At 41.4% G+C, this 72,089-nt stretch overlaps 1 protein-coding gene across 1 annotated transcript; it reads right to left on the bottom strand.

Annotated features, from left to right (window-relative positions):
• Positions 1 to 9,924: 9,924 nt before the first annotated feature.
• dnajc24 (DnaJ (Hsp40) homolog, subfamily C, member 24) lies at positions 9,925 to 39,432 on the bottom strand. The gene is made up of 5 exons (XM_084555628.1): positions 37,632 to 39,432; positions 36,849 to 36,958; positions 34,497 to 34,632; positions 15,956 to 16,024; positions 9,925 to 13,167 (listed from the first exon to the last, which is right to left on the bottom strand). The coding sequence occupies exons 2-5, from the start codon at positions 36,948 to 36,950 to the stop codon at positions 12,980 to 12,982; spliced, it is 495 nt and encodes a 164-aa protein (XP_084411754.1). The 5' UTR covers positions 36,951 to 36,958; positions 37,632 to 39,432; the 3' UTR covers positions 9,925 to 12,979.
• Positions 39,433 to 72,089: the final 32,657 nt, after the last annotated feature.

Below are 72,089 nucleotides of genomic sequence, written 5' to 3' on the forward strand. Positions count from 1 at the left end.
AGAGAGCTCAGAATCCATCGGGTTCCCTGAATGGATGGAGCCATCACGGTGATGTCGTCCATGAAGGCTCTACAGGCTGGATGTCTTGTCCCGTCGTCTGCTAGTGGCCCTCTGCACTGCGCCCCTCCTGCCTTGTGTAGCAGGTTCATGGCATCCACAAACAGAGCGACTGAAATTGTGCATCCCATCATGATGCTCTTTTCAGGTCTCATTTGTTGGTAAAATTCCCCACGCTGAACCTTATCATTAGCGAGTCAATGTGTACTTGGTAGTGCTTCAATGCCTTGCGGATTAGCATTCCGATCCACAATCCAGTTCAGAAGGTGACGGACGGTAATGCACCATTTGCCAACCGCCATAAAGCAAAAAGAAGAAGAAGAATGTTGCAGTCAGGCCACCACGTGCGCTAGTGATGTTTGATACCATCGATTTCCTTTCCAATCCGATACTGAGCAAAATTCAGGCTGGTATTGGCGATACTGATACTTTGTGCAAATACACCTAATGTGTCTGGTAAATCTAAAAAAAGTAGTGTATTTCAAATCACAGCTTCACAAAGAATACAAGAGCTGAAATAGCTCCACACATGACTCCATTTACGCTCTGCCATTGTGTCTACAGACTGAGTGATTGACTGACTGATTGAGCAGCTTAAGGCTGCGCTCACGCATTACACACTTACCCAAGCTGAAGAAAAAGTAGTTCCCACCAATCGTGTATCATGCAAAATTGCTTTTTCACCAGATTTCCAATACATAATCTATTGATTACACAATATGTTGTTGACACAGCCATCTTCAAGTACCTTACTTGGCATACAACATAAAAAAAATTAAGCTGGCATAAGATGCTTCTCTACATTCTCTTATTTGGCTGGCAAAGTTGTTTTTAATGTATGAAAACAATCAGACAACATTTATTTCCAGAATACTCATGGGTTTCATAAAAATGGCTGCAGTTGTTCAAGTCTCTGTTGAAACACACTCAGTCCTTTGGTTGTGCACAAAATCTCCTAATAAGACAGAGTCTTCACTCATGAAGTTCTCAGGAGGCATTAATAGACACATGGAACACGACTAACCACGGGTTTTGGAGCCCAGATCATGTCTCCAATATTGGGATGTTCAGTTTTGTTGCTGATGCGACTTGTTCATCCTGATGGAGCCCTGTAGACTTAATAGAAAAATAAAACACCAACACAGTTATTAACTTGTAAGGTGTTGGTGTTTTGCAATCAGCTGAGCTAACGTTAGATAGTTTTACCTACAAGCTAACGCTAAACTATCTGTCCGAAACATGGTACGCTAGTTAGACAACAGACTTATCGGATGCCATCATGGTTCTTTAGCTGGAAGCAGTCGCCATCGCTGCAAGTCTAAATTTGCTGATGAAGAAGTAAACTTCGAAGGGACATTTGAATTGACACGTCTGGGGCAATTCCAGCCATATGTTGATCTCTCCTGTCACTGCTCCCCCGCCGATCAGAGTTTCCTGATCATACTACCTGAGTGTCACTCCTTTGTCCGTTTGTCCTTTTGTTCTAACCATGTCTGGGAGCCACCCCTGCCCCCTACTGAGTTCACCCACCTGTGTAAAGTTGCCCTCGACTGACCAATATACATTCACTATACGATCTATTCAGGAACTGTCTGCAACCACACCTGGGGACAGGGTATATCTGTGCTCTGGCCCTGCATTCAGAGTCAGTCTCCAGTCTCGGACCCACTCTGTGTTGGTAGGCTCACCATGACCTGGAACTCCAATAAACCTGCACCACTTCAGCAAACTTGGAACTAGACTTGGATTGTTTTTTTCTTCAACACTGAAAATCTGAATTTCTGTCAAAATCGCTCTTCCAGTGTTTCCGACATGCAGTCAGTCAGTGAAGGGCAACACGGAGAGTGAAACCACTGAAAGTGGCGGACACACCGCCTGACCACAACATGGCGCATAGTGCTCACGTTGCTCATTTTGGCTCCCATCACCCATTCGTTCAGAATCATTCAAAAAGTTGTTCCATTAGGAAAATGACAAACAATTTTAAAACAATACTTAGATGGTGATTGGAAAAACTCATTAAATTGTTAAATTATTGGTTAAATTGTTACAGATGTACTAGCAGCCAGTAGTACATAATAGGTTGTTATGTGTGACTGTTGTCATTCACGTATGGCTTAAAGACTGCCAAGATGGACAACTTTACTTTCATTCATATTCAGTAACTCCTTGTCCCGTGAAGGGTCGCAGGGGTACAGGATGCATCCAGCTGGCATCCCGTACACCCTGGACAGGATGCCAGTCTATCGCAGGGCTAACACAGAGAGACAGACAACCATTTACATTGCACACCTACGGCCAATTGCTGTGAGGCATCAGTGCTAAGAACCACGCCACTGTGCCGCACACAACTTCACTTTGTCACATTAATTCTCACCCACATAAAAACATGCACACGCACACACACACAATGTCGGACCTGCTGCAATTACTCTTAAGGTTTCATTACGGTGATGGAGACTTTATTAACCAAATGGAGGGGATTAATCCAGGAGGACAAGTTGCACAATAAAGATTAAAAATCACCAAAGCCCTGGAATTTTTGGAGCTGTATAAATTATACTGTACGATACACATGCAGGAGGAGAAGTGTGAAAGATTATCAAAAATGCACACTGACACTACAAAGGGTGTGTGTGCTAAGTGGGCCAAGGTCAAACAATATATTAAGCATCGATACATGTCCGGCTGCAGTGGCTCATCAACCTGCACTAGACAGGACATAAGTTAGAGGGTTGTAATCTATGAACATTGTGATGGTAGGTGCATGATACAGGTAATCTCTGAATCTTCCTGTAATTGCATACTTTAATACAAGAACTTCCAATTTTCCTCAGTGTGCGGGATCCATAGGCTATCACACAAACTTTGCCATCCTGCCTTTGGTAAAGCACTGCCCTAAGACCTTGGTTTGAGGCAACTGTGTGGAGGATAAAGGGCTACGAGAAGTCTGGGAACCCAAGAACTGGTGGCTCGACCAGACAGTCTATTAGCTGCTCTAATATGCGCTGATGTGTTTCAGTCCACATTGTCGGTCTGTGTGATGGCACACCTTTACTTTTCCTTCTGACTTGCTTTGTCTTCAGCCTGTTTTGTGGAGTGTTATTGTCTTTCAGCAACTACGTATAGTAGCAGGGCATCAAATACTTTGGGAACAGTTTGGGATCTAGGCATTTTGGAGCTCAGGTCAACACCTTGTGCTGCTTTTCATGTTTTTTTTGCGTTGTTCCTAAACCGTTTTCGTGTGTGTGCCTGTGACAGGCTGCATCTTGCTGAGTATGAGTGCTGCCATCAGTGTCATTCCTATGGGGTGGGGGTGCTTAGTCTGGTCTAGATTAGTAGTACAGGAATGCCAGGTCCAAACCTTTCTTAGCAAAACATTGCATTGTCACAAGATGGTCAGTGTTATGAAATGTAAACACTGTAACATTTTCAATATAATCCAACAAAGTTACGCACAAGCTGGATGACAGGCTCAGCGTCAGAGGCAGAAGGCAGATAAGTTGGGGAAGATGTTATAATATTTTCAGCCACTTTAAACAAAAATTGCAGAAATGACCGTGGAGCTAACACAACCCCATCATCATAACACAGGGGTTATGGAAATAAAATTAGAACACCAGTAATTTGAATTAAAATGCAATAAAATTACACACAACCCACAACATAAATATCCATCATCACTAACTTTATCCTACTTGGTATTTTCCCTGATTTCAGCCATTTGATCAGATTTGCAAAAATAGAGAGAGGCCACAAGCTAGGTGCTTATATACAGTGCATAGAATAATGAACACATACATAACACTTTCTATGAAAAAAGGGAAATAACTCCTAGAGGAAAAGCTTTCTGGACAAACATCTTTGTAGGTATTGTTTGGCAGAGGGTATAGCTGTTACCGTTTAAATTTTGTAATAACAATAAAATTAAAGAATTGCACTTTGCACGGTATATGGTCTCTGACCCTCCGATAAGAGGACACGAAGACGCTGACACTACCATAGGCCACAGAGAAGGCCTAAGAATACAAACTTGAAATGTGATTGGTTAAGCGAAGGCTTTGCTGGCCCTGACGGCCCACCACTGCTCGAGCCTTTGTAGCATATGTGTGCCTTGTGAATATGTATAAACTTTGGTATAATTGTAATCAAGGATGAATCAATGCTGATCGTATAATGAATAAGAGATTTCATTAGCAGGTAGGATAATTATGCATTCAAACAGGAATGGTGACCCAAAAGCCATGGAGATTGGACAGGTTGATGAGGTCAGGACCCAGATCAGAAAACACACAACTCCAGGCCAGAGACACTCACAAGAAGATGGGAAGGGAGGGGAGAGGCATAACTATACAGTACTAGAACATGAATGCATGGACAATAAAAGAGAAAAAATTAGAGGATAGATGCTCAGTGCAAAATAGGTTTACGTTGCTGTGGACAAGAAAATGTTTAACTTTCTTTTTGAGAAAAGAAAGACAAATCAACAGACGAAGACTGCCATCTTTAGGTCAGTGTCTAAAACGGCTGCTCGACAGCAAATACTGTATGTGCTTCCTCTAAAACATATTTAACAAAGCAAAGAAACAGTATACAAACATATGTGGTAGAATCCAGAAAGACACATAGTTACATGAATAGTTAATCTTCTCTGTGGTTTTACACAGCAGATGAACAAATCCAGAATTTTCTAAACTTTTACAAATTGTTTCTCACTAACATGAATCTAGCTTCCGAAATCTATGCTCTCCTACACACATACATAGACATATAGAGACACAGAGACAATGTTTGTAATAATTAAGCTGGTAACTACAGTTGTTTTTCCTTGAGCCCTTGGAGACTAAACTGACACACAAAGAGAACCCAAGAGACTTGCCATGCTTCAGCCTGCCACACACACAGACACACAGACTAGAAAACAACTCTGGTGTATGGATTCCCCTTCGGGAGTAGACACGGTTCCTGACAGCACACCCAGGGGTTTCCATGGCAACATGCATGTCATAACAGTTCCCTCAGACTGTCACCAAGCTACATCCACATACACACAATGTATGTGATGTCATCCAAATGATGATCATAATCCTCTTGTCAGTGGTAATTACCTCACCATATTTAAATGGAGAGGAAGAAAAAAATAAAATCACTACAAAAATAGAATGAGGATTCACTCTGTTAGTACTTAAATATTAATATGATATAATGAATTCGATTTTACTTGCTGCTCACATTCCTCACGATTTTTCTTATGTTTGAAAGGTCTGAATTTGTATTCAGAGGATCGTGTGTAATCTGTGTGTTCGCGATAGTATGAAGAGGCTGAGTATCTTAACAAATATATCATAAATTATCTTGAGAGTGAATGTGGTCTAATGCAGGTGAATTATGTGTGGTCCATGTCATGTGGACTGTGGCAGTACAGGTCAGCAATATACACTACCGGTCAAAAGTTTCAAAACACCACACTTTTTCCATTTTTTTACTGAAAATTATTCAGTTTAGTGTCTCATTGCACTCTGAAATGAAAGCATAGAACAAATAAGCAATTTGAGTTGAACATGGAATCAATTTATAGACCAAAATGTATTCTAAATAATAAGAATAAGAATAAGAATAAGAAAACCTTTAATTGTCCCACAATGGGGAAATTGCAGTTTGCAACAGCATGCAGAAATGACAGAGATAGAACAGATAATAGACATATTGCACAGACTGGTGTTACACCATAAGGTGTAATAATATTGAAAATGTTAGGAGTGCTCGCCATGGAGCCTAACAGCAGCAGGAAGGAAAGACCTTCTGTATCTTTCCTTCACACATCGAGGGTGAAGCAGTCTGCCACTGAAGCTGCTCCTCAGTCCCGTCAGGTCACCGTGCAGGGGGCTGGACTCATCGTCCAGCATGGAGGACAGTTCAGCCAGAACTCCCCCATCACCCACCTCCCCCACCGAGTCCAAAGGTCAGCCCAGGACAGAGCTGGACTTCCTGATGATCTTATCCAGCTTCTTCCTTTCCCTCTCTGTGATGCCACTGTTCCAGCAGACCACTCCACACAGGATGGCCGACGCCACCACAGAGCCTGCAGAGTGCGGCCAGTTCGAACGTCTTATACGGCAGCAATCTCACGTTGCCCATGGTAACGGAGGGGAGAACAGCGCTGAGAAGTGAAGCGTCTCTTCTCGATGTTATTTTCCTGCTCGGCATCCACGGCGGGTCCCACGAAGCATCTCCGGGGGGGATCCTATGTCCGTCCCGAGGGAACACCACAGTGCCACGCAGGTCGATCAGTCGCTCCCTCCTGTAACCAATGCGCACGCTGGCCGCTTTTTGCATTCTTACGCCGGCCGCTTCCTGCGTAGTAACGCCAGCCGGTCTGGATGTTGTTAAAAATATCAGGCTATGGCGAGACTCCCAATAAAAAACAAAACTAAAAAAGTGCAATGCTGTCTGAAAAAGTATATACAAAAGTAATCTCCACAAAAAGGGAAGTAAAAAGTGAATTAAATTCAGAAAAAAGTGAGATCCAGTAAGAGCTGCGTTGCAAGCAGCTGCCAGCTTCAAAAAAAAAAAAAAAGTAGCCACCTTTTGCAGATAGCCAAACAGCTGAACACACTCGTGGCATTCTCTCTACAATAGAAATCAAATATTCTTAAGAGTTCTTCCCAAGTCAGTTGCAGAAGTTCCCATAAATGTGTGGCACTTGTAGGTTGCTGCTCTCTACAGAGTGAAAACTCTTCTGTCCAGTTCATCCCAAACCAGCTCGATGGGGTTTAAGTCTGGAGACTGTGCTGGCCACTCCATGTTTTCAAGCTTACCATCTTGTTCTTTTTTCCTGAGGTAGTTCTGGCATAGCTTGGACTTGTGTTTTGGGTCAGCCATGTCTGTCTACCTCTGCTACATGTGGTGACTGTGACTTTCATTCATTTATTCATTTCATTCATCTGTTTACAGCCTAATTTAATTGCACACAGTCCTCCCCATTTGTAATTCTCATATTTATAAAAAAAAACAACTTCTACCTCTATTGGTCACTTTATATTTTTAACAGGTCACTTTATATTTTGAACATAGTTTATAGTTGTATAAAACATTTTATTTCTAGTTACTTTCTATTTTTTATTAGTTTTTGTATTGTATGTTCAATGTATGTTACTGCTACTGGATGCTTGAATTTCCCTCGGGATCAATAAAGTATCTATCTATCTATCTATCTATCTATCTATCTATCTATCTATCTATCTATTATCTTGCTGTAGGATGAACCTCTAACCAACTAGGCGCATACCAGAGGGTATTGCATGGTGCTCCAGAACGCTGTGGTAGCCGTTTTGGTTCAGGATACCTCTCACTCTGTACAAGTCACCGACCCTGCATCCGGCAAAACAGCCCCAGACCATAACACTTCCTCCTCCATGTTTGACAGTTGATGACACACACTGTGGAACCATCTTCTCACCTACTCAACAGTGTACAAAGATCCTGCGTGATGAATCGAACATTGGAAATTTTGATTCATCAGTCCATAATACCTTCTTCTAGTCTTCAGTAGTCCAATGTCTGTGTTTCATGGCCCAGGCAAGCCTCTTTGCCTTATTCTGACATCTTAGCAATGGCTTTCTTGCTGCAACTCGTCCTGTCAAACCTGCAGCTCGAAGTCTTCTTTTCACAGTTGAAACTGAGACTTGCTTACTACGAGCATTATTAAGCTGTGCTTGAAGCTGTGAGTGTGAATGGTTGTCTGTCTCTCTGTGTTAGCCCTGCAATAGACTGGCAGCCTGTCCAGGGTGTACCCCGTCTCTCACCCGATGACAGCTGGGATAGGCTCCAGCCCCCCCGCGACCCTTCACAGGAACAAGCAGTTACAGAAGATGAATGAATGAATGAAAATAATGCTTTGCAGCAATGAAAACTATATTCTTGACCTGGTTGTATATTGTAGCGTCTCACATGAAGGAAGCTATGGAGGCTTTTTTGCAAGTTTATTGAAGCTGGAATACAGGCTACTATCGGCCATAGCCTACGCCATACCATAAACACTGTCAGTCTGGCACGTCAAATATGCGGCTCTCACTCTGCAAACTATCAGCTCTACCATAAGCTCCATCTCTCACATGGTGCATTAACTGACATCAAGGACCAAAAAAAACACACTCTACAATCCCGCAACAATGTCAACCTATAGAACACAACAGAACATAAACACATGAGCTTATCAATACTGTGCACTGCAGATATGCATAGCCTATAAATTGCCACCGTCAATAGCATTTAATAGTGCTTCACAGCGTGTTGTAAGATAGTTTAGTGTAGCCGAGATAAAAAAAAGAAAAGAAAAAAGAGCGGTATTTCTCCAAAGCCTTCTCCATGTACAGCAGCTGAAGGTCTAATAACTTTGACAATTAAATTCACAAACAAATTGTTGATTTGCAGCCTCATTCTCTCTGTCACCCCAGGACATTTGGTGAAGTTGTTAATTGGCTGCTGTTGAGAAGATTTGGACAGTTCCTAACGTTAGCAGATGGATTTTCAGATGAGCGGGCATGCAGTAGTATTTCTGTTGTATTTCAGGACTGACTTGCATATTTAGCATGTCACAGTAGAATGGGCTTCATCTTTAGTAAAGTATTTCCACACACTTGATGAACCGCTGCTAGTTTGCTGCAACTGGGCTTCTCACCTGTCTTCTCGGAGGCGTCAATGTTGTTATTGTCATGTGATCGGCGAGTAGTCAACTCAGTTGTTAAAGCGTCATGGGACAGCAGTGAAGTTGACTAGTCGAATAATCGATACATTTTGCCTATTTGAATAATTTAAATTCAATTGCACAAACACGATGTGCTGACAAGGATAGAAAGCTTCAGAACAGCTATTTAGTGGACCTTGTGGTGAAATAAATGTAAAGGCTGTGGTATGCTATATGATCAGGGTAAGGGTGGGGTTCCTGGGGGAGTTGGGTGGGCTTTTGTGTGGAAGGTTGGAAGGTTAGAAAGTGATCTTAAGTGCTTTAATTGTAGGTGGTGTGTTGGTGAAAGGGATGTTGTGTACCCGCACATCTCTGTGTCTGTCACATCAATATTCTACCAACCCCTCAATTAACGTCAGCTGTCAACTGCCACAACACACACACCACCTTCCACACCCAGTTCCCTCTCTTGGTGATTCAGTAAAAACTCTTCTACACTACAGAGCACTAATGGTGTTGGTGACGACATCTAGAGATGAAATAATTTGTGGAACATTCAGACAATACATGTCACCACACATCTCCTTTTCTGCAGAATCAACCCTCATCTACCCCTTTTTCCTCACCTCCTCTGAGAAGACAGCAAGCAGATATGGATTGATGGATGGATGAATGGGGGGTTGAGGGTAATAGATTATGATGATCATCACTCAGAGCCTCTGTCAGCTGTAACCTTTGCAGGCTGACTGACCAGAGAGAACAGAGTCATTACCAGTCTTTATCCCTTTGTGTGTCTGTCGCTGCCCTGCTGTGAAGAGAATAGCTCTGTCATTTAGGGTACTGGTAGTCAACTTGTGGGTTAGCCTGCTAGGCAGTCACAAGATATAATTTTTTTGGGTCATAGGACATACAAATGAGTTCCCAATTTTCCTCTCATTTCACTTTTTTTTAAGTAACATTTTGTGATAGGGATAACATGAGTACAGAATGAACATTTGTAGTATCCATTCCTCTACATCTGCCTTATTAACTGTACTGGTTTCTGGGCTTTCTGTATGTGACAAGCTTTGTAAGCATCAGGCATGCTAAGCAGCCTCATGACAGCTAGCAGGCAGGTTTAGACATGTAGCAAGGAGCGGGGTAGGCTCACATCATTGTCCCAAAGGAAAATCTTACAGGTAGACTACTCAGGGAATAGACCATCATCCTCTACTGAGTTTGCATCACATTACCTCCAAATAATACCCATGATACTATAATCCCTCCATCACTCCCAGCTGGCTATGCCTGGAAGTATGGAGAGAAATTTGCCTCAAAATGGTCAAAAATGCGTGTTGTACGATACACAAATAAATTCACACGTAGATATCATTATTTTATGCAGATTTTTTATTACAAATTGTTCAACTTCACAAACCTCGTAATTTTCCCTTTCAAAAGACTTCCCGTGCTTACGAATATCGAATAGTGTGTGCACACAGATCCTCTGATATGGCTGCGCATTATGTTAATTCCATTCACTGATATACGTGATGAATATCAGTGCTAACGCTAGCTTAACTAGCAACCATCCAGAAACCATTAGTTTTATGGTTACTATGACATTATTAGATTATGAAGACCACCACTCAGGCCCTTGTCTCTGCACTGACAAGCTCATCTATACACCACACCCATGTATATTTAATAGATAGATCTTGTCTTAGCGCAAGGAGGACTGGGAAAAGACTTGTATCTCACTGATCTCCCGAATCAGTGCAGAGACAAAGGCCTCTTTTGTGGCAACCACTACCATGAAGCTCACTGTGACCTGCTACACCCCCACCTCTAGTCCTCCTCAAACCCACTATTAACCCCCATCAGTGACAACCAGTGTTCAACCCTCCCGGCACCAACCTGTCCCTCCCTAACAATCAGGTGAAGAGAGAGCTTGGAAGGATTAAGGCCGGGAAAGATGTGTGTCCAGATAGCATCAGTGCCAGTGCCTGTGTGGTACCTGTGACTAAGATCCCACACCACAAAGATCTGAACAGGTACAGACCAGTGGCACTGACGTCTCACCTGATAAAAACATTGGCGGGGCTGATCGGCGCCCTCTGGTCAGCTCATCAGTGGTCCTGCTTCAGTTCAGCATCGGAGTGGATGAAGCCATCATCTACCCCCTGGTAAGAGTTCTATTTCACATGGAGAAGGCTGAGAGCACTGTGAGAATCATGATTTCTCCAGTGCTTTCAAAACCTTCCAGCCTAACAAGCTGGTGTACGCAGGAGTAGACCGACACCTCACATCCTGGATATTGGACAACAACCAATATACCACAGTATGTGAAAAAACAGGACTGATGTCTGATGTGGCTGTCTGCAGCCCCTTCCACTTCGCCCTCTACACTGCTGACTTTAGACACCTCTTAACCAGCTGTCATTTGCAGAAATTCTCAGATAACTGGTGCAGTCCTCGGGCTCATTCAGAATGAGGAAGCTGGAGAATATAGAGGACTCATCCATTACTTTGTAGTCTGGTGCCAGGAAAACTGCCTCCTGCTGAATGTGTGTAAAACCAACGAGCTGTTGTTGGATTTCCACAGGCACAAACACACAACACGCACACACTTGTGAACATTCAGGGAATGGACATCGAGATACTGGATTTGATTGACCATGCTAGTGCAGTTTATTAGAAATGCCAGAGCAGACTCTACCTGCAAAGGACATTTAAGTCCTTCGGACTGCAGGCAGCACTCCTGAAGTCCTTTTATGACTCTGTAGTGGCGCCAGCCATCTTGTTTATAGTGGTCTGCTGGAGCTGGTCTGCTCAGCGGCAGAGAAAAAGAGACGGAACAGACTGGTGAAGAAGGCTGGCTTTGTTCTCGGCTGCCCTCTTGAGCCTGTGGAGGGTGATGGCAGGATGATTGCAAAGCCTCAGTCAGCTTGCATCTTCCCCTAGTACATCCTGGTGCCATGTGTTTCACAGGTTAAGTGGCGCACACACACTCTCCCATCCATGTGATGTAAAAGAAAGCATGATTCATCAGACAAGGCCACTTCCTTCTGGGGGTAAGACTTCTGATTTTTTAAAGTCGACTAATATGTGGTGAAAGCCAAGTCAATGTCGACTAGTCAATGACGTCACACATAAAAACACAATGGAATATTCCTGGCCTGAATACACACTGTAGCGTCTCACACAAAGGATGCTATGGAGGCGTTTCTGCAAGGTAAACTGAACCTTGAACACAGGCTACTGTCAGTCTAGCCCACATCAACACGACAAACACCATTGTGGCTCTCACTCGGCAAACTCTCAGCTCTACCATAACTTCGCGTGGTGCATAAACTGACATCAAGGACAAAAAACATGCTCTACAACCACAGTAACAACGTCAAATAGAACACAACAAAACTACAAGCGTTTATTAATACTGTGCGTTGTAGATATGTAGAGCTTATAGAAATTGGCATAATCAATAACATTTAATAGTACTTCACAGTGTGTTGTTACTTAGGATAATGTAGCCAGGATTTAAAAAAAAAAGCAGTATATCTCCCAAGCATTTTGCATGTATAACAGCTAAGATTTAATAACTTCACACAATGAAATACACCAACAAATTGCTGATTTGCAGTCTTCTCTCTGTTACCACAGGACAGGACCAAAGTTGTTAGTTGACTGCCGCTGAGAGGATTTGCATCGTTCCCCTGTCTATCTAGTTAATAAGTCCAGCTTCTTGAATGAGAATTGATTAGATTATATTGGCCTGTATTGTTCAAGCTATTCTGAAGAACAAGCCATAAATGTGGTGTTCACATTTTCGTGATGGCCCATGTTGTCCTTTGCAGTATGATCTCAGAGTAACCTGTGTTTATCTGTTCTGCAGGCAGTTGTTGGGTGTGACATGGCGCCCATTGAGTAAAGGTTACATGCTTTAAGTCCTGCCTGCCTAATCAGTCTCTCTGTTCGTTTCGCCAGATACTTCACATTACGATTTGAATTGTCCTTTTAACCATCTCTTTGTTTCCCATACATTTGAACACATAGCCTTTACGCACACATATACCACTGACATCCACATTTCATGTTGATCTTACATAAATTTGGTTTAATTTTGTAAAAAATGAAGCATTGGCCTATTAGTATCACGTGTTTCTCTTTTATTGTGTCCATTTGAGCAGGGCCATCATCTACCAAAGGTAAAAGATTTATAAGTTATTACTGTTTGCACGTTAACATTTGAGTTTATCAAATGGCCATGTGACACTGCACACTGAGTGAACATGTATCACAGCAAACAATCACTCCTCTGTGCTGTCCTTCCCTAGAATCCTCTTCATCATCCTGCTGTGCACTCTTTGCCCCCTCCTCCAACTCTTCCATTGTAACACAGAATTTCCCTCCACAGCGACAGTAGTATGTATATACTTGCTCATCTGAAACAACGCACATACACATTTGAGACAGAAAAAATTAAATAGAATAGACAACAATGATAGACATTTTAGCTCTAGAATTGTCAATACAAAAGCCATATAATAGACACACAGACACTTAATAATAATAAACAATAATAATAATAATAATTTGCAGATAAAAAAAATTACTACCAAAAGTAAGGAACATAGAAGTTGGTTTGCATTACGTAGTAAGGAACCTTCAAGGAACAGTCATTTAGAATGGTAAACTTTGTAAGTCAACCAAACCTAACCATGAGCGCATTCACAGGAAAGGAGCAGTGTTGGCAGACTGTGGCCAATCAGTTTACTGGCAGCAGAGCAGAATATTGTATAATTCATTATTATAAGTAATTATTATTTATTATAATAATAAAAATAAAACACACACTCTGTTCACCTGAGATGGGCATTGCCGCTGACACTACTTGGTTGCTTCTGACAAAAAGTTAACTGCTGTTATAACTGAGACTAGACATTCAAAGCCATGCAGTTCAGTTGTTATCCTAGTGCTGAGTAAGAAAGCAAAAACCCCGAAAATTGGAGGAAACAAGAACAATTAAAAGATGTAAATACCTTGTGAGCAGAGGGGGATGCAGTAATTAAAATTAGCCCCTTTACCTGTTATTAGACCTAGCACATGGTACCAGGTCAAGAACAACTTACATAATTAACTTCATGTTAATTGCAAGATTTTCAATATTTTTTTTAATTTTTTTTTTTAAATACTGTAAAATATATGATTGTATGCGTTTGGTTGGGTAGAGTTTACAATAACCATCAATTGTATCTCTCTAACCATGTACAATGATTTGTCATATAAACATCTACATTAGAGTTTTGTAGCATGTGTGTACCTTGTGAAGTAAGTCTATAAGCTTTGGTATAGTTGTAATCAAGAATTTGAAGGAGTTAAGTGGCATCTCTGCATGAGGCCCATTGTATCATATTTTAGCAAGCTCATTACTATTTTTGTTGTTCTCTTTGTAAATCACATGACATCATAAAGCGATAAGTCTAGTATGAAACTAACTCAATAAGATCTTCTCACTCGAACTTGTAATCAAACTTAAGTAAAACTTATAAAACTGACTGGAGTAGACCATTTGATAAAACAGACACAACTGACACCACATTTGAAAGGTGAAATATAGATTAGGTCCACTAGTGAAAATAAGTTGCAACATTCCTGCACTGAATCTACATTAAAACTTAACTTCATGAAGTTTATGGTATTCAGCATTTTGAAAGTGGAGAGCTGTTGTTCTAACCTTTCATTTTGGAGACCATACATACACTCACCGGCCACTTTATTAGGTACACCTGTCCAACTGCTCGTTAACTTACATTTCTAATCAGCCAATCACATGGCAGCAACTCAATGCATTTAGGCATGTAGACATGGTCAAGACGATCTGCTGCAGTTAAAACCGAGCACCAGAATGGGGAAGAAAGGTGATTTAAGTGACTTTGAACGTGGCATGGTTGTTGGTGCCAGACGGGCTGGTCTGAGTATTTCAGAAACTGCTGATCTACTGGGATTTTCACGCACAACCATCTCTAGGGTTTACAGAGAATGGTCCGAAAAAGAGAAAATATCCAGTGAGCGGCAGTTCTGTGGGCGCAAATTCCTTGTTGATGCCAGAGGTCAGAGGAGAATGGCCAGACTGGTTCGAGCTGATAGAAAGGCAACAGTAACTCAAATAACCACTCGTTACAACCGAGGTATGCAGAAGAGCATCTCTGAACGCACAACACATCGAACCTTGAGGCGGATGGGCTACAGCAGCAGAAGACCACACCGGGTGCCACTCCTGTCAGCTAAGAACAGGAAACTGAGGCTACAATTTGCACAGGCTCACCAAAATTGGACAATAGAAGATTGGAAAAACGTTGCCTGGTCTGATGAGTCTCGATTTCTGCTGCGACATTCGGATGGTAGGGTCAGAATTTGGCGTCAACAACATGACAGCATGGATCCATCCTGCCTCGTATCAACGGTTCAGGCTGGTGGTGGTGGTGTAATGGTGTGGGGGATATTTTCTTGGCACACTTTGGGCCCATTAGTACCAATTGAGCATCGTGTCAACGCCACAGCCTACCTGAGTATTGTTGCTGACCATGTCCATCCCTTTATGACCACAGTGTACCCATCTTCTGATGGCTACTTCCAGCAGGATAACGCGCCATGTCATAAAGCGCGAATCATCTCAGACTGGTTTCTTGAACATGACAATGAGTTCACTGTACTGAAATGGCCTCCACAGTCACCAGATCTCAATCCAATAGAGCACCTTTGGGATGTGGTGGAACGGGAGATTCGCATCATGGATGTGCAGCCGACAAATCTGCAGCAACTGCGTGATGCTATCATGTCAATATGGACCAAACTCTCTGAGGAATGTTTCCAGTACCTTGTTGAATCTATGCCACGAAGGATTAAAGCAGTTCTGAAGGCAAAAGAGGGTCCAACCCGGTACTAGCAAGGTGTACCTAATAAAGTGGCCGGTGAGTGTATATACATACATATAATTTAACAGCACCACCACAACCTAACAAACTGCATCCTCCAAAATTACTATACAGTTGAATGAACGCCGTTCTTCCATTGTTTCAAAACATATCATTATAACATGAAGGATTTTGTACATGACTGTTACATTAGAATGTATTCAATTTCAGTAGTGTGCCAAATGTTTTGGCAAGTGAGTGTATTTGCATCCCTGCTATTGTAATTTTGTGTTTAGTGTGCAAGGTGTATCATTACCCTTGTTCAAGGTCATGTCTTCCAGATAGACTGTAGAATCTTCAGGCCAGTCTTGTTTCAGTTCCTGTGCTGAAGAAGCATTAATGTATGATTATTGTATTGTACAGTAAAGGCAGCCAACATGTTGCAACAATTGTTATGAAGAGTATTTTGACTTTTGAGTCTGGACTGACACCTAGTTACCATTTACATTTCCAAAACATGTAAAGTCAAAGGTTTAGCCACACCTTCTCTTTCAGTTGTTTTCCTTTATTTTTTAGTTATCGTTGGAGATTAATACTGAAGTAGAATCAAAACTCTCAACTTTAGACTCGTCAGACCAAAGTATATCAGAAGATAAGTCACCAGTCAATAGAAAAGGTTCTATTGGACAGGTATGACATAAACCACTTAAGTGCCATACCAACATAGTGCTTCAGGTGTGACAGGAGGACTGTATGGTCCACCGTGTCAAAGACTGCTGTGAGATCCAACAGCACTAATGCAACAGGGCACTTGGCGTCAACAGACAATATCATTCATTCATCTTCTGCAACCGCTTGTCTTGTGAAGGGTCGTGGGGGGTGTTGGAGCCTATCCCAGCTGTCATCAGGGGAGAGACGGGGTACACCCTGGACAGGTCGCCAGTCTATTGCAGGGCTAACACAGAGAGACAGACAACCATTCACACTCACATGCACACCTACGGCCAATTTAGAATCACCAATGAACCTAACGAGCATGTCTTTGGACAGTGGGAGGAAGCCGGAGTGCCCAGAGAGAACCAACGCAGACACAGGGAGAACATGCAAACTCCACACAGAAAGGCCCAGTCCTGCTATGGTGAGGCCTAAACCCAGACTGAGATTTCACAACAACAGAGTTTATTTTCTAGAAAGGCCTGTAACTGTATAAAAACAACTTTTTCTAAAACTTTAGAGAGAAAGGGCAAATAGAAAATAACTCCTTGAGGAGTCAAGATTAGGCTTTTTAAAGAAGGGGCCTAACCATGGCATGTTTAAAAGCAGCTGGGACGGTTCCTAGACTAAGGCAGGTATTGCTATAAACCACAAGACCAGGCGCAGCAGAAGTAAGTGGGCTTACAAAAGAATTAATTGTACTGAATAGCACCCTGGGCTATGACTGCTGCTAGAAATTATATCAGAGAGATACTGAGATTTTGCCTCCCGTAGAGCCCTCATAGATAATCAACAAGATAGGCACGCTGCATTTCCAGAGGCACATGTAGTTTGTCCTTTTTCAGCCTGCCTGCAATGCTGCCTAATGGCACGGGTATTGTCGTTTAAGGGATCCATTCTTGGTTTGGCAGATATTTGCCGAAAAGGGGCAATAGAGTCCAGAATCCCGGAACAGGTGGAGTGGAAGGAGGAAAGAATATTGTCTGAACAGAGAGGAGAAACCAAGCCGTTCAATGCAAAAAACTGTGAGTCCCTGATTGCAGCAGTGAATTCATCTGCTGTGGAGTAAGTTATTATGTGACGCTGACAGGATGGAGCAAGACGGTTGCTGGCTGGTGTGTGTGTGTGTGTGGGGGGGGGGAGATCTGAGATGGCAGTCTCAGAGATGTCTTTAAGGGAAACTGAAAGCCCAAAAGAAGTGATGAGAATCAAGGTGGGCCCATGATGGTGTGAAGGTTTATCCACTGATTGAATTAAGTTAAAAGTTGCTAAAACCAGTGGCGGATTGGTCGGATGGACAACAAACATGAACATTACAATCCCCACAAATCAAGAGTTTATCATATTTTGGAAGAATGTCTGCCAAAAACTCAGAGAACTCATGAATGAAGTCCTTATACAGTCAAGTCCATAAATATTGGGGCATCAACACAATGCTAATCTTTTTGGCTCTATACACCACCACAATGGATTTGAAATGAAATGAACAAGATGTGCTTTAACTGCAGACTTTCAGCTTTATTTTGAGGGTATTTACATCCAAATCAGGTGAACGGTGTAGGAATTACAACAGTTTGTATATGTGCCTCCCACTTTTTAAGGGACCAAAAGTAATGGGACAATTGGCTGCTCAGCTGTTCCATGGTCGGGTGTGTGTTATTCCCTCATTATCCCATTTACAAGGAGCAGATAAAAGGTCTAGAGTTCATTTCAAGTGTGCTATTTGCATTTGGAATCTGTTGCTGTCAACTCTCAATATGAGATCCAAAGAGGTGTCACTATCAGTGAAGCAAGCCATCATTAGGCTGAAAAATCAAAACAAACCCATCAGAGAGACAGCAAAAACATTAGGTGTGGCCAATCAACTGTTTGGAACATTCTTAAAAAGAAAGAATGCACTGGTGAGCTCAGAAACACCAAAAGACCCGGAAGACCACGGAAAACAACTGTGGTGGATGACCGAAGAATTCTTTCCCTGGTGAAGAAAACACCCTTCACAACAGTTGGCCAGATCAAGAACACTCTCCGGGAGATAGGTGTATGTGTGTCAAAGTCAACAATCAAGAGAACCCACTGTATTCACCAGAGTGAATACAAATACAGTGGGTTCACCACAAGATGTAAACCATTGGTGAGCCTCAAAAACAGGAAGGCCATATTAGAGTTTGCCAAACAGCATCTAAAAAAGCCTTCACAGTTCTGGAACAACATCCTATGGACAGATGAGACAAAGATCAACTTGTAACAGAGTGATGGGAAGAGAAGAGTATGGAGAAGGAAAGGAACTGCTCATGATCCAAAGCATACCACCTCATCAGTGAAGCATGGTAGTGGTAGTGTCATGGCGTGGGCATGTATTTGCTCATATTCAGCCAAACGCTTGAGAACTCATTGGACGGCACTTCACATTGCAGATGGACATTGACCCAAAGCATGTGTCTATGCGTTCCAGACTTCAGGTTGTCCCATTACTTTTGGTCCCTTAAAAAGTGGGGGGCACATATACAAACTGTTGTAATTCCTACACCTTTCATCTGATTTGCATGTAAATACTAGGGATGGGCGATATGGACTAAAGATTTTATCCCGATAATTTCCGGTATTTATCACAGAAACGATAAAAATGACGATAAATAAACACCAATTCAGCCTAATCTTTTTGACTACAATGCATCGGCAAGTTTTATCTGAGTTGCTTTTTTTACCGGACTCTTTGGATGAAGTCGACGCTGCTTCTGCATCCTTGCGCATTTTCTGGCTTTCTTCATATTCTGGTTTGTGCTTGTGTTTGAGGTGGTAGAACAAATTAGTGGTGTTACTGTCCTTTTTATGCACTATTTGTTAGCAAACCTTGCATGTTGTAATTTGCTGCTCCGCATCAGACTTTTTAACCCCTTCATTCCTAGTGTCGCGAATTCGCGACGCACTGTTTCCGTTCAGACTGCAGTCGAAATAACGCCCCAGTGTCGGTTTGTGCATTCAAAAAATTCCTAGGAACCTTTTGCAAGCACTAGTAGTTTCTTGTAGGACCGGCCGGAATGATAAGAAAAAAAAATTAATATTTAATTTCTTTATATAATTGAAAAATCAATTCAGGCGTTAAGGGGTTAAAACCAAACCAGATAATGGAGGTGGAGCCTCGTTTAGGAACGAGCTCCTCGCTGCCCGGCGTATCTGCTCCGCCTTCCGCCATTGTCAATTTGTCAATATTCCATACGTGTTGGGCTGCGAGTGTGTCGCACACATATATACGTCATCTATGGGAATTTATTGTTTTTATCGTGGGATGACATATTCTTAACGTAGGGAATGTTTTTGACGATATATCGTAAACGATGAAATATCGCACATCCCTAGTAAATACCCTCAAATTAAAGCTGAAAGTCTGCAGTTAAAGCACATCTTGTTTGTTTCATTTCAAATCCATTGTGGTGGTGTATAGAGCCAAAAAGATTAGAATTGTGTCAATGTCCCAATATTTATGGACCTGACTGTACTTGGGAGGACAATAGACAACAGCATGTAACACATGACTTGAAAACTCCATCACATACAATTGCAGCCCAAAGCAGGAGTATTTGTGGGAAGAACCCAGCATTTATAACTGTTATAATTGTGAACTTATTTTGGGGGACTCATCAATATTGCTTTCATTAGTTTCATTAATTGATTTAGGATCCATTTAGATGGTTCAAATCATTGTGTCTCCTCTGGCACCCAATATAAGCGCAGGTTTAAAATCATTTACTTTTCACTTTATTTTGAGTTTAAGGCATTGTTACTTTACTGCCATCTTTGCACAGCCTACACCTGTAGGCCTGTCTGGTGTGGAAGACCCCAGCCTCTACTGATTGGCTCTGACAACGTGTCCACCACCACGTTGTCAAAGCCCTTAATGTACGGAATGTCTAACCAGTATGATTGTAACAACAAAGACCACCGGATTAATCTCTGATTCAGACACTTCAGAGAATTGAGAGAGGTCAAAGGATTGTGGTCGGTATAGACCAGGGGTGCCCACACTTTTTTGGCTTGCGAGCTACTTAAGTGCACCTTTAGAAAATTAGCGCTGTCTCTTTAAGAAAGGCGGTAGTCTTGAGTTGTTGTTGAAGTTGTGCGTGGCTGTGAATGTGTGCCGCTGAACTGAGGGCATGTTGCAAATATAAAGTAAAAGTAAATAAAGATGAACGTTTGTCTTGCTGTTTGTTTTGGAGGTGCAACAGATAAATGTTTTAGACTAACATATAAAAAAAAATTTTTTTTTCCAATGGCACACAATCTACCCGCACTACCTTTGCGATCTATCGGTCGATCGCGATCAATGTAATGGGCACCCTTGGTATAGACCATCACAGGCACAACACTGGATCCCACATACACGTCAAAGTGTGTTAAAGCTCAAAGCAAGGTTAGCGCTTCTTTCTCGATTGTTGAGTAATTTAGCTGGTAAGAGTTAAACTTCCTGGAAAAGAAGCTTACGGGAAGCGCGACACTAAAGTTATCCTCCTGCAGGAGGACAGCCCACGCACCCACACGACTTGCGATACAAGCACACCTGGGGTATTGGAGATGGTGAAGGCTAAGGTGGCGCCAATGGCTCCAAAGTAGTCTCAAGGCAGCCCTAAGGTGTTCGCAATGGCTGCCCAGTAGGGGTGTAACGGTACACACAAGTCAAGGTTCGGTACGTACCTCGGTATGGGGGTCGCGTTTCAGTACAAAAAAGCAACTAAAACTCACACATGTATAAAGCTAGCTTTTTAGGGGTCCATGCAAACGAGGGCGCAGGATCCCTATTGATTTTGTTGCGATTTTTATTCTTCTTCTTATGATTTATCTTATTCTGCGTAGTGTCTGCCCAGGACAAACTGCAAGGGCGAAAGGCACCAAACCTTATAACTTGGTAGAAGTCCTAGCATGTCACTTTGCCAAGGTGTCAATACACATGTCTGCAGCTAGGTGGCACTATAATAAGCCAATTTTCGTTTTGCCTCATATCTTGAGAACCGTGAGCCCTAGAAACAAAATACTTTCTCCCTCTGATTCCATAGATAGCACTGTTTTTAATGGACTAGGCCACGCCCATTTCCGTCTGCCATTTCTTTCCGCCATTTTGAAAAAATTGCACCTCAAAGCAAAATCAACTCCTGCTAGCCTGTTCATCCACCAAACTTGGCATGTATCATGTATGGACAAAGATCATGAGTTCTCCAAAGAACTTTAGCAGGGTAATTCATTACAAAGTTAATTAATTTTTACAGCGTGGCGCAGTATAACTCCAAAGCTAATATTTTGTGAAGTATATACACAAACTTAATCAAACTTTATATCATGGATAATAACATGATAACATGATAACATAATCTGTACAAGCATCCCAACTTTTGTGATCCTTGGTGCTACAGGGGGTGCTACAAATATCTCAAAAACTGCAATAGCTAACTTCTGAAACTGAAGTTAGGTGAAATTTGGCATACACAATCTGTAACATAATGTGCAGACGCCCATCAATTTGCGTAACATTACGTCTAGAGGAGGCGCTACACGTGACATGGAAACATTTCATGGTAAATGGCCTTGCTTTTCTACCTATTGGTACTCAAAGCGCTTTCACACGCCACGCACTGGGGGTTCAGTGTCTTGCTCAAGGACACTTCGACATTTGGCACATTCCGGGGATCAAACCGCTAACCCTTGGGTTCGTGGACAACCCGCTCTACCTAGTGAGCCACAGCCGCCATATGACTTTAAGGCCTATAACCTTTGAAGTATTCACCCAATCCTTATGAAACTTAGCAGCCATCATTATAACATGCTTGCGTACAACCATGCCATGTTTCATGAAATTCGGCCTGTAGGGGGCGCTACAATGACTACATGTTTATATCTCACAAACCACCACAGTAAACTGCTTGAAATTTGACAATAATAGTCTGTGTCCTTACAAGCTTTCTGTTTTTTTTTTGTTTTTTTTGTTTTTTTTTTTAAATTGGAAGTGGAATTTTTTGCGGTCGACAGAAGCTTTTCACCAACGCAGAGTGTGCATTTTACCGTTATGTTGTTCTTGTCTTTTTCGCTGGCGAATTGAGAATAATGTGCGTACTTCCACGATTCAAAAGCTGTCCTCTCTGCCATCTTGCCGGCGGTTCGAAAACACTCACTCACTCACTCACTCACTCACACTCTCTCACTCTCTCACTCTCTCTCTCTCACACACACACACACACACACACACGTAACATAGGTCAGCAGGGCACAGACGCATCATCACAGCGCTGCGCCTCTGCTGACACATACGCAGGTGGCAAAGTACTGTCTGACAAAAAGCAGGCTGCAGTCGGAATTTTTCTTTCCTTATCCGGAGAAATTCTTAAAGCAACAGATTACCTTTTTTAAAAAATAACAAAGTTACTGATTGCTTCTTGCTAATTACTGTCAATGCTCTTGGTGCTGCATTTTGAATCAACTGGAGGTTTTTTAAAGAGCTATTTGGACAGCTAGACAGTAACGAATGACAGTAATCCAGCCTGGATATACATATATATATATATATATATGTGTGTTGTGCCAGCTGCCCAAACTCAGACAGTCGATCTATTAAATTTTTGACCTGGAACGTTAAAGGTATTAACAACCCCATTAAGCAATCGAAGTTACTCTCCCACTTAAACGCTTTAATGCTGATGTAGTATTTTTACAAGAAACGCACTTCCGTGATAGGGCCCAAGTAAGACTTAAAGCTCCGTGGGGCAAACTCGAAAGCTAGGGGCGTGGCTATGTTGGTTAACAAAGCGTTAATTTCACCACCTCCAAGATTATAGCTGATCAGAATGGCAGATGTTTGATTATTGCAGGCCAGTTATGTCAAAGTCCTGCATTACAGGTAAACATTTATGCTACAAATTTTGACAATCCGGACTTCATGAACAGACTATTCGCCATGATGGTTCCCTGGATTCAAAAGTAACCTCTTCTGAATATCATTCAATTGTTATTTCTGATCATGCTTCCCTTAATCGTAATATATGTTTTCCTACTATGTTGACCTTCTCCTATTTTTATTAGACCTGCTGACTAGTATTCCATCAATTCCATCAATCGATACTGAAGAGATTTGGCTTTCTCAGGCTATAAAGTTAATCTCCTTAAAAGTGAATGTTTCCCTATAAATTCTTTAGCCTTAACACTGTCTGATATTCCTTTCAGGCTCAGCCCCTCAGGATTTAGATATTTGGGGATTAATATGTCCATCTCTTTACTCAGCCAATTTGTCCCCTCTGGTTGACCGAGTTATGGATTTTCTGCTGTACTATTGGTCAGCACAGATGCATGAATTTAATTACTGGCTTCAATCTCTACAATCGTCATGGAGTAGGCCTGCGTAGCGCTGTAGTGTTCCCTCGGGACAGACATGAGATCCCCCCGGAGATACTTCGTAAGACCCGCCGTGGATGCGGAGCAGGAAAACATCATTGAGAAAAGAAGAGATGCTTCAGACCTGTTCTCCCCTCCGTTACCATGGGCAACATGAGATCACTGCCAAATAAGACGTTCGAACTGGCCGCGCTAACACCATACCAACGGGAGTACAGAGAGAGCAGCATCCTTCTTTTCACGGAGACCTGGCTTACACCGAGCATCCCGGACACCACTGTTATGCTGGACAATTTTCATCTTCTGCGGGCGGACAGAACAGCTGACAGCGGTAAGGGGAAAGGAGGAGGCCTGGCTGTGTTCGTGAATGAGAGGTGGTGTAAACCTAATAAGCCACCCTCCTCACTCAGCCCCTCACACCTTTGGCTCACCAGACCATGTACTCACATCTTCACACCAAGATGGAGCCACTCATCCCCCACCCCTGTCCTTCACAGCAGACCAGGTGAGAAAACTGGATGGTATCAGCTCCAGGCTCCTTAAGTCCTGTGCAGATGAACTGTCTGGAGTTATGGAGCATGTCTTCAACCTGAGCCTTGAGCTGAGAGTGGTACCACAGATTTGGAAGACCTCGTACGTGGTTCCCGTGCCCAAAACATCGCACCCTAAAGACCTCAGCAGCTACAGACCAGTGGCTCTAACATCCCACCTGATGAAGACACTGGAGAGACTGATACTGGGACATCTCCGCTCTGAGGTGGGCCCCTCCATGGACCCACTACAGTTTGCCTACCCTCCTAATGTTGGAGTGGAGGACGCCGTTATCTTCCTGCTACACCGAGCTCTCTCTCACCTGGAAGAGCCCGGCAGCACTGTAAGAATCACCTTTTTTTTATTTTTTAAGTGCGTTCAACACCATCCAGCCGGTGATTCTGAGGGACAAACTGGAGAGAATGGGTGTGGACCACCAGCTGTCTACATGGATCCTGGACTACCTCACAGACTGACCACAGTTTGTGAGAAACAGGACCTGTGTGTCTGACCTGCTCACCAGCAGCACGGGTGCCCCCCAGGGGACTGTCCTGGCCCCCTTTCTTTTCACCCTCTGCACAGCAGACTTCAGACACAACACCGACAGCTGTGTACTGCTGAAGTTCTCTGACGACTCGGCGTCAGCCTCATCAGAGATGATGACGATGCAGAGTACAGAGGACTGACGGGGAACTTTGTGGACTGGTGCCAGCGTAACCACCTTCTTATCAACGCAGGGAAAACCAAGGAGATGGTGGTGGATTTTCGCAGACGCCGTTCTGCCCTCCCCTCACCAGTAAACATCCAGGGAATGGACATTGAGCAAGTGGACTCTTATAAGTACCTGGGTGTTCACCTCAACACCAAACTGGACTGGACTCACCACACGGACGCACTCTACGGGAAGGGACAGAGCAGGCTCTACCTTCTGAGGAGACTGACTCTGTAGTGGCATTAGCCATTATGTACGGCCAATCAGAACGACTTTAGATAGTGAAGCTGGACGACTTGGAAAGACAACCAATCAGAACAAACTCTGGAGAGCGGTAAGACGCTCATTGATGGTCGGTAGACTGCTACAAGGGTCATCATATGCATGCATTCAAAGTTTTTTATTAACACCGCGATATGTCACAGCCAGGGAGAAAACGGAGGCAAGATACACTACTGATCAAAATTTTAAGACCAGTTGGAAAATTGCAAGAATTGCACGAATCTTAAGAAGGTTCTAAGTAGTGCTTCAAAATGCAAAAAAAATAAAAAATTTGAGTAAGCAATTTATTGCAAACAACCATTAAACTGAAATAGGCTGTTCATCAGCTGATCAAAAGTTTAAGACCACATCTCAAAAACCCCAAAAACAATTTTTCAAAAAAGGACTCAGTAATGAGTAGCTGCGCCATTCGTTGTTATGTCAGTCGTTGTTATGCAAACACACACACACACACTGACATTCAGCCAGCAGAGAGAAATACTTTGGCTCCATCTGCCGGACAAAGTGGCACACTACGTGCAATCATTATGGAATAAGGGAGATGGTGAAAATTTTCACTTTCACTACCATAAAAGGCCCTAAAGTTTAACGAAAACTCACAATTTTCGCAGTGAGTGATCATGAAGGTCATAAGTATGTCCTGACACAATTCGAAGAGAATCTAAACATCCTGACAGGAACAGTAGCTCATACAACAGACACCAGATAAATCAGACATTTCCTGTTCATAATAGGTGGCGCTACAATAATTGTATGAATACAGTTGTCCCTCGCTATAACGTGGTTCACCTTTCGCGGCCTCGCAGTTTCGCGGATTTTTTTTTAGTGCAATTTTTCATGCTTTTTTTTTTTTTTTTTTTTTTTAACAGCGCATTGTTTTCTGCGTCCTGATTGGCTAAGGAAGAGCCCACATGTCGTTTTCTGCGTCCTGATTGGCTAAGGGACTGTAGACCATTGTCAGTCAATCTCCTCCGTACAATGTCTCTTGTACAGCAGTGGCCCCCAACCTTTTTTGCGCCATGGACCGGTTTAATGTCGGACAGTATTTTCACGGACCAGAAGGTGTAGCAGATAAAAAAATAAAATGATAAGACAGGCATAAAAACTGCAGTATTTTCTCTATAAAATAATAATAATAATAATAATAATACAGTAGTCCCTCGCTATAACGCGGTTCACCTTTCGCGCCTCGCAGTTTCGCGGATTTTTTTAGTGCATTTTTGCATGCTTTTTTTTTTTTTTTTTTACACAGCGCATTGTTTTCTGCGTCCTGATTGGCTAAGGGACTGTAGACCATTGTCAATCAATCTCCTCCGTACGGTGTCTCTTGTACAGTACAGAATGCGTTCAGCTTGCCACATTTACATATACAGTATCTTTGATCGCTGGCAGTGTGACTGAAGTGCGGTATGTTTGCAAGTTATTGAGAAAAGTGTATAAAGTGTGTAGTGAGGGGTTTTGCAACCTTAAAACATTTATAATCATTGTAAAAACTAAAGCTGACTACTTCGCAGATTTCGCCTATCGCGGGTTATTTTTCGAACGTAACTCCCACGATAAACGACGGACTACTGTATACGTAAATCCACTGTGTATTCATGTGCAACTTTATTAGCAGCGTCCTAATAACGTCACACCAACAACAGAACATGACACGAGTAACATCCTCTCTACCCCAACGCTCTCTGGTCGCTATGGTAATGTTAAAACATGCCTTCAAAATAAGACACACCACAAAAACAAAAAGTGCATGAAAATACTAGCTACTCACAATAGCACTGAATCAGTGGGAGCCCTGTGCTTGTTTTGCTGCAACAAGACGGTCCCATCTTTTGGGTAATGGGAGACAATGAAACCCGAAGTGTGTTGTTTATGACCAGTCTGCTTCGTAATTTTGTTTTGGTTGCTGTCACTGCAGAAAATCCTGCTTCACACAGATAAGATGTAGGAAATGGCAACAATGTTTTCAATGCCGTTGTGGCGATCTCGGGGTATTCTGCCATGACTTTAATCCAGAACACCGGCAGAGTTGTTGTCTCGAACAGACGTTTAAAGGTGCAGTAGGCAACTTTTATAAAACTAACTTTCTGTCATATTTGCTGAAACTGACCCTATGTTCAAGTATAATTGCATAAAGCAGGTCATTTAAAAACAAAATCGGCTCCTCTGGCCCTTCCTAGAGCCTGTAGCGCGATTTGCAAGACATCCACCGCTCCACATTCAGATGCACCAATCAAGACCAGGGGTGTATCTAACAGAGTGTCAATCACTGCTCATGGACACGCATTTCATAGCGCCCTCCCCTCCCTCCACCACCTCGCACCACTTGGCCGCGGTAGTGTAGAAGGAGCCGGGACGTAATCCTCCTCCGAGGCCTGTGCCTCAGCTTCACTCTCAAACGTCTAACCACATCAACAGGTAGCGGTCATATATCTACCACATAGCAAATTGATAAGTCTAAACTGTGGAATAAAACGCCACAATGAATGTTTCTAACTGTTATTGATAGCAAACATCACCGATGTAGGCTACTTTCAGAAACATCCTAACCTTGGTTTTGTCCTAAAGTTGACTATTGCTAAATATTTTGACCTAAAATTATTTAGCAATAACGAAGGGTATTATAAAAACTATTTTGTTGTTGTTACGTCGGTGTGTTCCATGCTAGTTTGTTTACTCGCTCTCTCTCGGTTCTCTGCTCGTGCACAGTATTCCAGGGCCAATATGCACGCGCTCTATCGTGCACAGCTCTCCCTTGTGGGGGGAGGGGCTTGCGAGACCTTTTTGGGCTTTAGCGGAAAGTGGGGAGGGACTGAGAACTGAAGTTGTCGATGTTCAAATTTTTTGGCTAAGTCCTGGATCTTCGCAATCCTGCCTACTGCACCTTTAAGGCCCCGTCATTTGCGATCTCGGAACGTATCACGTGATCTATGGTCTCGAGTTCTTGACATGCGTCAAGAGTGAGTCATAGACAACTTCCTGTTTCATGGCGCGTTATGAAACTTTGAGGGGCCGCTTTGACGAAAAGTCAATAAAAAAGGTTTTTATCGTTTGTCTGTCTTTCGACTATCCAATTCCAAATTTTGAAGTCAATCTGATAAGGTTTAATGCCTGATTTACTCACCCTATGAAAAACAACTTTTGTCCAATTTTCACAGTTTTATCAAAATAACAGACTTCCTGTTGGGTTTAGAATATGGCTCCAATTGACTTTTTTGTGCGTCCTGGGATGTTACATATATGTGACATATTTCCAGATTTTTAGACGCAACGGCCTTCAGGGGCTGGTCCGTCGATGCCGCTACAGAGCCATTTTGCCCCGCCCGTGCTCGAGGCCCTGATACATTAAAGTCATTTTCATTCTAGCGTCACGTGAGTAAGCGTATTGCGTCATTTCCTGCTTCTGCACTGTGTGGTATTGCTGTTTACAGAGTGTTAGCGTCGCTCAACTTCCAAAAAACGTTCTGTTTATTGCGGGGAATTCTTACGTATCTTCAACCACCTGTCCTCTATAGCTACTTTTTGAACCACACACTCTCTCTCTCTCTTCTAATCAACTTTGTCTGCTAACGTTAGCGAATTAACCATGGCCTCTCCCTCTGCTTCCTCTTCTCTCTCCTGCATCTCGTGCCACATGTTTAGTTACTCCTCTGCCTCCTTTAGTGGTAATGGTATGTGTAACAAATGTAGTTTATTCGTAGCACTGGAGGCGAGGCTTTCCGAATTGGAAGCACGGTTCCGCACCATTGAAAAACAACCAGCAGCTAGCCAGGGCCCTGTAGCCGGTGCGGACCGACCAAGAGTAGCTCCTGTTAGCATAGCTCCAGTTAGCTGTCCCCCGACAGCTCCCGAGCAGCCGGGAAACCAGGGCGGCTGGGTGACGGTTCGAAGGAAGCATAGTCCCACAAGGCCCGTGGAGCACCACCAACCCCTTCACGTCTCCAACCGATTTTCCCCACTCAGCGACACACCCGCTGAGAAACCAACTCTGGTGATTGGCGACTCTATTTTGCGGAACGTGAAGATAGAGAAACCAGCGACCATAGTTAGATGCATTCCAGGGGCCAGAGCGGGCGACACTAAATCTTACCTCAAACTGCTGGCTAAGGCTAAGGTTAAATACAGTAAAATTGTTATTCACGTCGGCAGTAATGACACCCGGTTACGTCAATCGGAGGTCACAAAACTTAATGTGGAATCGGTGTGTAAGTTTGCTAAAACTATGTCGGACTCCGTAGTTTTCTCTGGTCCCCTGCCCAACCTGACCAATGATGACATGTTTAGTCGCACGTCGTCATTCCATCGCTGGTTATCTAGGTGGTGTCCAGAAAACAACGTGGCCTTTATTGACAATTGGCACACTTTCTGGGGAAAGCCTGGTCTGATTAGGCGAGATGGCATCCACCCAACTTTAGCGGGTGCTGCTCTCATCTCTAGGAATATGGCCGATTTTATTAACCCCCCGAAACCATGACAACCCAGAGTTCAGACCAGGAGGCGGAGTCGTAGTCTTACACACTTCTCTGCCGCTTCTCAAGGACTGTCTCACACCCTAAACTCTATAAACTCTATAGATGTTCTGTCTGCTCCCAGATTATTTAAACCAATAAATAACAAAAGAGGAGTTTCTCATAGGAACCTTATTCAAATCAGTACAAGTTCATTGGTAGAACAGAAGAATAGGAAAATTAAATGTGGTCTTTTAAATGTCAGATCTCTCTCATCTAAATCTCTTTTAGTGAATGATCTGATAACTGATCATCAGATTGATCTTTTTAGTTTGACTGAAACATGGCTACAGGATGATGAATATGTTAGTTTAAATGAGTCTACTCCACCCAGTCATAGTAATTATCATATTCCTAGAAGCACAGGTAGAGGAGGAGGAGTGGCAGCAATCTTCCACTCTGATTTATCTATTAATCCTAGACCTAAGGAGAGCTTTAATTCATTTGAAAGTCTTACTCTTAGTCTTCCCCATCCAAGCCAGAAAATACAAAAACCAATTCTTTTTGTTGTGGTGTATCGCCCACCTGCTCCTTATTCTGAGTTTTTAGCTGAATTCTCTGAGTTTTTATGTGATTTAGTTCTTAGAACAGATAAAGTCATTATAGTAGGTGACTTTAACATCCATGTTGATGTTGTCAGTGACAGCCTTAGCTCCTCATTTACATCATTATTAGATTCAATTGGCTTTTCTCAGAATGTAAACGGATCAACTCACAGTTTTAATCACACCTTAGATCTTGTCCTAACATATGGCATAGAAACTGAAGGTTTAACAGTATTTACTCATAACCCTCTTTTGTCTGATCATTTCCTCATAACCTTTGAATTTACAATAATGGATTACACAGGAACTGAAAAGACATTTCATTACAGTAGATGTTTGTCTGACAATGCTGTAACTAGATATAAAGAATTAATTCCTTCTTTATTTACCTCAGTGCCATGTACCAATGTTGTGGACGACAGCAACCACAATTTAACCCCTGCACTAATAGATTATTTTGTCGATGGCACTGCAGCATCGCTTAGTTCAACTTTAAACTTAGTTGCTCCTCTGAAAAAGAAGGTCATAAATAGGAGGAGGCTAGCTCCATGGTATAATTCACAGTTGCGCTGTTTAAAACAGGCAGTCCGAAAGCTAGAAAGAATTTGGCATTCCACTAATTCTGAAGAAGCTCGCATAGCCTGGAAAGATAGTTTAACAACTTATAAAAAAGCTCTCAGTAGTATTAGAACAGCATATTATTCATCATTAATAGAAGAAAACAAGAACAACCCCAGATTTCTTTTCAGCACTGTAGCCAGGCTGACAAAGAGCCACAGCTCTGTTGAGCCATCTATTCCTTTAGCCCTCAGTAGTAATGACTTCATGAGCTTCTTTACTAATAAAATTGTCGGCATTAGAGAAAATATTCAAGGCATCCTTCCAACAGCTGTTAAAGATGCAAGTACAGCGACATTAGAAACTTTTGTACGACCTTATCAATATCTGGAATCCTTCTCCCCAGTAGATCTTCTTGAGCTCTCTTCAACAATTACAGCATCTAAACCATCAACCTGTCTTCTAGATCCAATCCCAACTAAATTGCTCAAAGAAGTTTTTCCATTAATTAACACCTCCATATTGAACCAGATAAATTTATCTTTATTAACAGGATATGTGCCTCAGTCTTTTAAGATTGCTGTAATTAAGCCCTTACTTAAGAAAGCCACTTTAGATCCAGATGTTTTAGCCAACTATAGACCAATCTCCAACCTTCCCTTTATTTCCAAAATTCTAGAAAAAGTTGTTGCCAATCAGTTGTGTGACCACTTAAACAAGAATGGTCTGTTTGAAGAGTTTCAGTCAGGTTTTAGAGTTCATCATAGTACAGAAACAGCTCTGGTTAAAGTTACCAATGATCTCCTCATGGCTTCAGACAGTGGACTTGTCTCTATACTTGTTCTGCTAGATCTTAGTGCTGCATTTGACACTATTGATCATAATATTTTACTACAGAGACTTGAAAGTGAGGTCAAGATTAAAGGAACTGCATTAGACTGGTTTGAATCCTATCTATCTGACAGATTCCAGTTTGTTCATGTCAATAATGATTCCTCTACTTATACAAAAGTAAGTTATGGAGTTCCTCAGGGTTCTGTGCTAGGACCAATACTCTTCACGTTATACATGTTGCCATTAGGCAAGATTATTAGAAAACATGGCATAAACTTTCATTGCTATGCAGACGACACCCAGCTATATTTATCTATGAAACCAGATGAAACTAATCAGTTGGTTAAACTCCAAGCATGCCTTAAAGACATAAAGGCTTGGATGACCTGTAATTTCCTACTCTTAAACTCAGACAAAACAGAAGTTATTGTATTCGGTCCTAAGCATCTCAGAGATTCATTATCTAATCACATGGTGTCTTTGGATGGCATTACCTTGGCCTCCAGTACTACTGTAAAAAACCTTGGTGTTATATTTGATGAGGATATGTCCTTTAAATGTCACATAAAGCAAGTGACCAGGACTGCCTTCTTTCACCTGCGTAATATCGTCAAAATTAGGAACATCCTGTCTCAGAGTGATGCTGAAAAACTAGTTCATGCATTTGTGTCGTCCAGACTGGATTATTGTAATTCATTACTGTCTGGCTGTCCAAATAGCTCTTTAAAAAGCCTCCAGTTGATTCAAAATGCCGCAGCAAGAGCATTGACAGGAATTAGCAAGAGAGATCATATTACTCCAGTTTTAGCTTCTCTTCACTGGCTCCCTTTAAAGTCTAGAATAGAATTTAAAATCCTCCTCCTTACATACAAGGCCCTTAAAGGCCTAGCTCCATCGTATCTTAAAGACCTTATTGTACCATATCATCCCAGCAGATCACTTCGGTCTGAAAGTGCAGGCCTACTTGTGGTTCCTAGAATTTCAAAAAGTAGAATGGGAGGTAGAGCTTTCAGCTATCAGGCTCCTCTCCTATGGAACCAGCTCCCAGTTTGGGTTCGGGAGGCAGACACTCTCTCTATTTTTAAGGTCAGGCTTAAGACTTTCCTTTTTGATCAGGCTTATAGTTAGGGCTGGACTAAACCATCCCTTAGTTATGCTGCTATAGGCCTAGGCTGCTGGGGGACGATGCACCAAACACATGTCCTCCTTCTTTCTTCTGTCTCCTCTCTCGCATCCTCCACTTTCTTTTCTCTGGCACAGAGCTCTTGCCCTCTAATTTCCTATATACTACTAGTCATACAATTCTGAGCTATTACTATGTAGAATGTTTACTGCTGTGTGTGTCCCACCCCCCTTCCCCCCCCCTTCCCCCCCTTCCCCCCTCTTCTTGTGAGTATCTCTGGCCTGGAGTGGTGTGTTTCCTGTGGAGCTCTATACTACATCTGTTGTCGTGGTCTCATCAGCCTGCCCAGTCTTCATGGAATCCTGCAGTTATCCACTCCTACCTGAATGAACAATTCTCCAACCTGCCTATGATTCCTCTTACATTTTCAAACTGTCATGTAACATCATCAGTTTGTATCATAAGATTCCACATGTACACTTTAGTCAGATATGTGTATCTATGACAGATGTATGTTTATCTTGCTGTTCTCTTCTCTTCTCTCTTTGCTGTTCTCTTCTCTCTTTCTTCTGTCTGTACCCGGCTGGCCTTAGGCAGATGGGTCCCTCCATATGAGCTGGGTTCTGCTCGAGGTTTCTTCCTGTTAAAAGGGAGTTTTTCCTTGCCACCGTTGCCTTCAGGCTTGCTCTGGGGGTTTCAGGCCGGGTTTTTGTAAAGCGTCTTGAGACGATTTGTATTGTTATTGACGCTATATAAATAAAATTGAATTGAATTGAATTGAATTGAATTTTAAAAAGACACCAAATAATAATAATAATAAACAGTACGAAAACAATAGGGTCCTTGGAACTCCGTTGCATGGCCCTGTTGGGCCCCTGCACTTCGTTGCTCGGGCCCTAATAATAATAATAAACAGTACGAAAACAATAGGGTCCTTGCAACTCCGTTGCATGGCCCCGTTGGGCCCCTGCACTTCGTTGCTCGGGCCCTAAAGAAACAGTACAAAAACAATAGGGTCCTTGCAACTCCGTTGCATGGCCCCATTGGGCCCCTGCACTTCGTTGCTCGGGCCCTAATAAAAAATTATCCCAGGATGTTTTGGAACCTTGGCTTGGCATGCTAACAATATTTGGCCCTTGAGTAAAATTAACTGGTGGACCCTGCCATAGCCTGATGTGCACCTACAGGTCACAATGACTCAAACAGCTCGGCAATGCATTTCCGTGTTCACTTGTCTGAGTGGCTTAACATACACAGAAAAATCTCCCTTCTTCCGCCTCTTACACACCATCTACCAAGACACCTACTTTTTTTTTCTGTGTTGCACTGATTTCTGTAAAAGTAACCAATATTTATGAGCTCCAAATCAAAAATAAGCCGCTCAGTTCCAGTTGCCATTGTGTGAAGTACACAGAGGAAGTCAACACAGCTGACCAGCCGCTGACTAGCATTTTGGCAGCGTAATTACAGAACTATGTTGACACACCAGCGCATCATTAATGCATACACCAGCGTAGCCCACTATGACATAGGCTCTGTGTAGATCCCAGCAGTATAAACGAAGCTTGAGTTTAAAATATTACTCAAAACCTTCTGAATTGTTCTATGCAAAGCTTGATTATGAAATTAAGATACAACAGCAACACATAAAAATAACAAGTGATGTTGTGAAGTCCCACCTCTCCTCTCTAAGTCATATTCTCTTCGTGTCTTCTGGTCCTTAAGGATCTTCCAGGCCGCATCAACCTCTAAAAACGTCTTCAGACTAGATGCCAAATCTGAGGAACACTCACCTCCAAGGCGGTCTGGATGGAACTGTAAATATGCAAGCACACACAGAGAAGTGCATACTAAAAGGACAGTAAACTTTGGAAAATAGCAGCTTGGGGGAGGACGTTCCTAATTTTGACAACATTCCAAAGGTGAAAGAGGGCAGTCTTGGTCACTTATTTTATGTTCAAATATACATATACATATACTACCGGTCAAAAGTTTTAGAACACCACACTTTTTCCAGTTTTTTACTGAAAATTATTCAGTTTAGTGTCTCATTGCACTCTGAAATGAAAGCATAGAACAAATAAGCAATTTGAGTTGAAAAAGAAATCATGGAATCAATTTATAGACCGAAATGTATTCTAAACTACTGACTCATCAAAGTAGCCACCTTTGGCAGATATGACAGCTGAACACACTTTTGGCATTCTCTCTACAATAGAAATCAAATACTCTTCAGAAAGTTCTACCCACGTCTGTTGCAGAAGTTCCCATAACTGTGTGGCTCTTGTAGGTTGCTTGGCTTTCACTCTTCTGTCCAGTTCATCCCAAATCAGCTCGATGGGGTTTAAGTCTGCAGACTGTGCTGGCCACTCCATGTTTTCAAGCTTACCATCTTGTTCTTTTTTCCTGAAGTAGTTCTGGCATAGCTTGGACTTGTGTTTTGGGTCATTATCTTGCTGTAGGATGAACCTCTGACCAACTAGGCGCATACCAGAGGGTATTGCATGGCGCTGCAGAATGCTGTGGTAGCCGTTTTGGTTTAGGGTGCCTCTCTGTACAAGTCACCGACCCTGGATCCAGCAAAACAGCCCCAGACCATCACACTTCCTCCTCCATGTTTGACAGTTGATGTCACACACTGTGGAACCATTCTCTCACCTACTCGACAGCGTACAAAGATCCTGCATGATGAACCGAAGATTTGAAATTTTGATTCATCAGTCCATAATACCTTCTTCCAGTCTTCAGTAGTCCAATGGCGGTGTTTCATGGCCCAGGTGAGCCTCTTTGTCTTCTGACATCTTAGCAATGGCTTTCTTGGTGCAACTCTTCCTGTCAAACCTGCAGCTCGAAGTCTTCTCTTCACAGTTGAAACTGAGACTTGCTTACTACGACCACTATTAAACTGTGCTTGAAGCTGTGTCCTATCAGTCTCCCCCAGTTTCTGAGTGCCTTTTGATGGTGAAGAAAACTGTACTCACTGACACCTTGACTTTCTTTGCAATTTCCCTGTCGGAAAGACCTAAATTTTTAAGTGTTATGATGGTCTGTCTCTCTTCCATTGTTAATTGCCTTTTTCTTGCCATTTTTGTAGCAACACATTACTTTCTGCAGTACAATACTGTTCACCTGATGCTTATGAGGGTCTGGTACCACAGTGTGTTCCAAAACTGCTTTTATGCAGACAGAGGGGGTTGTAAATAACCAAGAAAAGTTGGAACACCTGTAGGAATTAGTAGCACCAGCGTTCAAGGCTGATTCAACCTTCATTGCTGCAGAACAGCTTTAAATTGTTAACCCACTTCATGTTCCCTGAAAGAGGCCTTTTTGTATAATTCTGAAATGTAAATTATTTTTCAGATTTGGGTAACCAAACCTTTTTTTTGACCTCTGGCTGTTCAGTACTTACCTTTGTACCATTTCTAGCCACTTATCGGACTTGCACGACTTGAATTGCAATAAATAACTGGAAAAATTAGGGTGTTCTAAAACTTTTGACCAGTAGTGTATCTTGGTAAAATACAACCCCAACTTGTGGACTCGCTAGTGAATCTCTCATGATGTAGGAATGGGGATGAAACTTTTCCTATCATTTCCTATGTGCTTTCACAGTAGTCTGGTGATATATGCAGATGCTCTGTCTCAAAATTCTCTTCATTGCCACGTATGTTCGCACATATGAGGAATTTGTTGTGGCGGTTAGTACAATAAACATAAACATAAGTCCGGAAATCGAACATTAAAGGAATATACAAAAATATAGAGGATAAATTGTAAATATCGTGCATTAAGAAGGTGGGTTTAGTTTGGATTGTTGCAATTGTGTAATGGTGTTAAACACTATAGACACAGATAGAGTAGTAGAGAGGTTCTACCTGTTTGAAAGTATGTGTTGCAGTGGTTAAATTTCAATATGAATGTGAATAAACCATGTCAATTTTCAGAAGCAGTGCTCAGAACACATAGGGGAAACACTATACTGTACATATTAGGGGTGAATGTGCATTGCTTCAGAAAAACAGAGTGTTTACCTGTAAGACCAACTGTTGGTATCTGTGTCTGATCTGCTGGACTGAGTCTGAGGGGCAGGCTCCCAGGACAGCATACAGGTCCTTATGTGTTGTTTCACACATCCCTGCACCTGTACAACACAGACATTAGACTAACACATGCATTACATAAACCTTCGATGCTGATGCTAAAACATCAATTACACAAAACTGCTGCTTCTGTTTGCATAGAATGACAGAATTAGACAACCAACTTAGAATGACAACTAATTACAACGAATAATAATTATAACTGAAAACTAGCAAGATTGGTTGCTGATTTGCAAGTACAATAGTGGGTATGGGAGGGAAGGGCCACATATTTGACTCAACGCAAATTGAGTCTCATATTCCGCTGACATGCACTGTAAGTAACGTTTGGTACAACATAGAGTTGGTGCAGCATAGTGACAGATTATCGCCTTGTGTGTACTGCGCGTTTATAATCTGTGTGCCCGACGTTCAGAAACATGTCACGCAACAAATACAACAAAAACAACTAAGTACAAGTTGTAGTAGACAAAGTCGGTTCATTCACAGGGCACTTTATACCGCAAAGCTTAAACTCACACCAAAAAGACCCTGGTAAAAATACAGTAGCCTACCGATGTGCACCAAGATAAACTAGCTTCATGTTTTGGCAAGGGGAAACGCAAGCCGACAGAAAAACAGTCTTAGACATAACGCCGGAAATGTGGTCATTATACGAATAATGAAAGCGCCATTCAATTTTTGAGTTTTGCGTATAAAGAACTATAGGCCTACCTTAAAACTATAGCTCTCAACTGAAAGACGACATTACGTTCCACGATGTTTTAAGTCCCGTTGAAAACACCATTCCGTATATGTGTTCCGCTTGCTTGATTTCCGCTGGCGTGGGGAAACACTTCCGGTCTTTTTTTCCTTTCTTTCTTTTGTGCGTCTTTGTTTGTTAATTCTGTTATATTAAAAGCGCGAGTGACCAAACAGCAGGATAGTGGGTAAGTTAATTATACATTTTCTGAGTCAATTATAAACTCTGAAATTGCTGTCTATTTTGAACAGGCAAACAGGCGATAAAGCCTTATATATATATATTTTTTTTTTTTTTAAAAAGAAAGAAAAAAAAATATTTATTTAGTTTTAAATAAAACTGACATCAGTCAAATTATTACTGTGTGACAAAAGGAACCTCTCTGACAGGATGTGGTGTTCTTTTTGCCACTGAAGTGTGTGGTGTTGTCATGCTGAGATCTTAGTGCTGCATTTGACACTATTGATCATAATATTTTACTACAGAGACTTGAAAGTGAGGTCAAGATTAAAGGAACTGCATTAGACTGGTTTGAATCCTATCTATCTGACAGATTCCAGTTTGTTCATGTCAATAATGATTCCTCTACTTATACAAAAGTAAGTTATGGAGTTCCTCAGGGTTCTGTGCTAGGACCAATACTCTTCACGTTATACATGTTGCCATTAGGCAACATTATTAGAAAACATGGCATAAACTTTCATTGCTATGCAGACGACACCCAGCTATATTTATCTATGAAACCAGATGAAACTAATCAGTTGGTTAAACTCCAAGCATGCCTTAAAGACATAAAGGCTTGGATGACCTGTAATTTCCTACTCTTAAACTCAGACAAAACAGAAGTTATTGTATTCGGTCCTAAGCATCTCAGAGATTCATTATCTAATCACATGGTGTCTTTGGATGGCATTACCTTGGCCTCCAGTACTACTGTAAAAAACCTTGGTGTTATATTTGATGAGGATATGTCCTTTAAATGTCACATAAAGCAAGTGACCAGGACTGCCTTCTTTCACCTGCGTAATATCGTCAAAATTAGGAACATCCTGTCTCAGAGTGATGCTGAAAAACTAGTTCATGCATTTGTGTCGTCCAGACTGGATTATTGTAATTCATTACTGTCTGGCTGTCCAAATAGCTCTTTAAAAAGCCTCCAGTTGATTCAAAATGCCGCAGCAAGAGCATTGACAGGAATTAGCAAGAGAGATCATATTACTCCAGTTTTAGCTTCTCTTCACTGGCTCCCTTTAAAGTCTAGAATAGAATTTAAAATCCTCCTCCTTACATACAAGGCCCTTAAAGGCCTAGCTCCATCGTATCTTAAAGACCTTATTGTACCATATCATCCCAGCAGATCACTTCGGTCTGAAAGTGCAGGCCTACTTGTGGTTCCTAGAATTTCAAAAAGTAGAATGGGAGGTAGAGCTTTCAGCTATCAGGCTCCTCTCCTATGGAACCAGCTCCCAGTTTGGGTTCGGGAGGCAGACACTCTCTCTATTTTTAAGGTCAGGCTTAAGACTTTCCTTTTTGATCAGGCTTATAGTTAGGGCTGGACTAAACCATCCCTTAGTTATGCTGCTATAGGCCTAGGCTGCTGGGGGACGATGCACCAAACACATGTCCTCCTTCTTTCTTCTCTCTCCTCTCTCGCATCCTCCACTTTCTTTTCTCTGGCACAGAGCTCTTGCCCTCTAATTTCCTATATACTACTAGTCATACAATTCTGTGCTATTACTATGTAGAATGTTTACTGCTGTGTGTGTCCCACCCCCCTTCCCCCCCCCCCCCTTCCCCCCCTTCCCCCCCTTCCCCCCTCTTCTTGTGAGTATCTCTGGCCTGGAGTGGTGTGTTTCCTGTGGAGCTCTATACTACATCTGTTGTCGTGGTCTCATCAGCCTGCCCAGTCTTCATGGAATCCTGCAGTTATCCACTCCTACCTGAATGAACAATTCTCCAACCTGCCTATGATTCCTCTTACATTTTCAAACTGTCATGTAACATCATCAGTTTGTATCATAAGATTCCACATGTACACTTTAGTCAGATATGTGTATCTATGACAGATGTATGTTTATCTTGCTGTTCTCTTCTCTTCTCTCTTTGCTGTTCTCTTCTCTCTTTCTTCTGTCTGTACCCGGCTGGCCTTAGGCAGATGGGTCCCTCCATATGAGCTGGGTTCTGCTCGAGGTTTCTTCCTGTTAAAAGGGAGTTTTTCCTTGCCACCGTTGCCTTCAGGCTTGCTCTGGGGGTTTCAGGCCGGGTTTTTGTAAAGCGTCTTGAGACGATTTGTATTGTTATTGACGCTATATAAATAAAATTGAATTGAAATTGAATTGAAAACAATAGCATATCTAATGAGTCTGGCAAGATATTTAAAAAGGTCTACATAATCTGAAATATATTCCATTTTCTTTTGTTGAGCCATTGGTGAGTGTCTGTGCACCTAAATTAAAGGACATATCCTTGTCATATATAACACCAACGTCTTTCACAGTAGTACTGGAGGCCAAGGTAATGCCATCCAAAGAAACTGATTAGATAATGAATATCTGAGACTAAATACAATGATTTCTGTTTTGTATGAGTTAGAGAATAAAGAGTAGAAAATTACATGTCAACTAAGCCTTTATGTCTTTAAGGCCTGTTTGGAGTTTAACTAGCTGATTAGTAGCATCTGGCTTCATAGATAGATATAGCTGGGTGCCATCTGCATAGCAATGGACATTTATGCCGTGTTTCCGAAATAATACTGTCTAAGGGAAGCATTTAGGAACTCCATAACTTACTCTTGTGTAATTAGAAGAATCATTGTTGACATGGACAAATTAGAATCTGTCTGACAGAGAGCATTCAAACCAGACTAATGTGTTTCCTTTAATCTTGATTACACTTTCAAGTCTATGTAGTAAAATATTGTGATCAGTAGTGTCAAATGCAGCACTAAGCTCTAGCAGAACAAGTATAGAGACAAGTCCATTGTCTGAAGCCAGTCAGTTGGTAACTTTAACCAGAGATGTTTCTGTATTATGATGAACTCTAAAACCTGACTGAAACTCTTCAAACAAACCATTCCTCTTTAAATGGTCACCCAACTGATTAGCAACAATTTTGTCACGCATTTTAGAAATAAAAGGAAGGTTGGATATCAGTCTATAGTTGGGTAAAACATCTGCATCTAGAGTAGGTTTTTTAAGTATAGGTTTAATTAAGACTGAGGTACATATCCTGTTAATAAAGATATATTTATATGGTTTAATACTGAGACGTTAATGGGAAAACCTCCTTGAGTAATTTAGTTGGGATGGGATCTAGAGGACAAGTTGATAGTTTAAATGCTATAATTACTGAAGTGAGGTCAAAAAGGTTGAGTAGAGGAAAGGATTCCAAATATTGATTAGGTCCTACAGAAGTTTCTAATGCCACTGTACTTACAAAAGAACAAACCTTGTTTGTACTTCTCTAGTAAATTTCTTTAACAAAAACATTATCAAGTTTACACACTGTCTGAAGTAAATTAGTCATAACTTCTGATTTGGTTTCAGAAAGAGCAGCATATGGCCACATGCTGGGGACTCTGTCCTGAAAATACAGAGCAGAAATGATCTGTTAATTGATAAGGGAACAGAAGAGATGAGGTGATACAATGACACCTTTATCATTTAACTTCCTGTCTGTCACTCACTCATGGCTCTTAATGAGACCACAGAGGAATGGCAGAAGATAATACAGTTGGGGTAACTGGCATTGCTGTGCAGGTAATTATTTCCTCATTTTAGATGTATTAAAGCAACTGACTAATTGAACTTAGCCTTCAATGCAAAATATGTGTCTGTAGTTATACTACAAATGTCATCAGCAGTCTTATATTCAAACTGCCACACTGTAAGAAAAACTTCTCAGAGACTATTCAAAATTAAGCATTATTTGATCTATAACAAAAATATACTTATACTTGCACATTATTTTTTTTTAGGAAAATGAGTATTGGATTAAGTTAATTTCAGGCCAAATTAGAGTCCATCTATTCAAAAGTGTTTCCAAAGTAATGAGTAATGTGCACCGTTTTGTTTAATAAAAGTCTTTGTCTGATCTTCACAACACATGTTTGTGGAAGTATATAAGGGTACAGACAAATTAGCTTTCTGAGAATTTCATAAAAAGAGTTGTTGCTCATTAGTCTGGAAAAAGTTACAAAATCATCTCTAAAATGTTGGATAATAGTCTGAGAAGTTAATGGCAAATGTTAATATTAATGATGTTCCATCAGGAACAACCATGGTGTGAATGGCAGAGTGGAAAAGTTACTACTCTCCAAAACAAAGAGCCTGCAGTTTGCTAAACTATTGGGAAAATGTTTTGTTTGTTACGAGATGAAACAACACCGTGTTCCAGCATCAGAACGTCATCCTGCTCATGAAACATGGGGGTGGTAATGTCATTTCTTGGGCCTGTTTTGCGGCATCTGAGCCAGCACGACTTGTGTTGTGGATATCACGGTTCAAACTGGATCCACACAAACCACCACGAAACAGAGGTTGCTTTTCTTTTAGTTTATTTGTCCCATAAAGTAAATCAAACCAAAAGTTTCTCTCTAAACTTGGTCATGTTGTAAAATAATGCATTGAAATATGTTAAGATACTTACAATGAAGCGAGTCAAAACACACATGGCAAACTCTGTTGAGCACCAACACATGCAGAGTCTGGAGACAATGGGAGAAAAGAAGGAAGGCCTCATCCAGGCCTATATTTATAAAGTGGGAGGATCAGTGGGAGGCGCCCACATCTCCATCCCACCTGGTTCTCCTCCAGACAGGAGGACTGAGGGCCCGTCCACACAGAAACGCAAAAACGCCGAAACGCATAAGTTTTTCATCGTTTTGGCCTTTCGTCCACACGTATCCTGTAAACGCATAGCCCTAAAACGCACTTTTCTGAAAACGGGTCCCAGGGTGGAGAAATTCGCAAACGCAGCTCTTGCGTTTCTTTGTGGACGGCTAAAACGGGGAAAACGATGACGTCATCGCCACACTCCCGAGCAGCCTTCCACATCCCGCGAGACGTCTCGTAACAACATCAACAACAATGGCGGACTACATGCTAGTTTTCATGCTGGAGACGATGTTGAGCTTATTAGGGTTACTAGGGCAAAATATCATGCTCCTGTGCCACCACGCTGAGCAAAAAAGGCGATTTGTAAACAGCGCTCAAGCTTTATGCGCATGCTCCGCATCTTCCTCTCCCTTTTTGGTGAATTTCTGAAACCGAAAGAGCGCCACTTATAGGCCTGGAATAGGAAGTAGCGTTTTCGGTCGTGCTGAAACGGATCCTTGTGGACGCGGATATTTCTTGAAACGATGATCGAAAACGGAGAGGAAAAAGATCGTTTTCGTACGTGTGGACGGGCCCTGAGATTGCAGTTTGTAACAACTTGCCATCTGAATTACACCAACCAATTCTAAAACAAAATATCAGGACATGTGTCTGTGAACTGATTCTGAAACTGGGTCATGCAGCAAGACAATGAGTGCAAGCACACAAGTCATTCTACAGAAAATGGGTAAAGAACAAAATTAATGTTTTGAAAGGGCCATGTCAAAGTCCTGAACTTAATCCAATAGAAATGACTTAGAAGGACATGTAGCAAACAGCTCATGTGAGGAAACCAAACAACATCTTAGAAATGAAGCGGCTCTGGACTGAGGAATGGGCTAAAGGTCCTTCAAGTCGCTGGAGAGGACTGATCAGCAGTTACCACAAACTTTTAGTTGCTGTTGTTGCTGCAGGGGGTCATGCCAGATACTAAAAACAAGACTTCTTGAATAAATAAATGTGCAAGTATACTAGTTATTTTTAGTTTCTTTCCACTATGTTCCTGATGTCCTTTCTTAAGGCTTTCATGATGATTACTATTCTGATATTTCAGATATTTATTAACTGACCATGACCTATGATTCATTAAAATAATATTTTCTATCTGTTCTGTAGAAACATTGTCTACTGTATGTATGATTTATCAATATTCAAGTCACCTCCTGATTCATTCTACATTCATTCTTCTGTAACAACACATTCTTCTGTATGTGTGTTACCATACAATTTTAATATGCAATATACCATATATAGCCTTGCATGTGTTTTTTCAATCCAACTTAGATGTCGCAGAAGGGCTAAATCAGGGGAAGAAGGGAGAATGTCATATGTATGGTGTATTGAATGAATTGGATAAATGGAGGTGTAACATGCGTGTGTGTGCATATGTGCGTGCACAAGCATGTGAGTGTGCTGACTAGCACTCTCACACGTAGAGCAGCTGTTCATTAGAAATGTGTGAGGTGAAGAAACAACACAGATGATATTAACAACAATATCTGGCTCATTAAAAACATAAAAGAACAACCAGGCAAAGACAATACACATATACACTGATCTACCTGTTTGTGATCATAGTGTTGTTGTTTATTGCAAAAGACAAAAATAAAAAAAAATAAAAGAATAAATAAGTAGGATTATACAAACAGCAACAACATGTCAGAATCACTGACCCACACATCAAATTCTTTCTCTGCAGCACAGAGACACTACACTACATCTAACTCCATACAGACCGATTAAAGGATACATACACCTAGCAAAGAAATAACAGCTGTTCATTAGAAATGTGATGAAATAATAATGATCAATAACAACAATAATAATAAAAAAAACAACAACAACCATATAAAAACCCCTCATTAACTGAATCCACTGTTATTATCCAAATGGTAAAGAAGAAGTTGGAGGACATACTATCTGTCTCAAGAGTTTTCCACCGTTAGGCTATTGGGTGGGGGGAGACATTTATTTCATTATTTAGATGGATTTCATGGATGTGGATATTTAGTTTTAGTCACATAAGTAGCATGGGTCTAGGGATGGCAATTTCAAACGATGTACCACTACACTACGTTGTAGTGGTATAGGCCAGGTACCCACTAGGGGTTGAACTGACTAGTCGGCTTGTTGATTGTACTGCTGTGCCGTGAAACTTTAAGCAGGAAGTTGACGCCTCGCCTATCATGTGACAATAACAACACGGACGCCTCGGAGAAGACAAGTGAGGAGCCCAGTTACTCATTGCAGCAAACTAGCAGCAGTTCATCAAGTGTGTGGAAAAATGTAACTTAAGATGAAGCCCATTCCACCGTGACATGCTGAATATGGAAGTCAGTCCTGAAATACAACAAATGCAAACTCATCTGAAAAGACATTTGCTAATGCTGGCAGAGAAACGGTCCAAATCAGCGGCAGTCAGTTAACAACTGATTTATATAGACTATACATATTTACAGCGCACAGTATTGATAAGCGGGTATGTTTATGTTTGGTTCTGTTGTGTTCTATTTATTGACATTGTTGCTGTGGTTGTAGAACGTGTTTTTGTTATTTTTTTCTGAGTGAGAGTCGCATATTAGAAGTGTCAGTCTGATGGTGTTTATGGCGTTGATGTGGGCTACAGCCGACAGTAGCCCGTGTTCAAGCTTCAGCAGCCCGTGTTCAAGCTTCAGTTACCTTGCAGAAAAGCCTCCGTAGCTTCTTTTGTGTGAAACGCTACAAGAATATAGATTTTATTGTTGCAAAGTATTAATTTCTACTGTGTTTGTATGTGTGATGTCATCGACTAGTTGTTCAACCCCTAGTAGCCACAGAGTAACAGAGAGATGGAGGAGCCAGATTTAAATGCAAGGATGTCGGGAAAAAATAAGAAAACGAAATAAGCGGAAACTGGACATCCAAGCTCATGCATCTGGTATTTCTGAATGCCAATCAGCAAGACTTTTATCTAAGGTTAAAGTTTTGATTAAAATCTTAACAATGACTAAATTAAATGCTTAAAAATCAGGCTTTTATGAAAACGCCAAATAAAAAATTGCTTACCAACACACAAACCATTCAGAATCACTAAATTAGGATAAAACAGAATGTTCTAAGTGAAACTAAATGAAGAACCATTTGGGAGTTGTTTGGAAGCCAAGCCGATTCTTTGAAAAGAGTCCCACTTCCCATCACTAATTTGGAACAGCCATGTACTTGATGATGCCCATAAATTGCATTCTGTGATACACATCTCTCACAAGTCCACACAAGTTTCCTCCTGATGCAATCTTACAATGAAACACAAGTACACACAAGAACGCATAATAATAAACACCTCAATCATTACACTTACTCTCACATCCTGCACTTGTGTCCCACAAGTGTGATTTCATGATTGCATTCAAAAGTACCTTGCCCTGCTTGTGTATTTAGTCCACCAGTTCACCAAGCTTTTACAGGTCAGCACATGGGAGCATCCTGACTTACTGCACTGTGTAGTTCAGCAGCTGCACAGAGGAGAACAGGAAGGACCTGCAGCGAGGGGTAAGGGCGACGGAGTGGACTATTGACTCACTACTACCCCTCCTCAGAAAAATTTACACTGGCTGACTCCACAAGAAAGCCTGTCAAATTTCCAGGGACTACCCTGGATATAGACTGTTCACACCACTGCCTTCTGGAAAAAGAAGGGCCAATAAAGTGAAAACAGCTTCTACCCCCAAGTTGTTGAATCCCTCACACCACTGTCAAAATGTCTTTGTCGAAAAGGAGGAAAGTGGACTCACAAGTGTCGAGTTTTCCAAGAACAATGTACCAGTTCCTATATATTATGTGTGATTGATGTGTATGCAGCAAGTTTCAGTGCTGAAAGAATGTAATATTCTGCACCATAATGAGACACACAGAGTTTAATATGGTGGCCTGCCAGGGTCTAATTTACTCTGCCATGGTCTCATAACGAATCGGAAATATTTTTGCAGGTCTCAAACAGCATTTTACTTGCATTGTGTTTTTCCTATTGCCCTCAAAAGCATCTTCTTACGGTGTACATTCCTGCCAGCTTATATGTTTTTGGATTTTTTGTTTTGCCTCCTTTGATACCTTGACTTACTTCTGTTAAACATACAAGATACAAATACAATTAGATGCATACAGTCGGTGCATGAAAACACACAGGAGTCAAAAAGACCGCATCTCATCCTCACTTCAACTGTATGACACAACTGAGTTTGCCCAACACCTGCGTCCCTCTCTTGGCCTGGTGACACACTCACTTGTCAAAGTATGTCTGTGTGATTGATGAGGGGTTGCATCTTGTTGTGCTCTGAAACACCTCACTGATTATAACTGCTGAACCAGCAAGCGTTTGCGTGTGTGGGTTGTGTGTGTGTGTGTGTGTGTGTGTGTGTGTGTGTGTGCGTGCGTGTGTGTGTGTGTGTATGTGTGTGTGTGTGTGTGTGTCTTTCAAAGTGAATCTGAGCTATACAAACACAGCTGGTCAACAGAAATTCCCTGGCAGCTGCTTCCTAAATAAAGCTTTCATGCATTTCAATAGCCATTCAGCTGGCAAAGTATTTTAGCAGGTTTTACACCTTTTCTATTCACTGTACACACCAAATACCATCCTGTTAATTTATTGCTTTTATTTCAACAAATCCATGTATTTAAAATGTAAGGTATGAATATATTTTAAATGAATTGCTGTCTTAAAACAGCGTAAAATTTAACAGCAAAATATTCATACAGGCAGCGAACATTGTCATTTGTGAAGGTATACAAAGTACTGTAAACAACACATTACATTATTATATAAAGTAGGTCAGCAGATGTATATATATATAAAAGTTTCTCTGTAGTGCAGGATTGTCTATAACATGAGGTAGACTATACACTTCAAGTACACAACAGCAAAAGAACTCATTAGATGACAAATCAGATTATACAACTCTGATTCAACATAAGATCACACCTGTATGACATCTGACCATCAAAGGAGTGTCTTAGTCTCTCTCTTTCTAGGACCAGCATCTTCCTGGGTGTGGTTTTTACTCAGCTGGAAAGCACAGAAGTGGTCATGGAAATAATTTTTGGGGGTGCTTGAACAAAAGCAAAGCTGAACTAAAGGATGAATCCCAGAGGAAACACCTTAACACTTAAGCTATTTATGGCTTGTTCAACAGCCTTGCTCTCAGCTCTTTCACTCTTGGAGTGTCTTCAGTTATACATATATCAATACTGTACACAGTTGTCTGTAAAAATGTGTACAGTCTGGACAGAGCATCATCATACTTCACACTGAAAACAAAATGGGACTTAAAAAGCATCAAAGGCACCCAAGGATGTACATGACTGGCATGGCAGAAGCTTTTTGTCCAAGACAATGTAAAAAGTGAAAACCTGTGCCTTGGAAGTCCCTGTGGCAAGAATATATGGCTGACGAGTTCCTTCCGTGGTCAAGAGATGATCCTCAAGGCTCTGGCATGACTGAAACAAGAAATATTTCCACTTATAATTTATTTTTATAAACTTTGGCATTATTTACAATATTTGGAAGACAATTGTATAGTACTGACAAACCTTGTGACATTTTACCAGATGATAAGAATGAGAATAAGAAAAACCTTTATTTGTCCTGCAATGAGGAAATTGCAGTTTGCGATGATGTATTGCTTCTCCAATGCTGATCTTCTTGGGATGCTTTCTTCCAAACTGGTTGTGGAGTGAGAAGATGCAGCAGCACCAGAACAGAAGCCATGCGGCTGTCCCACTCTGGAGACAGAGTACACTAATTATAGTCAGAGATTATGACAAATTGCTATTAATGAATTACTACAAATGTGTTCTGAAGACGAAAACATTGTTCAACCTTTACAATGTATCTTAGCTGCAGACTAAGGCAGCCAAGTGAAAAGACTTGCCTTTGTGAAATAATCAATGAAAACATTGTAACCTGGTGATTATTTGGCTATTCAAGTATCTGCATTACTATTCTGAGGATGACTGTACCGGGCTCATCAGCAGCGGAAGAGCTTTCATACAGGACAGCTTTCAGATGTTGTTTTAGGAGAGCAGTCTCTTTAAGGTTCCTGGCCTCCTGGATGACTTTGTCTTTAAAACTGGTTTTAAAGACAAAGAGACTGACCCAGAATATTTTTGACAATTTTTCTAATTTATATTTAATGCTAACCAGTCTCTTCATGGCGAAGAAATGAGGAAACATGTGTAGTACATTAGCTGACCGCTGTGGGTGATGGAGAATCTGCTGACGGTAGTGGAAGGTTTTTTTCATCTTCTGGAACACTAAGTCACGGTCAGTAGTGTGGTGAAGGAGAGACATGGCTCCCATACATTCATCTCCCATTCAGGAGGTTTTGGATCTATTTTTTTTTTTTTTTTTTTTTTTTGCTATTGTGTCTACATCAATACAATGAGGTAATTAATGGTAAAGTAGAAGTGTTACACAAATTAAATCACCATATAATTCAAACTTTTTTTTTCTGTAATCAAAAAGTTATTTTATTTTGACAACGTCAGCGATGCCGTCTGCCCCTCGTCACGTGCCTTTCTGAAACACTGAACACTGCGGGTGGGTGTACGATACAGTCAGTGTGTACGAGAGGGAAAGTTTGTCAGTCAGGTGAGTTTTAGAAGTTATGGAGATCACAAATGCTCGTGAATAATACAAAAAAGTATCCACCTGACCTGGCCTCGATTTAATGTGCAGTTCTTAACGTTTGCCTCACGTCAGGCAACATGTTAGCCTATATGTTAGTAACATGAAGGAAAGGAAGCTAATAACATCCTATGAGCGGAGCCTGGATGCAGTTCCGGGTTTTTGCTATGGGCAATGTGGGCGACCGCCCAGGGCGCAATCTATGTGAGGGCGCACGCCCTCAAGGAAAAAAAAAAAAAAAAACTCAAAACAAAACTCACCAGTTTTCTAGACTACCGCTCATTTACATGTCAAGTTAGTGGAGTGGGCGCTGGGGCGCCCTCATTGTCACGTCAACTTGCTGCTGAGAGTCACAGGTTGTGTGTGTGTCAGAAGAGGCAAGGGGGAGGGGGGCGGAGGATCAACTTGCGACTGCAGAGGTTGGCAAGGGGGGCGAGGGATACACTGATCCCAGGCCACACCAGAGGCGGTCCTGGCCAGATTTACGCCCTGGGCGAACCATCCCTTATAAAATTAATAAAAAACTACATTAAAAAACAAACAAACAAAAAAATAAATAAATAAATAAATAAAAAGATGCAGTAAACTATTTCGTATTTTATACAAGTTTTGTTTTGGCATCATCCACTCACGTCAATCATAGAAATCTGCATACCTTTATCTTTTGCCCGTTTCTCCTCTTCTTCTTTTTCTGAACTGGGCACCTGATGGCTTCTTTGGTCTTTTACTTTGATCCATGATGAGATGAAGACTTGACATCATTAACTTTTGCCAACACCGTCCGTTCGCCCGTCAATCAAACGGAGTTACGTGAGTCACGTAGATGACTGCACAGATTTTATTTTTTTTTTTTTTTCCATTTTTCACATAACCCAATTAATAACATGTAGGTATATGGCTCTATGTTAATTTCAGGAATGGAATACAATTTATTTGGAAGCAGTTTGTGTTGTGTGGCCTATCAGTCTACTATCCTCCGCCCCCCTCCCTCCCCCCCTCCCCCTTGCCTCTTCTGACACACACACAGCCTGTATGACTCTCAGCAGCAAGTTGACGTGACAATGAGGGCGCCCCAGCGCCCACTCCACTAACTTGACATGGAAATGAGCGGTAGTCTACTGGCGAGTTTTGTTTTGAGTTTTTTTTTTTTTTTTTACACATTTTTTTTTTTACATCACATAGATTGCGCCACATTGCCCATAGCAAAAACCGGCCATGCACCCTGGACAGGTTGCTAGTCTATCGCAGGGCTAACACAGAGAGACAGACAACCATTCACACTCACATTCACACCTACGGCCAATTTCGAATCACCAATGAACCTAACCAGCATGTCTTTGGACAGTGGGAGGAAGCCGGGGTACCCGGAGTAAACCCATGCAGAACATGCAAACTCCTCACACATGGATTCGAACCCAGGACCTTCTCGCTGTGAGGCATCAGTGATAACCACCTCTCCACTGTGCCACCCCCACCTCTGAGTATCTATCACATAACTCCATCCATACTGGATCAAAAAGCTAAAACTGGATTGGTCATCTGTAAACAGAGTAGGTGACCAATCCAGTTTGGGCAATTATTTTTCCCAAGGGGCCACATGAGAAACAGTAAATATCTTGGAGGGCCGTGCCAATAGGCTGAACTCAATTTTGCGCCCGCAACATTGGTATGTTTTATTTTGTGCTGGTGTTTTTAGTAAAGGGATGATCAAGAGAGCAATTAGTCATACTTAAAGCTTGAAATGCTTTACAATTAACACATTCTCTTATAAAGTGCAGTTAATTAAATCTTAAATGGAATCTGTACCAATGAACTTTTAAAATATAAACAAAATTTATTAGTTATTTAACTGTAAATCTGTTAAATGACTACATATAATATTTACATTGGCTAATACTGTATATTAAATAAATGATCATTCATTCGACTCAACATCCTAAACCACACATGTCAAACTCAAGGCCCTTAATTGTATCCAGCCTGCAAGGTAATATTTTATATGTATCAGAACTGACCCGCAGGTATTTTGCGTGCGTCAAGCAGGAACGTCAATCAGCTCATCCTCCCAACTTTATTGACAAACTTGTCAGTCTCATGGTTGCCTTGGCAACTGCTCAGCGTATCGGTACGAAATCCCCGGTCCCCGTACGCCAGTCCGCCCTTGTATTGCTTGTAACCTTGAAAAAGTGATTGGAATACATAATAGAAATAGAAAAAAAAAAAAGTCTGCAGATACATTTTTTATTTTATTTTATTTTTTTACATTTTTTTCGCAATTAAGACGTGGGCTACAAAATTCAAATAATAAATGGTGGTACACATTACAATGAATTCGGAGGTGTTTTTCAATCGGTCCCTGCTTGATACGGGCAGTGGCAATCTGCGACTTTGAAGCCAGAGTCTGCGAAGTACGAAAGTGGAGCCACAATATCAATGACCCGCCCACACTTCCTCCAGACTCACTCTCGTTTTAATTTAATTAATACTGCACTCTGCTGTACTTCCACCAGTTACAAAGAAATGTTGGATTTATACACTGTACTTTATATTTCCAACTCTCACGATCGCACGGGACCAATTCACAGAGCGGTTGGCATGGCAACTTAGTGATCATGACGTTACATCCTGTTTCTATAGCGTCAAATGACTAAAATGAAATTTGTCAGAATAAAATGGACACTGGAGTATGAATCAGCATTATACGAACTACCTAAAATAACAGAAACAATCCTTGAAAATGTACAGTTTGGCCCAAATCCCATCCACTAACATGGAAGAGGTGGCACTCATGACCTATACTGCAGCCAACCACCAGGGGACGCTCTACTTGCTTTGGCTTCACTTTTGAGAGGTCAACAGTCACTTAAAGGTGCAGTAGGCAAGTTTTATAAAACTAACTTTCTGTCATATTTGCTGAAACTGACCCTGTGTTCAAGTATAATTGCATGAAGCAGGTAATTTAAAAAAAAAAAAAAAAATCGGCTCCTCTGGCCCCACCTAGAGCCTGTAGCGCGATTAAGACATCCAACGCTCCACATTCAGATGCACCAATCAAGTCCAGGGGTGTATCTAACAGAGTGTCAATCACTGCTCATGGACACGCATTTCATAGCGCCCTCCCCTCCCTCCACCACCTCGCACCACTTGGCCGTGGGCGTGTAGAAGGAGCCGGGACGTAATCCTCGTCTGAGGCCTGTGCCTCAGCTTCACTCTCAAACGTCTAACCACATCAACAGGTAGCGGTCATATATCTACCACATAGCAAATTGATAAATCTAAACTGTGGAATATAACGCCACAATGAATGCTTCTAACTGTTATTGATAGCAAACATCACCGATGTAGGCTACTTTCAGAAACATCCTAACCTTGGTTTTGTCCTAAAGTTGACTATTGCTAAATATTTTGACCTAAAATTATTTAGCAATAACGAAGGGTATTATAAAAACTATTTTGTTGTTGTTACGTCGGTGTGTTCCATGCTAGTTTGTTTACTCGCTCTCTCTCGGTTCTCTGCTCGTGCACAGTATTCCAGGGCCAATATGCACGCGCTCTATCGTGCACAGCTCTCCCTTGTCGGGGGAGGGGCTTGGGAGACCGTCTTGGGCTTTAGCGGAAAGTGGGGAGGGACTGAGAAGTTGTCGATGTTCAAATTTTTTGGCTAAGTCCTGGATCTTCGCAATCCTGCCTACTGCACCTTTAATGCTAGTGAAATAGTCAAAGATGTCCCCTGCACTTTTTCAAAAGGCCGTTTTGGTCCCCTGCATTTTTTACCGTCCAAAAACAATGTTACGTTTTAGTAAACAGAGAAACGTCAAGCACTAGGACCAAGCGGAAAACGGCCGCTCAAACTGAAGCCTGTTTCCCTTAGTTTAGACCGCCCACAAGCTCCTCGATTGGCTCTGCCGTTTCTTGTGTGATTGGCCGTCCGCGCTGTCACTCCACCTTGCTTGCACACAGGTCTGCTAGCCTGCGATCAGGAGTCCTTGTTCATCTGCTAGTGTAAATTGGGCGTTGTTCTTCCTGGGTCACGTCAGCTAGAAGGATTGTAATATCAGAGGTTTCATTTACATTAACGTTTGAATCGGTGTCCGTGCGTATGTGCGTGCGTGTGTGTATGTGTGTTTGGTAATTAGGCGCAGCCAGGATACAAAAAAGAAAGAAAAGTGGACATAAGAGACTTCTTTAGAAGTCAAAGTGTAAGTTACTCAAAGAAATGCACTGACCCATCCTGTAACACCTTCACTGGCTCCCAATAAAGCAGCATAACAACTTCAAGATCCTCCTCATCATTAAAGCTCTCAATAATCTTGTAAAGTGTATTAGTTTTATTGAAAGTGCTGATAAATAAAATATGTATTAATATTATTGTTATTATTAAAAAAGAGAAAAATACAAGAACTACTAGAAAACACAGTGAACTGAAAGATTAGAGTTTTATTAAAAATACTTGTGTCCCCCACCTCTGAAATCAAAATTTTGTCCTTGCTGACAAGGAATACTGTGGCAGATGGGATTTCAGTTCTTTCAGTAATTTGGCTCCTTCCACTACTTTCATGTATAAACCTTTTAAAATGATGAAATAGTGAAAGCAAAGTGAAATACTATATTTTTCAGTTTCAGATACCTGTTGCTAAATGTTTTGTGCCTTTGAGGCATAACATTGTTGAAATTGCACTTAACCCCTTGATGCCTGATTTGATTTACAATTATATAAAAAAATTACTTATATGTGTTTGTGCTTTGAATTCCGACTGGTGCTATGAGAAACCAGTGCTTGCAAAAGATTCTTAGGTATGTATTGAATGTGCAACAGCCGACATTGGAGTATTACATGCATTATTTTGGCTGCAGTCTGAGCAGAAGCAGTGCGTCGCGAATTCGCAACACTCTGTGTCAAGGGGTTAAATTTCAGGTCGCTTATAAAATGTTTTGTAAAAAGATACACAGTGGTGCTTTGGAGTTAAAATTCTGGTGCTAGCAAAATTTTAGCAAAAGTAGAGTTAATTATACTCTTTGTAGAGTTAAATGTGTTATATATAACTCTCTGAGGACAAATAGTTGGTGTTAAAATGGAGTGTCAGAATGGAATGTTTGTGAATTAACTCTGTGTCAGTGCAACACATTTAACTCTTAATTTCTTCGATGAGGTCTGAACCTGGAAATGACAGCTAAGGTGTTCATTTATTAACCCCACCCATTTATTACACCCACACCTGGACAGTCATCCCAAGAACTACCAACTGATTTTGACTGATGAGAAAACATTGTTTGGTGAGAAAATGTGATTCACTTTGTGTATAATGTTACTTTACTGCACCGCCACCTGCTGTGGCACTGCTCGCTGTCTGTGGTTCACATGAAGTCCAAAAACTCTTTATTAGTCATTTCATTATATATTACTTTATTAAAAATAAATCTTTGACATATAATACCACACATTGATGTAAACTCTGCCACTTTTTTTCTTTCTAAAGTTTTCCCTTATTTTATTCCATGTGATGTCACAACACAATATATTTCTGTAATATCACTATAATGTATACAACTGTTCTTGTACTATGTGTGTCGATCTCATTCTCTGTGCTGGTGTAAATGTGTTAACTATGGACTGGGAGTTTTGAATGTGTTTTTGTGTGTGCTGAAGCATAAGTGTGGGATGGGCTATGTGTATGTATTCATGCATAAAAGAATTCTGTTCACACGCATAGAGAATTAGAGTGCGTGTGCATTGAAGCATGCACTCTATTAATTGTAAGTGTGTGTGAATTCAAGTGGAGCCAAAGTTCTCCAGACAGACTCAGACAAAAAGGAACAACTTGAACTTAACTACCGTACTCATGCCTAGCTGAAAACTCAGATCAGTATTTACATTTTAAATGGAAACATCAGGATTCACAAAGCAGCCATAAGACAAGACAAAACAATATGGGATGCATTAAGATATAAGTGAAACATCAAGACAGAAATTCCATAAACATCAAAAGAAATGTACAGATTTAAGACAAAGTAGGATAACCAAAATAGAATATGTGAAATAAATAATAGAAACAGTAACAAATACAAATCTTGTACATGCAATCATCCATGAAGGCTTTCAGTTTCCCAACCATCCTCTTCTCTCTCACCTCATCCACAACATCCAGTTCCATTCCCACCCAAGCACTGGCCTTCCTACCAGTTTGTTAGCAGAGCAAGCCCTGAGACTTCTGCAATCAGAAGAAAGGTCTTTTTAGCAGGAAGACTCACTGGCCTTTCAGATGAGACACTCAGCTGAAGGCAGTTTCCATGGTACCAGTCTAAGTTCACTAACTCTTCATTAACAAGAAAGTAAAAACACTGCTGTCTGACACAGTCTACAGTCCCTGACAAAAGTCTTGTCACTTATCCATTTTGTAGAAACAACAGTTTATAACCTGACTTTTAATTAATCCATTGGTTTTAGAAATGGCTCATATGAAAGCTAAAACCCTCCCAAATTAAGTTTGATATGCTAAAATAAATTTGCTTCACTGAAGAAAGATTGATCATTTAATGAACACAGAAAGGTCAGATTTTGGCAAGACAAAAGTCTTGTCACCTACAGAAAGTAATGTGAAAATTGAACAAATCATTTACTTCAAATACAAAAATATGATGCATAACATCAGTGAATGAAGTACTGGTGCTGTGAGATCCATATTTAATATCTTGTATGACTTCCATGAGCTTGAAGGACTGCATCCATGCGGTTCGACAATGATTCATACAATTTATTGATGAAGTCATCAGGAATAGCAAAGAAAGCAGTCTTACATGCCTCCCAGAGTTCATCAAGATGCTTTGGTTTCGTCTTCCATGCTTCCTCTTTCATTCTTCCCCAGACATGCTCAATGATGTTCATGTCTGGTGACTGGGCTGGCCAGTCCTGGAGCACCTTGATCTTCTTCGCCTTGAGGAACTTTGATTTAGAGATGGAAGTATGCGATGGAGCACCATCCTGCTGCAAAATTTGACCCCTTTTATGGTTGGGAATGTAAGAGGTAGCTAATACTTCTTGATATTTTACGCTATTGATATTGCCTTCCACCCTGCTAATCTCTCGCACACCCCCATACTGGATGTAACCCCAGACCATGATTTTTCCGCCACCAAATTTAACTGTTTTCTGGGTGAATCTCGGATCCATGCGAGCTCCAGTAGGTCTCCTGCAATATTTGCGGCGGCTGTGATGTAATTCAACCGAAGATTCATCTGAGAAATCCACCTTCTGCCACTTTTCCAGCGTCCATCCTTTTAGCAGGCTGTGGGCCTTGGCAAATGCCACACGTTTTTTTAATTGCCTTTTGTTTAGTGCTGGTTTCTGGGCCATTTCGAGACAGAATTCTACAAACTGTTATGGTTGACACGGGGACTTGAGGTGACACGGCCTGGTGGAGCTCTGCTGCAGTGGAAAAGGGGCTGGCCTTGGATTTTCGAACCAACAAACGGTCCTCCCGAGCAGTTGTCTTGCGGGGTCTGCCGGACCTGGGCTTGTCAAAAACATCTCCAGTCTCTTCAAATCTTTTTCTTATTCTTTGAGGCTGTAATCTAGGATTGGGTGCATCATATGACAATCGACAAGACTTTTGTCTTTGCAAAAACTGACTCAGTGGGCTTTACCAAGCTGTGAACGTTAGAATGCTTTTCAGCAGTTTTGTTTGGCACCAAAACATTATTTCAAAAGCTGTTGGGATTGTAATTAGCCATTGCTTGTAAAACAAATTGATAATACATATATTTGAGGGGCACTTAGGGTCAACTTGTACCCAAGCGACAAGACTTTTGTCTTGCCAAAATCTGACCTTTCTGTGTTCATTAAATGATCAATCTTTCTTCAGTGAAGCAAATTTATTTTAGTATATCAAACATAATTTGGGAGGGTTTTAGCTTTCATATGAGCCATTTCTAAAACCAATGGATTAATTAAAAGTCAGGTTATAAACTGTTGTTTCTACAAAATGGATAAGTGACAAGACTTTTGTCAGGGACTGCAGACTTTCAACTGCAGCACAACACTGTCCACCTTCCATTATGGAAGCACTTTCCATCATTACCTAATTGAAAACTATCAATTAAGAAAATTAAAACCTTTATTTGTCCCGCAATGGGGAAATTACAGTTTACAGCAAATTGCAGTATACAAAAGAGCAGAAAAAATATCAAGAGTAAAAAGTATAGGGTAAATAAAAGATAAATAAAAACAATACAAGTACTGGCATATATACAAAAAGTATTGAACTGCACAGATGATTATCAAATATTGCACAGATGGACCAGGTGCAACTGGGTTATGAAGTTCTACACATTACATAGTAAAAAGTAGAAGTGTAATAATATTGCACATATTAAGAGTGTTCATTGTGGAGCCCAACACTCTTAATATGTGCAATATTATTACACCTCAAGGTTCAACACTTTTACTATGTGCTATGTATTATATAAAGTAAATTCAGGGATGAAAAACACATTTTAAACAATTATCTGCTGTAAGATAATGTCAGACAACTTCTCAAGTGTGAATGAATATTTACTGAAGTGTTCACTTGGATCGGTTGACAGGTACTTGTTGCGTGGTCCGCAGCTTCAGTCACCCAGCATGGATGTTTCGCTTGAGAGCGTTGTAGATATACAGCCGAGGATAGTAGATTGTAGGTAATGGAGAAAAACGGGTTGATTGTGCGGGTTGTCCAGCTGGTGGGTGGAACCCCAAAGCAGGAGACAAAACCAGATCAAAGTCAATGTATTTTGAGTTTATTAACCAAAACTCTAGTGGGTGGTAAGTCCCAGAAATAAAACAAAAACGCAAAACACTTCAGAGAGTTGAGAAAAGTTAAAGGGTTGTGGTCAGTGTAGACCACCACAGGCACAACACCAGACCCCACATACACATCAAAATGTGTCAAAGCCCACACCAAGGCTAGCGCTTCTTTCTCGATAGTCGAGTAATTCAGTTGGTAAGAATTAAACTTCTGGGAAAAGAAGCTAACAGGCTTTGCAACACCAAAGTCATCTTCCTGCTGAAGGACAGAACCCGCACCCACATGACTGGCGTCCACCTGCAGAGAAAACGGGCGATCAAACCACGGTGCGGCAAGAACTGGAGCATTGCACATCATCCCCTTTACCTGCTCAAAAGCTTGCTGACTCACGGGAGACCAAACAAAAGTTAGCTTTGCCTTTAGCAAGTTGGTAAGGGGTACTACTACCTCAGAAAAGTTCCTGCAAAAACTTCTGTAATAGCCCACTAACCCAAGGAAACGCATGAGCTCCTTTTTTGTGGCCGGGACAGGATAGTCTGCAACTGCCTGGACTTTTTCTTGCACCGGACAAACAGAGCCTTGACCAACCACCCGACCTAAGTATGTTACCGTCGCCCTCGCAAACTCACACTTGGCGAGGTTGACTGTGAGATGAGCTTCAGCCAAACGGCTGAACAGGGCCCAGACACGCTCGAGATGTTGAGACCAGGTGTCAGAGAATACAACCACATCATCCAGATATACTGAACCACCTCCCAAGTCTCCCAGTACTATGGTCATAAGTCTCTGAAAAGTCGCAGGGGCATTTCTTAACCAAAAGGCATAACCTTGTACGAGAACAAACCGTTCAGTGTTATAAATGCCGATATGTCACGCGCACGCTTGGACAAGGGAACCTGCCAGTAGCCCTTTAATAGATCAAATTTACTAACATACTTAGCCTGGCCTACTTGGTCTACACAATCTTCCATGCGTGGCAGGGGAAACGAATCAGGTTTAGTAACAGCGTTCACTTTACGGAAATCAGTACAGAATCTGGGGGTGTTATCTGATTTGGGCACCAAAAGACAAGGCGAGGCCCAACTGGACAATGAGGGCTCAGCAATGCCATGGTCCAACATGTACTGTATTTCGCATTCAAGATATTTACGCTTTTCAGGGTTTACCCTATAAAACCGCTGTCTTACCGGCTGAGCATCGCCTACATCGATATTGTGCTCTATTAAATGTGTCTGCGTGGGAGTGTCACGGAACAAACAAGGATATGAGCCAATCAACGCTGATAAATCCATCTGTTTTGACTCCGACAAATGACCCAACAACACACTCAAATTACACAAGGACTCAGTTCTTCAGACGGCTCTGCAACACAGTGGGATCCAGACATGGCAACCCATCTTCCACCTCAGCTGCCACAGACTGAGGGGCATGGACAGCAGACACTCTTCCCGCTGAACAAACTGGACGTGCACCTCTGTTCAGTCTGATGACGGAGCTCTTCAACAGCCAATTGCTTTTCAATTTCTGCTGTCTTCATCATCTTATCATGTTCCAGTTGTATCACCAGCAACTCCTTTTGCTGCTCAAACGTCAGATTCTTGTTGACAAACAATAATGGAGCCGAACCACCCGCATTAGTGGCAGAAGGAGGTTGCTCCTCACCAGCAGTTAACACACCCATTTCACTTAAATTTGCCTTCAAAATGCCATTTACAGTGTCCTTTAACCTTTTATCAGATATCTCAATCTCATAATGGTCCGCAATCTTTAACAATTGTTCTTTTGTGCACCTATCCAAAACTTCTTCAGCTGGAGCATTAACAAAATCATCAACAAATTCAGCCATTGTGCACACAAGAGGAAAAACCCGGAGTTGCTTCTCTCAAACAAGACAAAGTGAGTGAGCCAGGTGAACACCCAAGGCCAATCAAGACCACAAATGGAGCACACAATCCCCTCTAACTACCTAACCAAAAAACTAACTAAACTCAACCCTAGTCTTCATGAGGTTACTTGCGGTGGGTACTTATGCACTGAAGACCGCTGGTGTGGGAAGGCGACCATTAGCTGGCAACAAACCCATCACCACGGCCATGCTCCCGAGACAAAGCTCTAACCGCTTTCACCCCAACACTACAAAAAAAACAAACCAGCGAAACTCAAAGGAGCAACGCTGCTAATACCTAACAGGGGAAAATGTCTCCAAAACACAGTGAACACTGAACCACACTGACATAATTTCAACCAAACATTGAACTCCATTTAATGTTCTAAACCCTTACAAATTTCCACGTCTCCACAATAACACAATGTGTAAAACCAGCTCAGCTACTCAAAGCTTTCACTTTTACACAAAAAAACAACGTACTTACTTCACTCATAAAAGTCGCAAACAAATTACAAATGAACAAGTAGACGAGCCCTCACTTTGTCACGACCTGGCTCATAAGCCATGACAAAAGACAAAGAAACGCTGTAAAATACAAAGGTCAACTGATTTATTAAAGCAAACCAAAAGAACCCATAAGAACTAATGAGATTTGAGTGTGAGAATCAGTGTGTCTGTTGATGGGTGCATGATAATGTATGTGTAGTGTTGAAAGGTGTTAAAACAAAACAACCAGGCCAAAGCCAACACAACCAAAACCCATGTTGGAGTCCAGGTGGTAGATGAGAGAGAGAGAGAGTGAGGATCATGACTGCCAGGTTTTGTAAGCTCAGGGAGACTGGCCAGGTGCTCCCAATTGCTCAAGATTAGCCCCTCTCACTGAGGTACCTGCAGAAACAAAGAAGACAAAACAAGGGAAACCACACAACAGGCCCTAGTGGCAGGTGGCCGTCACATCTGGCACTGAAGGGAAGCCACAGCCAGCCTTTTAAAGAGTGTTTGATTGAAGAGTGGTCGCAGCTGTGCCATGTGCTCCGCCAGAATCCTGCCCAGGTGAGCCTGATGAGGGGAAGGCGCCCCCGATGGGCACGTACCTAGCTTGTTCTGATATTTAAGATAGAAATCAGAAAGCAACTGGAGGTCAAGGATCAGAGATCTGGAAACCCAGGAGTGTTCCTTTCAGGACAGTCAACGAGGTATTGATAGCCTCAGCACAGGAGAGGGCTCTCTGGCTTTAGGAAAACTGGGTGGACCCTGAGGGCTGCTGACAGCTTTAAGCGGACGGCACTGGGGCTAACGATCCATTCGAAGGGATAGAGGCCGATGTAGTGAGGTGCAAGTTTCCTGGAATCCACTTGGAGGGGAAGATCACGGGCCGACAACCAGACTTACTGTTACTGTTACTTACTGTTTGTTGTCCGCAGGGAGGCGCTGAGAACGGCCCCCACTCCTGAGTCTGTAGCTTCGACCTCCACGATGAATTCCATCTCTGATCTGGGTGGACAAGCACAGGGGCGTTAATGAACATGATCTTCAAACTTTCAAAAGCTAATTGAGCCTCCGGACTCCATGTAAATGGAGTCTTAACAGAGGTTAGCTGAGTAAGGGGAGCAGCTACCTGTACCTAATGAATAGCCAATAAAAACTGGTGAAACCGAGGAAGCGTTGCAGCTACTTACTTGACTCAGGAGTAGGCCACTCTGCCAGTGCCTTAACTTTCACTGGGTCTGGGTGAAGCTGCCCCTCAATAATATACCCCAAGAAAGTCGTTGTAGTGACATGAAATTCCAACAAGCCCTCCAACTTATACGACCATATAGGTTGTTTGTACATGCTCTCGAATACGACCCATGGGAGCGTTTCTTGTAATAGCGCTCCTAACAGGAGAATATTGCGGATTGCAGGGATTAATCCACGACATCGGTATGTCATAGTTGGACAAATTAAGGTAAGTGCAGCAAATGTGTTTAATTGACATTTGAGAACAATATAACATGTTGTCAGCTCGTTTTAATGTTGTTTCGCTGTCTAGTATGCTATCTTTTTGAAAAAATGATCTGCACACTGTGCATGCTCCAAGTGCAATTTATTAATTTTAAACAAGCAACGTTTCGATCCTATGGGATCTTCATCAGACAATGAGGGAAATAGTTGGGATGACTTATATCACGTGACCCCCCCACAGGGCACCTGTCGGAAAAAAAAAGAGTGCACCACGTGAGGTGACAATTGGCATAGCATGTGCTCAAAGGCACTGGCTTACATGCATTAAACCACAAGAATTATCAAAATTAGGTGTGTATCACAATTAGCAGACCATTAAAAAGACAATCAAAAGAAGTTTTTGATAGTACACATTGATATATACATATATACACAAGTACATTACAAGCAAATTCATATATAAACTTTTTAATGTAGAGAGTGAGCAATCAAAGAAAAGGCCTGTTCAAAAAAAAGATGTTCAAAAATGAAATACATGGTGTTCTTCAGTATCTTCTAGAAAATGGAGAAATAAGCAAAAATGAGTTTAACTTTATGAAAGTCGACCACCCGCTTACACCGGTAATCTATACGCTGCCAAAGATCCATAAGGACAATGAAAAACCTCCAGGGAGGCCAATTATTGCTGGAATTGGATCTCTCACAGAGAAGATCTCCATCTTCATAGATTCCTTTTTAAAACCACATGTGGTGGCTCTCCCTTCATTGGTCAAAGACTCTATGGATATGATTAAGGCTTTAAAAGAAGTTAAATTACCACCTGTGGACACAATGCTAGCTACTTTTGACGTGGAGTCCCTTTACACCAACATACCGCATGATGGGGGCATCGAGGCGGTTGATTTCTTTTTGAGGGACGCACAGACGAGCATAACCCCCAGTGTTGAATGTGTCAAACAATTAACTGAAATTGTGTTAAAAAAGAACTTCTTCATGTTTAAAAATGACTTTTTCTTACAGATTAAAGGCACTGCAATGGGCAGCACGATGGCACCCAACTACGCTAATTTATTTGTGGGCCTTTTCGAAAAAATGTTTGTACTTAATCCTGATGTTAACCCCTTCTACCATAAGATCTTAATGTGGCGTAGATACATTGATGATATTTTCCTTCTATGGTTGGGTACATGGAGTGAACTGTCTGTCTTTCAAGCATATCTTAATGATAAAAGTGAGCACCTCAGGTTCACTGGAGATTTTAACCACAGTGAAATCAGTTTCCTAGATCTTTTGATCTCCAAAGATGGTGATACTTTAAAAACCGATTTGTACAAAAAACCTACTGATAAAAACACTATTTTACATGGGAGAAGTTATCATCCCACCAGTTTAAAAAGAAGCTTACCGATCAGTCAATTTAACAGAATACGGCGTATATGTAGCTCTGACCAAGAATATGCTTTACGCAATGCCCAAATGGTTCAGCGCTTCAGAGAAAGGGACTACGCAGAGCCTTGGATCCAATCGGCCCCAGGCCGTTTTAAAGATATGGATCAAGAGGAATGTCTGGGAAGAAAAAAACAGGCCAAAACTGACAATAGATTAATATGTTTTTCGCAATATTCTCCACTAAGTAGAGAATTTGAAAATATTTTAAGAAAACACTGGCCCATCTTAAGTTCCGATCCTGCTTTGAAGGATGCGTCATTTGGACAGCCTCCTCGTTTTGCCTATAAGCGCTCACTCAATATCTCCAATATGATCGTCAGAGCAGACCAACCACTCGATAAGCCCCCGCAGTTTTTCCCACCACCTCCCGATGGAAATTACAGGTGCGCACAGTGTGCGCAGTGTAACTTCACTCATAAGTGTAAAACATACTGCCATCCACACACAGGGAAGACACTAAAAATAAAAGGGGTCATATCATGCAACACTAAGAACGTGATCTACATGATAAAGTGCCCTTGCGGCCTTGCTTATATAGGTAAGACTACACGCTGCATTAAAACACGGATCTCAGAACATAGAAGCAGCATACGATCAAATGACCAAAAGAACCCAGTGGCTGTTCATTTTAATGCCTTTAAACATAATTTGTCTACCTTGAGATACATTGGCATTGAACATGTTTCCACCCCCAGACGTGGAGGAGACACTGACAATCTTCTCCTTAGGAGGGAGGCATTTTATATATATATATATATATATATATATATGCTAAATACACTGTCTCCTAAGGGCCTCAATATGGAGTCTGACCTTAGGCCTTTTCTTTGATATTCTTTGATTGCTCACTCTCTACATTCAAAAGTTTATATATGAATTTGCTTGTAATGTACTTGTGTATATATGTATATACACTATATTACCAAAAGTATTCGCTCACCTGCCTTTACTCATTCTATGAACTGAAGTGCCATCCCATTCCTAACTCATAGAATTCAATATGATGTCGGTCCACCTTTTGCAGCTATTACAGCTTCAACTCTTCTGGGAAGACTGTCCACAAGGTTGAGGAGAGTGTTTATAGGAATTTTTGACCATTCTTCCAAAAGCGCATTGGTGAGGTCACACACTGATGTTGGTCGAGAAGGCCTGGCTCTCAGTCTCCGCTCTAATTCATCCCAAAGGTGTTCTATCGGGTTCAGGTCAGGACTCTGTGCAGGCCAGTCAAGTTCATCCACACCAGACTCTGTCATCCACGTCTTTATGGACCTTGCTTTGTGCACTGGTGCACAGTCATGTTGGAAGAGGAAGGGGCCCGCTCCAAACTGTTCCCACAAGGTTGGGAGCATGGAATTGTCCAAAATGTTTTGGTATCCTGAAGCATTCAATGTTCCTTTCACTGGAACTAAGGGGCCAAGCCCAGCTCCTGAAAAACAACCCCATACCATAATTCCTCCTCCACCAAATTTCACAGTTGGCACAATGCAATCTGAAATGTACCGTTCTCCTGGCAACCTCCAAACCCAGACTCGTCCATCAGATTGCCAGATGGAAAAGCGTGATTCATCACTCCAGAGAACGCGTCTCCACTGCTCTAGAGGCCAGTGGCGGCGTGCTTTACACCATTGCATCCGACGCCTTGCATTGCACTTGGTGATGTGTGGCTTGGCTGCAGCTGCTCGGCCATGGAAACCCATTCCATGAAGCTCTCTGCGTACTGTACTTGGGCTAATCTGAAGGTCACATGAAGTTTGTAGCTCTGTAGCAATTGACTGTGCAGAAAGTCGGCGACCTCTTTGCACTATGCGCTTCAGCATCCGCTGACCCCTCTCCGTCACTTTACGTGGCCTACCACTTCGTGGCTGAGTTGCTGTTTTTCCCAAACGCTTCCATTTTGTTATAATAGAGCTGACAGTTGACTGTGGAATATTTAGGAGCGAGGAAATTTCACGACTGGATTTGTTGCACAAGTGGCATCCTATGACAGTTCCACGCTGGAATTCACTGAGCTCCTGAGAGCGGCCCATTCTTTCACAAATGTCTTGTTTCACAGTCTGCATGCCTGAGTGCTTGAATTTATACACCTGGGGCCAGGCCAAGTGATTAGAACACCTGATTCTGATCATTTGAATGGGTGAGCGAATACTTTTGGTAATATAGTGTATCAATGTGTACTATCAAAAACTTCTTTTGATTGTCTTTTTAATGGTCTGCTAATTGTGATACACACCTAATTTTGATAATTCTTGTGGTTTAATGCATGTAAGCCAGTGCCTTTGAGCACATGCTATGCCAATTGTCACCTCACGTGGTGCACTCTTTTTTTCCGACAGGTGCCCTGTGGGGGGTCACGTGATATAAGTCATCCCAACTATTTCCCTCATTGTCTGATGAAGATCCCATAGGATCGAAACGTTGCTTGTTTAAAATTAATAAATTGCACTTGGAGCATACACAGTGTGCAGACCATTTTTTCAAAAATATATATCCCTTTTGTCTAGCACCTGAACTATTTTATTTGGATGTGCGCACCCGGATCCACTTTTTAGTATGCTATCTTGAACAGGGACAGGCAACTTAAATGATGGAGGGGGCCACAATTTTTCATCGACACTACCTGAGGGCCACATAGGACCGCGCACTTAACCAGATATGATAAAACTGCCATTTTAAATATGTTTGTGTTTGTGTGTATAATTAGATCATATATATATATATATATACAGTCATGGACGAAAGTATTGGCACCCCTGGAACTTTTCCAGAAAATGCACCATTTCTCCCAGAAAAAGTGTTGAAATTACAAATGTTTCGGTATACACGTTTATTTCCTTTAAGTGCATTGGGACAACACAAAAAAGCAGAAGAAAAAAGCCAAATTTGACATAATTTTACACAAAACTCAAAAATTGACTGGACAAAATCATTGGCACCCTATTAAAACTGTGGGTAAATAATTTCATTTCAAGCATGTGATCCTCATTTAAACTCACCTGTGGCAAGTAACAGGTGCTGGCAATATAGAAATCAAAACTGAAGCCAGTTGGAATGTATAAAAGTTGACTCAACCTTTGTGTTGTTTGCCTGTGTATGCCACACCAAGCATGGAGAAGAGAAAGAAGAGGCGAGAATTGTCTGAGGACTTAAGAAGCAAAATTGTGGAAAAATATCAACAATCTCAAGGTTACAAGTCAATCTCCAGGGATCTTAAAGTTCCTTTGTCAACTGTGCGCAATATCATCAAGAAGTTTTTAACCCATGGAACTGTGGCAAATCTCCCTGGACGTGGACGAAAGAGAAAAATTGATGCAAGAATGCAACGCAGGATTGTTCGAATGGTGGATAAACAACCTCAGTCAACTTCCACACAAATTCAGGCTGTCTTGCAGACTCAGGGTGCAACGGTGTCAGCTCGAACAATACGTCGTCCTCTGAATGAGATGAAGCGCTATGGCAGGAGACCGAGGAGAACCCCACTTCTGACACAGAGGCATAAAAAAGCAAGACTGCAGTTTGCAAGAACATACCTGAGTAAGCCTCAATCCTTCTGGGACAATGTTTTGTGGACAGATGAGACTAAGGTAGAGCTTTTTAGCAAAGCACGTCATTCTACTGTTTACAGAAAACCGAATGAGGCCTACAAAGAACAGAACACGGTACCTACAGTCAAATACGGTGGGGGTTCAAAGATGTTTTGGGGTTGTTTTGCTGCCTCTGGGACTGGGTGCATTGATTGTGTGCAAGGAATCATGAAATCTGGAGACTATCAAAACATTCTGGCCCGTAATGTAGGGCCTAGTGTCAGAAAGCTGGGTCTGCATCAGAGGTCATGGGTGTTCCAGCAGGACAATGATCCAAAACACACCTCACAAAGCACCCAGAAATGGTTGGAGACAAAGCGCTGGAGAATTCTGAAGTGGCCAGCAATGAGTCCGGATCTAAATCCCATAGAACACCTATGGAAAGATCTAAAAATTGCTGTTGCGAGAAGGCACCCTTCAAATCTGAGAGACCTGGAACAGTTTGCAAAAGAAGAGTGGTCCAAAATTCCAGTTGAGAGGTGTAAGAAACTTGTTGATGGTTATAGGAAGCGATTGGTTTCAGTTATTTTGTCCAAAGGGTGTGCAACCAAATATTAAGTTGAGGGTGCCAATGATTTTGTCCAGTCAATTTTTGAGTTTTGTGTAAAATTATGTCAAATATGGCTTTTTTTTCTTCTGCTTTTTTGTGTTGTCCCAATGCACTTAAAGGAAATAAACGTGTATACCGAAACATTTGTAATTTCAACACTTTTTCTGGGAGAAATGGTGCATTTTCTGGAAAAGTTCCAGGGGTGCTAATACTTTCGTCCATGACTGTATATAATTATATATGTGTGTTTATTGAAGCAAACTAAAAATAACCACTTACTGTGATTTCTTATTTTTATTAATTTGTGCATTTTTACACTAAGAAAGAGTTCAACATTTCCCCTGTATACCCACTCTACCTCACCACTACCAGCAGTGGGCACTGGTAAAAAGCCGCCTTTGCGTACTTTTGATTTGAGGTCCGCTACGATAGCAGCCCTTGCAGCTTCAGTATACTTCTCATATTTAGCTTTGTGCAGCGTGTTGAAGCGGCAACTTAAATTGGAATCCTTCATGGCAAATAGCGTCTCTAAGCAGACGAAGCACATAGTTTGCCTTTACATTCTGTGAACAGATAATCTTCTTTCACCTGAAAGACACGATTTTCCTCGATCAAGTTTTCTCTTTCCTCCGCTCTTAGCCACGGATCAACGTCTCTTCTTCACTGGTAGAGAAGACCCGGTGGAAGTGTGTGCGAGGCGGAGTCTGCATTGGAGGCGCCATCTAGTGGCCACTGTGTCATTACAACTGATTCAGTGCCGCAGAGGATACAGTTTCATAATTTTCAAAAATGAATCTAAGGGCCACGTCGAGTGAGGTCGCATACGGCCCGCGGGCCGCCAGTTGCCCATCCCTGATCTAGAATTACTACGGGGGATAAAATTAACGTTATAAGAGCTAACGTTGCATTAAAACAACACTTGCTAAAAGTTATGTTTTTGAAAAGTAAGCTAGCATTATAACAGCTATGTAAATATGACTTACAGAAGACGTCGACATGCACAGGTGAAAGCCTGGAATGCAGGACAGACAGATAAGACAGGTGTCTAAATTGAGGGTCTAAGGACAGAGGATGTCACATCTTCTGTCCTTAGACCCTCAATTTCACTAAGGAACAACTACTATGATTTGTGTTGGGAAACCAAATTCTGACATAAGTTTCTGTAGTACCTACATTGTATTTCTGATGTTAGAAGCATTATGTGTAATGTTATACTGCAAATTGAAAACATGACAAGTTTGTACCTTGTAGGTGCCTGACTACATAGTATGTACGTTGTGTACTACATGCATACTGTGTTACATAATGCACTTTTTGATCTAACTTGGCTACACTAATTTATTGCGTCATCTGCAAATATAGGCTGTTGCATATTGTGAGGGAGCTGTACTCACTCCCTCACTTGTCAGGTCAGCCCTTTCTTTTTTGCATATTTACTTTTATTTAGTATGTTTTTATTTAGTTAATATTTGTTAACTAAATATGGAGATGTTTAATACATTGACTTGGTTACTATATTTTCTCCAGGGTTTATTTTATTGGTATTGGTGTTTTTTTTTTGACCATTTTCTCTTTTGGAGGTGTTCCGGTCGAGGTGCTGTTCAAGAAGTGCACTTGAACGCCACATAGACACCAGGTGCCTTCAATACAGACCGGACCATCTAGGAGTTAGAGGGGGAGAAACTGGGATTGCTCTCTTTTGTATTTTCTTTTTGTTAAGTCTGATATTAATTTAAGATTAAAATATTTGTTTTGAAGTTAATGAATTTTAAAAGGGTTTAATTTAAAAACTTGTTTACATTTGTAGTTTCTAGGTTGGTTGTTTTCATTTCTACCTTTGTTCCTTTAAAAATGGTTTAGTCTACACTTAAGAGGGGGGTGTTAAGTTAGCCGGGGTCTCTTTTCTTGTGGGGCTGGGCCTGGAACCCAATGGCTTCTGCTGCCAGGTTATATTTTTTTTGTTTGTTAATAAAGTGTTCAGAGCTCTAAGTTCGGCGGCTTGGTCATCATTTTTGGAACACTTTATGCTTCTTCTGAAGGCTGCTCTCATTCTGGGTGGGGGGTGAAAACATCAATCCCCAACACACACACATATATATATATATATATATATATATATACAGAATGTGGATCATTTTACCAGGTATTACAAAATGCCTGCATAACTGAGGAATTAATGTGCCATTGGAAATTGTACATTTTCCAATAATTTTCAAACAATTTAACAGAATACTTAATGCTGTCTATCTATCTGTCTTGCAGTGGGACAAAGTGGAAAAACTCCTGGGAGCCAAAAGACAACATTCAAAACTAACATCCTGAAGTAGCCAATAAATTGTTTGACACTGTTACTGTGTCATATTGATTTTGTTATTGTTGCTGTGTTGCATTGTTTGTTATTGTTATGCCATATTGTGGAAATCAAAAATTTTCAAGTATAGACATGTTTCTTTTTTAATAATTAGCTTTTATTGTTTGATTCAGACTGGTATTTAATTGATGACAAGAGTGAAAATCAGTTATTATATATTCTTTGATATAACTGCTTTATAATCTGTTTTGCTTGATATTTGAGGAGGCAGGCTACATGAATGGTAAATGTTAATGTCTGGTAATGTTTTAAAATAAAATACCTGCCACCTGTCTCTGTCTGTGTTCATTTCCATTCAATTCAGTTTCATGATTGTTTACAGTTAAATTAGCAGCCTGAAAAGGTTTGTTTTCACTAAAAAAGGGTGAGGGGTTAACAGACAACTTCATCCAATCACACCCATTACAGTAGCTTTGCCAGCATAAAAGACAAGCCCATCTTACCCATCAGCTGAATTTTTGTACTTATATTGCTTGTTAAATACTCAGAATTGCTTTAGTTTTGATTAACATTTATTGTTAAAGGCATAAGCCGTGAATCTGTAGTTACACTATAGGTGAGGATAGAAGTTACAATATTCTGAAATCAAGGAATGCCCCCTGTCGCATATCCACATTAGTGTTTTGTTGAGATGCTGTTTTTTCATTGAAACACACAGATGTCAGAAATGACCTATTGGACATCATAACAACGGTATGTGTAACTCAAAGTCCCTTGACAAATAGCTGTTGTGATGTTAGTTTTCACACGGTTTCAAGATGTCTGGTGGAATTAATTGGCAAAAACAAATGAGCAGATACAGTATAAATTATTAATTCAGTTGTAAATCTGTCAGATTTATTACCTTACATGATTTTTCTCATTGTTATTTAAAAACTTTTATTTCATGGGCTGAGCCCACAAAAGGCTCTCTGAATCTAAGCCTGTGCACAGCTGTGTCCATGAAATGTGAAAATCGACTAAGTCACTTCTAAACACAACTGGAAATATTTACATCTTCATGGTATATATAGACAATAGCCAATTGTGGTACAAAGTGTATAAAGCTTACGAGCTCTCGTTAACCAGCACTTAACTAAAATGAGCTCGCTCCGTAACGGCGGCCATACGGGAAATTTTTCCCCTTTGCTAGCACATTCTACCCATAAATAAACTCAGGCAAACTATCTTAACAGCTACTGTTTTCATTAGCGTTGACATAAAACAAAAAAATTTTTCCGGTTAACACACCGGTTACTGACCTGTGAAAGCAGGTAAAGAGCGGAGAAGTAAAGACACGATGCGTCTTCGTTTCTTTCCAGAATGTGTCTGGGGGAGCGGCGGAAGGTAGGGCTCCCTTACTGTACCCCCCGAACACTACATTAACAAAAAGTGTCCCACAAACACATGAGTGTCATAAAAAAAATAAAATAAATAACATTAATAAGGCCATTCCCTCTTAGGGGTGCCACATCTACTTTCGTTGGCGTGCTTTAGTTGGAGCTCTGATGGAAACCTTTGATACCAGTACCTCCGTGTGTCGGTGAAGTCAGCAAGACCGGGCAACAGCTGAGGAATCGTCTCCCTCAGCAGCAGCGAAGCGTCCTCCGTCAACGACTCTCTCCCGAGTCGACTCTCCGAAATGATAAATGGCCTTGCTTTTTTTGGCCCCGAAACTTTTCCCGTCCGTGCAGCCGGTGTCTCCCTTCAGCGAGAACCGTGGTGTTAGCCTACCTCCTGCTAGCTAACGTAACCGAACTTGCCTCGTCTTCACCAAAACACAAGCGGTGGTGGAGAGTCCGGCTCACACACTCTGAACACGTCGTTCAACTACAGTTCACAGTCCGTCACTGACAAACCTCAACACTGAGAACACACACAGTCCCGGAGTGTCTGCTCTACACCATTACAGTTTTTTTCAGTTGCTAACAAGCATTTGTCCAATCAGTGGTCACATTTTCAAAACTCTAAACACAATTAGCACAGCATCGGTCTTTTTCATACAATATGCAGTCAGTGAACACATTTCCACAATGCTTACATTTTCCTAACAGAGAAGCAATACCTCCCAACAAAATGATGGATTGTTTTTGTATTATTTACGGATGTTAACACACAACATCCCACAATAGCAAAAACAATATTCCAAACCTTAGATACAGTATAAAAACCTCTTCTTCTGCAATGATATCAGTTCAAAAACAACATATCTCAGCTGATAATACAGTTTTTTTTTCCAATCGCTAACAACATGGTTTGAAGTCCACTGTTGAAGAAAAAAAACAATCCAAGTCTAGTTCCAAGTTTGCTGAAGTGGTGCAAGTTTATTGGAGTTCAAGGTCATGGTGAGCCTACC

This window comes from Chelon labrosus (genome assembly GCF_963514085.1).
Source record: "Chelon labrosus genome assembly, chromosome: 11".
In the NCBI taxonomy this organism is placed as follows: Eukaryota; Metazoa; Chordata; class Actinopteri; order Mugiliformes; family Mugilidae; genus Chelon; species Chelon labrosus.

Excerpts from the sequence above, each read along its gene's own strand:
- dnajc24 (XM_084555628.1), bottom strand. The coding sequence starts at position 36,950 with ATGTGTGAAACAACACATAAGGACCTGTATGCTGTCCTGGGAGCCTGC. Across the intron at positions 34,633-36,848 it reads ACCAACAGTTGGTCTTACAG|TTCCATCCAGACCGCCTTGG; the intron begins GTAAACACTCTG and ends GCATATTTACAG. Across the intron at positions 13,168-15,955 it reads AGACATGACCTTGAACAAGG|ATGAGCAAGTATATACATAC; the intron begins GTAATGATACAC and ends GCGTTGTTTCAG.